Source organism: Mastigoproctus giganteus, chromosome 2 (genome assembly GCF_048544385.1).
Source record: "Mastigoproctus giganteus isolate SK-2022 chromosome 2, ASM4854438v1, whole genome shotgun sequence".
In the NCBI taxonomy this organism is placed as follows: domain Eukaryota; kingdom Metazoa; phylum Arthropoda; class Arachnida; order Uropygi; family Thelyphonidae; genus Mastigoproctus; species Mastigoproctus giganteus.
This window is the reverse complement of record NC_143576.1, coordinates 43,273,715-43,345,803: the sequence shown is the minus strand read 5'-3', so window position 1 is coordinate 43,345,803 and position 72,089 is coordinate 43,273,715.

The window sequence follows — 72,089 nt, the reverse complement described above, 5'->3', positions numbered from 1 at the left end:
ATTTTGATTTTATCATCACCTTGGCCATATCAGTAACTTCAAATTAACATATACACTGGAGCTTTTGTCTTAATACCGAGATATCTAAAATTATAAACTTCCAAAAATTCGCATTTATTTTCCTAAATTTTAAAATCCTTCAACTCTAGACTGTTTGACACAGAAGCTACATTTAAAGACCTATTTAAAACATGGAGCTGTAATTTTGCACATTTGTATACGCTCTTGACCATTTTACTGGTTTATATGACAATAATTATCTATATGGCTTCATTCAGCTCTGTGTTCCATGGCATGCATTATGATATACTCGTACTGCATTTCATTAATTATGATTGTTGGGAATTGGTTCATTAGCATTCACATCAAGACTGCTTAGTGTTGTTGTATTAGTATATAACAAGACTAAGATATGAACCTACACTACACTGTACTATAAGCTTTGTTCGGTTGCTTTTAAACAGAAATGAAGAAAAATTTTAAATTAAATTCTTAGTATATTGGCTCAGTGAAGATGAATCTTTGTATTTGGTATTCAAGATGTGTTCAGAAAGTTGTAATTTTAAGCTTTTGGAATTAAAAGAAAAATCCAAGTACAGTACTGGTATGTTCACTCACTATGATAGTTATTGCAGAGAAGCCAACAACAGATAAAGCAAATTACAGAAACGATATAACACAATGCAAAGCTGTTTTACAACCATCTCGAATTTTTATTTCAAAGGCGGCAACAAAATAATAGCACATAAGGTTTTTAATAAAAAAAATGAGCTTTTATATATATAGTATCCGTTTGTTGAGCGACTAAGTGCTATTCGTTTAAGATGTTTAGCGCAACTTTCCTTCCATCATAACATCTTTTGATCTTACCAAAGAGAAGCTGATTAAGTTTTATTGTATTTGCCCTAGGGATAGCTGACTATCCACACGGCAGTGTACGCAGTTCAACTTGTGCCCCACGTCTTTTGATATCAGCGAAAATGATGAGACCAGCCATGACAGCTGTGCATTGTTTTACCACGTAATCCTTGTGTTCATAGTTTTAAAGTAGCCGAAAGATGTCCTACTGTTATAATGAGCTTTTATTTTACACATCACAAATGGCTGCCGAGAAAGAATGTAATCTTATTCAACTTTACACATAATAACAAAAACAAAATGGCTTTAATAGTAGCCCTTGCAGCTGTTAGATCGGCATTGTTGTACCGTCTTAACTTAGTTGTTTCTTACTTCTCTAGTCTCTTTTACCTTAAAATAGCTCAAGCGTTTCTTCCGCATTTTGATCTAAGCCTGTTATTTAAAATTCATCTATGTATAAAGTTCATCCGCGATTCAAAGAGTCACCAAAATTGCATTATAATAAATGCCTGAAAGAACTAGGTTACATTTCCTGAATACAGTAGTAGTAGTAAAAATGTTTGCATTTCGAGTTAGAGATGGATACTCGCAAATACTTTTCATAAAGTGAATTATGTTAGTCGGTTTCTTTGAAAATTAGGAACTGCCAACGAGTGTGATGAATACTGAACTCAACTTTCATTACAGACTTAATATTATTACTCTATTTTTTATTGAAAATATCAAAATTGAAATTGTTATAATCGGAATAGTATTTTATTTACTCAACTAGTATACATTGAAAATTTAGAACATTAAGTTTTATGCCTAATTCCGGTAAGTGCATACTTACTAAAGCTTCATTTGGAGGTTTGCTTTTCTTAAACAAGAAGAGAACGTTTGGTTTGATTAAGCCGATGGTTTACCTGAAACTCTTATATTATTAAAGTAAAACATTGACTTGTCTCATTGACTAAAAAAAGAAAACCTCCCCAATACGAATTTGTAATGTCGCGCCACTTCTCCCCACACAGCCGTTTTAGTGATCATTGGAGATGTCAATATACCTGGTCACTGTTCGACAGGTGTGTGTGTGGCTAGGTTTGTGTTAAGTGCCAAAGAAATTGAGGTTAATAAGCAACAGAGTGTTGTTTCTGTAACTGCGTGTGTCTTTCGGTGGGCTTCCTATTTGTTTCAGGCAAAATCGAGTGGCGGAGGAAGAAATCATGCCCAAGACTGATTAACTGCCTCGCTGAGGGGCATAAAAAAAAAAAAAAAAAAAAAACATACAAAAATTACAACGATCCTGGCGAGACCAGTCAGAGAATTATGGCCAGCCTGGCTACCTCCTAGTGGTGTGCGCGGGTAACGTTGGGTCTCACCAGGGGCTCTGCGGCCAAATACCAGGACCTACAACAGAACCCAACACATCCAACACACACAGCACTTTCCTGGCATTTACGGTAGTTCTGTATTTCTTCACAGCGTACATACGGCGCAGATGTGGGAAACCACAGGTGGCTCCTGACCTTAACACTATGCACCCTATATGCTACACCTCAAATAAGCTGCATTTTTTTCCCAACGAATAGTATAACTTTTCCCAAGGAGTAGTATAACCTTACTTTTTTTTTTTCAATATGACAGGTCTCAATAATTATCAATAACATCGCAACTGGGTTGTTCAGCTATATGCCCTCGCGGATAGCACAGTGTTCGCTGTCACAGTCCTCCCATTATTTCAATTAACACCGGCTGGAAAGGGCCTAAGTTCGAATCCAGTTAAAGCACGTTTAAGATACAAAAATGCAAAACATCTGGCAGACCAACTTAGTTTTGCGAAAAATTAATAGAGAAATGCAAACCGATGTTAGCCTTCTGGGATCACATGTCTGTGATCCGTTCCTAAAATCTTATAGTGTCGTAGACAATGGCGAGACATGGGCTTTTGACAAACCTCTAGAACGAAAAACCCATGGGTGTGAATTTGGTGCACTAAGCAGCCATTAGATAAGGCCTCAACCTCCAGTCCATTGATTAGAATTAATTCATCTATTACGACCTCATTTAGTTATAGAAATCTGGTGGGATCTCTTCTTGTTTGTTCCAAATTCGATTTGGAATATATTTTTGAAGCTGTGGCGTCAAAAAATCCTGTCAAGATAGGTCCTTTTGACCCATTCTGCAAAGAGGAAGCGGCTCATAAGCATTTCCTTTCGATATTGCTACAAAGATATTAACCGTGGGACTGTCCTGTTCATGTTCAATTAACTCAGGATTTTCATTCCCACTCAAGAGCGTGTCGTTATTTTTCATGTCCTGCAGAACGTGAATAATAACGAAATTTTCCCATGTGTTTCAATTGAAGTGCAATCTTTAAGGATATGAGCAGATATAAAGGCACCACTTACCAAACAGATTTTTTTTTTTTTAAGTAGATGTATACTATCAAGGGGTACATATTTCTGCAGACTACGCCCGAATGATCGTGTATTGTTATCAATATTTTTGTTCATTGATCTTCAATACATTTTAGGCGCCTTAGAATACATGCAAAAAGCGTTCAAACTCACTTCATTTTTTCGTCTTGCCCATTCTCGCGCTGAATTGCATATCTGCAGCATTCCAAATACCTTCCCGCCTGCTTATATATAACAGTATTACATGTTATGCTGTTCCTGAAGGAGCGCGTCATTTTATGGGATGGGTAGGTGTATCTGCTAAAGTGGATACCCTGTGCAGATGTTTGGGAGCACCTTATCATACAGGTAAAGCTAGTTTACGTTTGTCATTCAGACATTTTAGTCCCTGTATAAGGAAACTCAAAGGTTCACAAACAAAAAATTCTCCTCAGTGACGTAATCGCCACCAGTCTGCACTATCTGACCATGTTGTTTTTAATCGCCACCAGGCTGCCCAAGTTGTTTTTGAAAAATACGCATATTTTCCTTTTGACCGTGAGAAGGTGGTCAAAAGGAAACGTGATTCGTCAGACCAGTAGAATATTTTCCGGTCGTCGAGTATCTGGTTGTGACATTCCTGACAAGGGGGGGAATTAGGTATAAGAAAATGCAGTTATTTATTAGAATTTAAGAGAGTAATGATTGTTGATAAATTGAGGTCTTTATTTGTCTCTTTCTGAAAAAGCACCTCTACTATATAATTCCAGTGACCACGGACTGTAAAACTTTGCACAAGACAAGCAACTATCACAAACAATGTTCGGTTATGTGAGAAATTAGCCGGAAGCCCTCTGTTATGCTCAATTCTGTGAAAAACGCATTGCAGGAAGGGGTTTGAAGCTATTAGCCCTTGTTCCAAGTGTTGCCACTCTCACTGGTTTTTAACACACAGCAGACGTTCCATCTCACTCTCAAGTGGTTCATTCAGTTTCCTTGTTCTGTCCCACTGGTTGTGATAGTTGCCTTAGTTGCTAATGCTCCTAAAAACCAAATAACAAACAAACAAACTTTATTCAGATCATAAAATATCTGATACTACAATCAAAAGAAAAAACCCTAAGGGCTCATGAACGTTTGACCCATTTCAGTGGGTTGCTCTCCATTAAGTCTTGGAGAAAACCAACTTACCAGAACTCATTAACCAATGCGCATAACACTGACTTACGCATCATAACAGTGATTCCGAAAATATCTAAATATACTAATACTCAATATCCTATATAGAATACAGAGAACGCTCAACAGCAGATCTCAGGTGGATATCATCTTTTCTGATATACCTTCTGCTCATGTATGTTTAGGTTAAGTTCTCAATCCTTATTGTCAGGTACTTTTTTGAAAAAAATACTAAAAGGATGCAGGAAACATGTTCAACTTCTGTCACTTAATTCTGATGCCCAGAAAGCTGATCATCAGCCATAAATCATTCCGACAAGTGTGCGTTATAACAACTGTGTTACCCCAGGAGTTCTGTCCAGTCCAGTCCACTCCACTCCACTGTTTTGCTGCCCTTGAACCCGTTCTCTGCAAGGAGCAGTGATTTTTATCAACTTACGCGGAGAGCCAGATCGTATATAACATCAAGAGATCCTGCAAGCTTCAACTCATAAAGCGACAAGACTCTACTCTAATTAGCCTATCTACACCGATTAGGCCTGGAGTTCAACATATCCAAATCACTATTTCTAGAAATTGGAAATAGTCTTGAGACCGATCCAACAGTGCTTACAACTGATCCCACTTAATGTTTATCCAATCGGATCATCTGTTCTGTCGCTATGTAATTTATTTAGATCACCAGTTCTCATGTACATAATATGAAAGAAACAACGAATTAATGAAACGCAGTCGAAATAAAACAAAGAGGATTTTAAATCCCAGTAGAAAACAAAAAAGCAAAATACTAAAAAAACGCATTTTTCATTTTTAGAGTGGGATCTAGATGTATTATGGATGCATATTTTCAACAACAAAATATACATTTTTAATGAAGAATTCGTTTTTTTGTTTCGTGTTTTTTTTTTTATTCTCTTTATCCTGCATTTAAAATCCATATACATAAACACAAGAAACTGATCTTTCAGAGTGGAATAGTTTACCTGTCTCCCTGATTGACCAGTGTGGAAAGGTAGGGCAGTCGCTCTCATATGACGTCTCTCCCTCCTCTTATTTTCCTTGACATCCTGAAAACCAAGAAGAGTTGTGTATGTGACGAAAGAATCGGTATAGATACCAGTACGTGATGCTGCTCTTTATAAAGGTATTTATTGTGGAGTGATTGAAAGTAGTTAACTCTTAATGGAACATTACCGTCGTAACTTTCTGTAAAATCCCTGGCCTTGAAGGGTTAAATTGTTGCATATGTATTGATACACAAGCAAATTAATGAGTCTCTCTAAGTTTGAAGAATGCCTACACCTCAGGCATTCTGGTCTTCAGACTTATAGCGATACTCCTCCTCCAAATATTTGACAAATTCCATCAAGTTGATATTTTACATACATAATGTTACACTTCATTTTTAAAGTTCTGTGCTGTGAATTTTTTAATGTACTGTAACTTTTCGGCGCGAGTATATATGTTAAAGAGGAATTTTGAAGATGTGTTAGATGGAGTATACTTGTTTACATGATGCGGAACTTTAAAAGTGGTCGTTTTTGTTTTTCATTTCTTTAAAGTTATAAGATAAAGAATATTTCTTCCAAAGATTTTCTTGTTTCAGTAATTAAAAAAAAATTAATTACTTTCTTTGTGTTTATGATTTTAAATATCAAATAATTACATCCCGATTATTTTTTCACGTTCCACGTTAATCTTTTTCAATGTTTAAATTTTTCCATCTGGGTGTTTTTGCAGCATAATTTATTCTCTAACGATCGTTTTGAAATTCTGAAAATTGTAATAAACATCTAAAAACAGAAACCTTTGAAGTGATTATTTTATGAAAGCGCATACTTAGATGCAGAAGCAACACAACGGGCAATCTTAAAGAAAAGAAAAGAAAAATCTATTTTAATCGCGATAAAATTGCGAGTAAAATGGATTATTAAAATTAGTTGATTTAAAAAAAATGAATAAAAATAAAATTAACTAAAAATACAGACTTGAACTTTACAGTAATATATATATGGAACTTTTTTGCTTTTCGTTAAAGCAACTAGTGATAGTTTTTTTTCGATATTCCATTCGTTTGAACTGTTCACCTCAGTGTAGGCATTCTGGTCTGTATTGCATTGTATTCTCATCAAGTAAAATAGTTACCTTTCAGAACTGAAGGGTGTTTGCGCCAATATTTCATTTTTCTGCTTTCCTCATTGACATTTGCGATGGAACATGTACTGAAAGTCATTTGTCCATTATAGGATGTTTCATGAATGTCTCTCAAAGTGGCCATTCTATCGAGATTTATTGCTCTATTGATCTATGTAAGGAATTGACCTGATCTCCTTCACGGCAAGAGAAGGATGAACAGCTGTACGTCTTTTTCTAGGCCTACATACAATCAAAAAATTGATAAGGCGAACTCACTCTGCTAGAGAGTGCGTTTATTAAGATGACAGAGGACCAAAAATTCACAACAGGAACATCATAAGAAATCGCCGTGTTTCGAGCCACAAGATCTAATTAAGTAAAATATAAATGATCAATACCTTTCTTAATGTGCAGCTACTCTACAAAGTAATAAATTTATTATACGCAAAGTTTGCTGCAAATCAAAATGGAAATAAATGCAGATGGAAATAAATCATTATATTAAAAGACTTTCAAAAACACCTTATTCAGCAGAACAGCGAACTTCCTTCGCAAGCGTCACCTACCCTCACAGCAGAAAACTAGGCCACCTTGCGCTGGATCACAAACGCTACTAATTATACTGGAAGAGCAAATTTTAAGCTTTCGATTTTTTTTCGAAATATGGTACATCTGATGGATTTTGATAAGCTGAATGCAAATGGGAAGTCAGATTTTATCCACGGACTTTGAGAGGAGTGCATCCTACTCTCAGTGAAATTTTTATCAAATATTACAATAAACTAAGTGAAAATATAGCCATCTTTCCCTTTTGTAATGATGAGGAGCCTCTTTATTTAGTGACCAGCAGTACTTTGCCAAAATACGGTTTCTACCTTTCTTAAGTACATGACACATGAAATCTTGAGAACTGCGGTGCTAGAAAAACACGAGTTGCACATTTGGAATCAGTATTAAAATGCACCACGTTCATTATATTTCTACTGGAAATTTATTTTAAAAAGTACTGTATAGAAACATCTATAGTCGATCATTGTTCTGTAATTTTTTTTCATCTTTTAACCCTTCTTTCAAGAAAGGTAGGTATAGAAGATAAAACACGATATCAGATTATTTTCAGCAATGTTGTATAAATCTTACTAATACCTAAATAATAACTCTCGTTATCATTAAGAAGAGGATTAGCCACAAACGCCAAAATATTAAGCAATGCACGAGCAGTGGCTTTTGATAAATTTTCTTTCAGCCAAATTAGAAAGCAAAGATACGGAGGAGAAAGGAAAAAAAAACGCTTGCTCATGATCGATTTTGAATTTTTAGGAACATTCGCGCTTTGTCTTCAACCTTAAACCTTTTGGTATCAACAGAACAGAAAAAAAGCAGTAGAAACTATCGGAATGAATAATAGTGATGCTCCATAAAATCGATCGGTATATAGTTTAAGTATCGACTTAGAAGCAAAAACCTACAGTTTACTCAGAATTTTCCATTCGCTAAATTGATTAGTAAGAAATGGTTAGTCAGTAATAGTGTCCATATAAATCTCCTTCAGCAGTGAAGTATCAAGAAAAGTACGGTAAGCAAATTCAAGTTGTCACATGGTAGGGTTTCTTAGTCGATCCAGTCATGGGGAAGAGACATGATCTTAAAAACACTTTAAAAAGAAAGAAGACATGAAACCTTAAAAACAAAAGGGGATCCGAAAATTGATCTTAAACCAGTATTCTAATAAATGCTATTAACCAATATTGGTGTGTGTGTGGGGGGGGGGCCTTTGCCTCTGTTAGCTAGATATGTTTATTATGCATTCAGTAGTATTCTAGTATCCACAGGGAAACATTTAAGCAGTTCATCCATTTTGGTAACTACTGCATCAGTTTGCACTGCTGTATAAATCTATCAAACTCTTAGCAAACGCTTCGTCTCCTACCTTTACATCTTGAAAACGCGTTCCGGAACTATTGATTTCCGCTGCTATAATAACACGCTCGAAAGGTTATATTGAGGATTTCCTTGGACACCTGCGCAACGTTCGTAGATTATAATGAAGATTGCTCACAGATGTCTGCAATGTAAACTATCTCAGCAACTTCACACGAGCACTGATACATCATCTTTAAACAAAGAAAACATATGAAGGTGGTTTACGCTGCAATAAAAGTGCTACATTTTAAGGAACACTGATATTTGACACGTTTAATGGATATTGCACTCAGCTTTTGAACACATTAGTTTTTAGCTATACCTAGCTTCTTACTTAGTGGATAACTAGTTTAATCTACAACTTTCTGTCGGTATGCAATAATAAACTTTTATTGTCGAAGTTTACTAAAGTGTGGTCACAAATATATTTAATGAACGTTTAGAATCAATTAAAGTGGTTTTTAAGAGCACTGAAGCCAATGAAAACAAACAAAATAACTCCTCTTAGAGAATTTTTTATATTTGGATACAAGGAGCACGTGTTTCCGTTAAAACGTGTCTCTAAGATTGCTTCCATTCCGTACCATCGATGAAAGTAATAATGTGATTATTTTAATAATAAACTGAGAATGAAAATAGTGAATTAGCTTGCTAAATCGTATGGTGTTGCGCGGAGAAACATTATAACGCTGTATATGACACGATGAATCATTTCTATCACGTACTCTGAAAGTCGTTACTCAGAATAGCTAACTGGAATGTGCATGTCCATAAATCATTATATTGAACAGACGAAAAAAAAAACATTATCCGAAGTGAGATCATAATTCTGTTGAGTGAATAAACGAATAAAGTATTTGAAAACACGATTCTGAAAATAATTCCAATACACTGGTAATCTTTATAGTCAGATAACGAGATACTGAAGTAATGATTCTTGAATGTTGAATTCAAAATACGAAAAATTAAGTGAAATTAAATTAATAATATAAATCGCGCGTGGATTACAATTCGCCTTAATGTTGGAGTAATTGAAGGGGAGGGGGACAAAATAATGGAAACATCTGTGACAAGAGTTACATGTATGCACTAATATGATGTTGGGATACTCTTCGCTTTTAAAAACAGCTTGTATTTTACGTAATAGATGTAACTAAATCTTGAACTGCCTTAAGAGGAATATTGGACCATTCTTTACAGAGAATGGTCCACTTTTCCTCTTAAGGCATTATTCATAGAGCAACATTTCAAGCTCACTGAGTGATGAAGGTGGAGGAAATCTACATCTCACTCTCTTCTCCAAATATGTCCACACGTTGAAGTCTTGAAGCATTTCTTCTTCAAACATGGAATCGATTGTGAGAAACAATGTTTACACCATGGAATTAATCTGCTCACTCAGAATATCAAGGTAATCAGTGGCAGTAATTCGCCCTTTCAGAACGTTGATGGGACCTACATAATACGAAGATTTGGTGGTTGGCACAAGACAGTCAGGGCGGTGCACTTCCTTTGGCATTCTCCAAACGTAAATTCTTCCCGATATTGGAAAGAGTGTGAATGATGATTCATGCGAATATATGACGTATTTTTCAGCTATCTAGTGTCCAGTTTTTTGTGCGCTTTACATCATTGCATCCTCTTTCTAGCAATACCATCAGTATCGAGTCGCCTGGCAATAGCAGCTCTGCCCATAAATTTCAGCTTTATGAAGTTCTCGTGAACTGTTTTGCTAGAAACTGGACCGTTGAGATTCATATTAAGTTCTGCCAATTATTTTCGAGGCAGTAGTTTTGTGTTCGCGAGGCAGTGTCCCGCGGTCTCTTTCAGTCAGCTTCCATTTTATGCCAAAATTCGTCCTGTCAGATTTTGTTTTTCTGTACTTGGTGAATCCAGGCATCACTTTTGATACAGTTACTTTGGATACATTAAACAAATCAGCAGTTTTAGTCACCTAAACCTGCACAAAAATTTTGACCTCTTTGTAATTCAGACAGGTCGGACGTTTTCTTCATGTAACTCCTTATATAACCTCTAAATAAACATCACATTTTGTCGTCTTTCCTTCACTACTACCTGCAAGAAACAACAAAAAATCATTATTACATGTTCATAAATACGTCATACAGCCATTATAAACACTACTACTTTGACATCAGGTGTTCCATTATTTTGTCCACCACCTGTACCTCTGGAGCAATGACTCTTAGGCGGCCAAACTGTAAGGTTGGCAATGACATACTCGAGATTTTATTATTTATTTTGTATAATTAGATTTCTTTAATACTGTATACTGAATTTCACAGTATAATAAATAACTCCACTTAGAGTACTCAGAGATTGCTTCAGAAATCGCAGGCCAATGTTTCGAGATAAATAGATAATTATTAATTATATTTGCTGATTCTTGCTTCTTTGCTTTGCTTTGCTTCTTGCGATTATTAGCGTATGTAATTAATAGCTTCATTGATTAGTTGTCGCGTCCTCATCAATAGGAAATGTTTGGAGTACTGAAGCTTAGCTGATGTTAAAGCATACTTGTGGCCACACATTATATACTAATATTGGCGCATATATGTTCTTTTAAAATTAATGGTTTCATTGATGAGTTGTCCGTCCCGTCCTATCAATAGCAAATGTTTGGAGTACTGGCGTTTACCCGGTTACATTCGGTATCATTTTTCATAACGTAGTTAATATACACGATTAGCAGTATACGATTTTAATTCTTATCAGCAATGCGTTAAACAAATTAATTGTGTATTGATGCACGCATTGATGCAAATTGTTTATTCAATTTCTTTTATTGGTCTTGTGTATTATAATAATTATTTAGAGCAAAATTTCATTTAGAAAATCTTTCTCCCCTCTCTCTCTCTGTCTTTTTGTACAACGGAGGCATTTCAAATTTTATTCCCTATTATACAAAATAGCTTTATATTACCCACCACGATGTTAAATATTAAAATTCTTTACTGTAAAAAGCGCCTGAATAATATTATTTATTTATATGATATTTCATAGAACACATTTTCAGGAATAAAAAACGGAACGCTATATGAGTATTGGAATTTTTTTTATTGTTAAACTTTCGAAGAGAGAAAGTCATTTTCTCTGTGCTCATCTGAGAACCAGAATGTCTGAGTTGGCATATCTTGTGGTGTCCGTAAATGGAATTTATTATTTAGGCAACTATGTTTCTTCTCTCTCTCTCTCTCTCTCTCTCTATATATATATATATATATTTCTTTGCATGGAATGAAAATAGACTTTCCTTATTTGAGTATTTTTAGCCTGCAACACAATGTCAGTTTTCTTATTTGGAAGCCCACGTAGAAATGTGACTTCTTGAAGTTTGCAACTCGTACATCACAAAATTGAACTCAAAAGCTGCTTTCGACATAAGAATATTCACAGCTCTTATACGCGGGTTTATTATATAGCACTGTTCGGTGGGCCTCGAGCATGAATACATAATGGTAATGTTAAGATTTTAAAGAAAAAAAAAATCCTTTATGTTAGCTATAAAGGACGAACATAATAATGAATGCATTATAAAGGCACACATTCTTACATATTAAAGATCAGTTCATCAGGTGCCCAGCGAGGAAATGTAAAAAGTATTGTTCTTAAAATTTACAGTACCAGTAAAATTTTCTTTTTTAAATCTAAACTCATGTTTAGGTTAAAAAAAAAGTGATAATTCGTTTAATTTTAAATAAAACAAGCGATTCAACTATAAAAACATTTCAAATGTTCTGATGGGTTGTGAATTTAATTTTAAATTAGGTTTATCTTTTAAAAGTAAAATTTAATCGATAATTTATTTTAAAATGAATAATTTTTCCCTAATCATGGATTCACTATACAGTACTCTAAAACTGAGATCAATTATCGACTGTTAACGTCTTCGCAACACTGAACAGCCCTCGCTGATACCTCAGTGGATAGCATCGTTGCCACTTCACACACACTGTGGGAAACATCGGGAAGGCTTAAGTTTGTATTCCATGGCTGACCAAAATGTAAAATGTTTTGCTGTTTAAACGGGAAGAACTTTCATGATTTTTATCACATGGTTAGGTTGTCGGTCTCGGGAATAGGCTACATAGTTTGTGTTCCTGGAACTTGAAGGCTTTCACCTTTGCTTATGGGGAAAATTGGCCCTATAATTATAAAAAAAAAAAAAATATTACCCACTTAGATTTCTCTAAACAAAGTCTAAATTTTGATTTCAAATATGCACTTTCCAACTGTATGGGAGTTATTGCACCATCACCACCGGAGGGGTGGAGAGAGAGAGAGAGAATCTCTGCTGAGACTGAATCTACTGTCATCAATAGAGTACTTTACCCCATTGCGCTGCTGTCCAGTTCTTGTGCTCGATGCATCACTGTAAACGGTGTCTCCGATGGGCAGGTGTTTAAAGGGACACTGCGTACAGGCCGTCGGGCAAACAGTCCACCTTTGTGGAGTCGCCTCGCCACAGTAAACCGCGATATCCTGCGTCTTGTGCAGCTGGTTTGCAATGGATCCCGCTGTCTGGTGTCGATCCCTTTTGGCCTGTAGGAGTATATAGCGGTCATCATTGGGCGTTGTTTTTCGTGGACGACCACCACTGGTCATTTGAACAGCTGAATGTGTCGTTCTGAAGGCCGACCACACACGTGAGACAATGCTATGGGCGATACCGAACTCTGCGGTCACACTCCTCGCACTTCGAGCTTCCCGACCCCGGGTAAAGTCATTCAGATGTTGTCTACTGGCCACTTCGTTGTCTGTAGCACTGTATGAAACCAATCGAACGTCTGTAACAATCGTGCTCACCATTCCGTAATTTGCACGTAACTGCTGCTTTTATCTGTTTATGTGAGCCCTCTCACGACAATTCAAATTTTTGCATGTGCACCAGCTTTCTACTGAACAGCCACAGTTATGCAAATCGCCACAGGCTGTTTCGTTTGATTTTGTGGTTGTAACCTTTAGAAGTAGTGTTGGTCCTTAAGTTTTGCACACCAGTGTAGTAAACATGTATAATTTTTAATTGAATGCAGGTTTTATAAGTCGATCAAGATGAATTTGTTTTCGATCTTTTCATATTTGACCTCTAAATTACTGATTATAAGTTAAGATTCTCTGTTTTATTTTAGAGAAGTTTACTATTTGGTTTTTTAAAAGGGATTGTTTAAAATTGTGTCTATATTTTTGTGTTATGCAACAGAGACGTCGGCGATATAACATATTTTAATTGGATTTTCTCTCTGTAATGTGCTTATTCGAAGAAATAAATAAATAAATAAGCTCCACCACTGTTCAACCTGGGCTGCAGGCCGCTTCCGTTCAGCAGCGCGTCTAGTGTGCGCACTGCGATGATTTCTCTTCTAATGCTTGGATGGAACGGTCGGTCCGTACAACACTAATCAACCAGAAAGAGGGGTTACTGATTGCTTCTATAGGTGTATGTTGCTTCTAAGAAACTTGAATGAAGCTTACCTAGTTATCGCTCTTATTAGATAGGTGCCGATTATATCGAGTTGGTGCACTAATGAAAAAGGCGTGTGTCAAAGGTATCAAGCTCCTGCAAGTTCAGAGCCATGATGGCGCTTCGTAACACATCAAGGAATATTTTAGTTCCCACATTGCATCCCCAGACAAGTTCTGACCAAGTTGCCAGCGCTCTTCTTGAAGACCTGAATGCCAGTGTCGAAGTCACTGCTTTAGAAGCCAGACATTGTGGGTCAGGAATGGCACCGTCCATGCAAACGCACCTGCCCATAAGGTGGATTCTTAGTACCTTGGGCTACATGATACTGTAGGTATCATAACTTTTTGATATTCGTGGAGTTGAATGACTGGGGGTTAATGGTCGTTGATTGGTTTTATTCCTTTTTATAGGTAGGGATCAAGCTGATTGAAAGAGATGCGAGGTTCTCAAACGCTCTGTTCTTTATTTGTTTATCTGGTTGAGGATTGAATCTTATGTTACCCCTATTCGTATGGGAATGTAATATGTTTGCCACTGTGGCTGATTCCTGATGCATTTCCACAAGTATCTGATTCAGGTATGGAGGATGTGTCTACTTTTACTAATGTGCTGATTTCGTGATTTGGTTGATTATGAGAGATGCTTTGTTTCAAAGCCTTGCAAAGTTCTCAGAAGTAATCACAATGCATATGTATGGATTTTGATAGACTCTCTGCGGCCTTGGCAATCCTTAAAGGCAACTTATTCCAAAGTTTCACAAAAAAGCATCCGAAGGTAAAATTCATAAATTCTGTTACTTCCTCAGATCTTAGAGTTGTGCCTCCAGGTCTTTCTTCTCTCACTCTCATTAATTTTACTAATTCCCCCTCAGGACCTCCTACACTTCAATCAAATCCACGTGCCGATATGTTTACTTGCCCAGCTCTAAGGCAAGTAATGAAAGCAACTGATAAAGAATGTTGATAAAACTTAACATTCTTCATCAGTCTAGTCGCCCTTCTGTGTGGCTATCCAGAAGTTCTCTACATTTCTTTAGATGCGACCTCTAGATCTGGATACAGTATTCAAAGTGTAGTTGCACCGCCTTCTCACAGAGATGGATAATGACCTCCTTCTTTCTGCTTGCAAAATGTCGATGAAATCATAGATGTATCACCACAAGTCCTTCTTGCCGCAATCTTTTAACAATCACCTGATGTGCTGAATGATTCAATTACACGAGTGCAGAAGTATAAGCGCCAACTTGTATGTGTGGTCGTTCCGCAGTATAAACGGATAATTTATTATGTTGTACTGAATGGGCAAGCGTGAGAGTACAGAAGTACGTGCCCTTTGAGTAGTCGTCTACTATTATACGACTACTCAAATTTCTTGTATTCTGTCTTGTGAATTCCTCTGATGTCTGTTTCTGTTTATATTCCCGGTTTTCCGGCAATATAAACAGAAATGTAATTTAATTTTAAAATTTTTATTTCTTTTTCTTTCTGTAGCATAATCCCCAGGTCGCTATGTTTCTGTTCCCCTAGTGCCACACACTACCGAATTAGTAAAACAAGATCTCCCTTCATGAAATCATGCTGAGACAGCAGATTGGATTTCCATTTGGACCACTTAAGTAACCAATATTATTCAGAAGCCATGAGAAGCTTTTTAGCCATTGGGGCGGCAGATACCCATACTTCTATGTTTGTTATTTGTTATTTGGTTTTTTTTTAGGAGCATTAGCAACTAAGGCCATATTGCTACTTCCATGTTATCAACATGGCAGGATGAGGTTGAAATTAGGGCCAGTATGAGTGAAAATTTTAGGATCATCCGGGTAGGAGAGGATTTGTTGGTTATTACGAACTAATGCTACTATAATAGCAATGAATAACAATCCCAATAGGACATCGCCTTGGGCAACTCCAGCTGCGACTACTCTCTCGTATGTGTTTTTTGCTTCCAGAAGCAACATTTTTTTTTTCAGAACAGAGAGAAAGCATAGGATGTCTCCTTAATTATGATAGTACGGTTAAAATAGCCACAATAGTGATGGTGTTTATTGAATTCACTGATTCATGGAAAGATATTTGCTGTTTCAAGGCTCTCCGCTTTGAAAGCCACTTATTATTTTATTTTAGCGCTTTTATTCACTGACTTATCGGGTTTATCTTTATTCTGTTTGTAGGTACTTTTATGCAGTTCAGTGTTATATTTTATCAAAATTTAGATTTTTAATTCACATATTTGTGGTCGTTAAAATAAATCTTTTACGAAACTAAATATATTTCACTATTAAGACACTTGTCTTTTTCTCTTGTATTCTACTTAATACTCTTGTCTTGTTCTCTTGTATTCTACTTAATACTCTTGTCTTGTTCTCTTGTATTCTACTTAATACTCTTGTCTTATTATTGTTACCCTCCTCTTCACTGTCTCCTAGAAGGGAAAGCCGATTCTGCGGTGAAAATTAACCTATCTAAATACCGATGTACACATTCAGTAGTGCCGGCGTAGAATTTCGATTATTAGCCAGGTGTGCATATGCTGCTACTCCAAATTGGCATCATATCCTTATGAGATTTTACCTATCATTGCTTATGCAGCTGGAGCGTGGGGACAGAGAGACAACAAGTCTGCAGGCTCAGCGTGCTGCCCTCCTGATGATGTCACGGGAGTGTAGAACTATGACTTTTCAGGTGTTATTGGGCCTACTCTGGCTTTGTAGGTGTTATTGGGCAAATTACCCCTACACTATGAAATATAACACAGGTATATGATGTATCACCTGAAGAAATCAATGCCTGTTACTTTGGACGATGTGCAACTTGACCTAGATGCTTCTTTAACATCTGAGAAAAGAAGGCTTCGTTCCATTTATGTAGATAAATGGCAATCTCTGGTCACGGCCACCTTCGGAACTTGGCGCCGTGACCAGAGAGTTTTTACCATCGGTGAAGGAGTTTAGGAAGAGAAAATCTTTGTGGTTTGCATCTGGATTGCATGGTACATTTTTACTCACCTGCCACGGGAGTATTAACAGCAAATTATTCAAATTATGATTGTCTCCTACTGACCACATTATTTTCGATTGTCAATATTATTAAGACTACAGGCGTGAACTGCAGCTTGTTTCAGATACCTTCTTCAAATAGGCCTCTGGGGTTGGGTATATTCATACTATGATTTTTTAGTGTTTCTCACCAACCATTGAAGTAAAAACTGAAAGACGAATCTCCCCAGACGAAGCTGTCATCACTGATCGGGCTCATAGATTTTGGGACCGCAAGTGGCTCGAGAGCTTACGAATTAGTTCTATTTAGAATAATATAAATAGAGATAGGGGCACACGCATTCATCCTTTCTTTGAGGCGGTAATCCTTGGAGGGGATGAACGGTTTTGCCTGAAACGCTCCCGAGCCACTTCCGGTTCCGACTGGGACAGTATACGTTTACGTGAGATGCACCGCGAACCTGCTGGTATTTAATGATGCACCGAAGAATAGAAGCACACTGTTGAGAAAGAAGGCAGAAGCCTTTGAAAGCTTCAGTTAGTATTTTAGCGCTTTTAACCTAGTATATTTTATTGTATTTTAAATTCGGTATTTGTATTATCACCTTGTATATTTACGGTATATCACAGTTGTCTTATTTTAAAATTACTATCATCAGTAATATGGTATTTTGTTTTGTTTGTAAATAAATTTATTGTAAATATTAAAATTTTAAGAATTTGGTTTTTCGTCTTTCAGTTTTTACTTCAATGGTTGGTGAGAAACACTAAAAAATCATAGTATGTTTCAGATACCTTCACAATGGGAAATAAACCTGCGCTTATCCGATCTCAAGCAGCATTTATAGCACTGAACAACTTTGCCTCACGTGCTGTTAAAAGAAGAGAGGAGCTTAGACTTGCTAATTTGGGATAATTTTATCAGGAGTTGATGATTGGATACTCATTGTAACCAAATATACCCTGCTGGACATTGAGCGTGTTCCTGTATATAGCGTAAATTCTTGGTGTGCTTCTGAAGACGTGGAACCTGTTTATAGCGTGATTTGGGTAGAAAAAAATAAAGTAAATAAATAAAAACCTTGTTTCTCCGAGGAAATGCCTGGAGCAATGTCTACAAGAGATTATACATAATTATATCTCAAGAAATTTTGCTGATCCTAGCTTCTAGGATGGGATCCTCCATGGGATTATTTCCAACAGCATGAGAAGTCAGTCCACTTCTCCACCTCTATTACCTTTAGTCTTGCTTAGCGCTTTCTACTACCTTCTAATATTGGAGGGTTCCTCTGTTTGATCCTCCTCCTCTCTTCTATTCTTTCTTACCTCTCCAGCTCCCAAACTTCTCCTATAGTAGATAGCCCCACTGAAAACTGGGGCTATCTACTCTATTGGCTCTATTTCTGTCTTTTCCCCCCAATCTCCAGTCTTCCTCCCCTCTCTACCTTCATCATAGCGAAAGCCAAACACACATCAAAAACTTAACATGATAAAATTACCTTACGCCCAAAATTCGGCCTAGCAAACCAAAGCAATATTACCCCTACGATAGCGCAGATTTTTCACTTATTCATATTTTTTCTTTATTTATTTATTTTATTTTTATATATTTTTTATTTTTTATTTTATTTATTTGTTTATTATTATTATTTATTGTTTTTTAAATTATTATTTTATTTTTTATTTTTTTATTTATTTTATTTATTTATTATTATTTTTTAAGGTCCTAGCAGCCGAAATCCCAGGAAATTATGCGGCAGGATCTGCCAGAGTGAATCTACAGCTACTGAGTTCCTAGTCTGCCTCCACGGGGCGTAAGTGGGACAACTTTGGGCCTCAATAGGGGTCCAACGGCTAAATTACCAGATAAACAACGGTACAGAACACAACACATGAACAATTCCCACACACTTTTAAATCTCTGGCATTTCCCAGTGAACTGGTTCACCACAATGAAAGCAACGCGTAGATGGGGGAACCCCTGGTGCCGTAAGACAACAACACCACACACTTACACTTACTTCTCCTATAGCCTTTTCATTTCATCCTAATTTGGGCTCTCTCGAGTCTTTTGCCCTGGGTTAGTCCAGCAGGTGATAGTAGATCCTGGCCGTCTCCACGTGGCGGGGGTGGGACGTAGTGACCAGGTGTTCTACTTCCCATCTGCTAAGAGCCATGTACCTGCCGAAAACATAACAACACACCATATCACTACGCTTACACATCCAACACCCTACCTAAAAATGGCCGGTTTTGGCGTAAACTTCTATTATCGGTGAAAAGATATACAACAGCGGCTGATGGGGGGAACCATGGGATCCGCCTCAACAACACATGAATATCCACCTGAATGAGATATTAGCATTCGGAAAATTTTTCGTAATGTATGACTCTAAACTGACGATGCTAAACAGATGCCTTTATGACATCTGTGATAGTAATATACACCATTAAATCGAAAGCTATTTTCGCAAATAACGAAGCCTTATTGGTAAGACTTCCTCTTAAATTCAACATAAACTGTCGAACTTCATAATGTGTTATTTTCTGTGCTATCCATTAGGTTAAAACAATCATTAAATGCTCTCAGTTTTGCGTTTAAAAGCGAATAACGCTGCCGATTTTTTGCTATTCCGAAAAAAGGCCTGCAGACAATTGTCGTACGTCATGCTACAGTGTAATCGTGGAATTGTTATCCTCCGGACGGAATGTTAATAAACCATTTTAATGAATGTTTCCGCCATTTCTGCTTTCAAATATGACAGGCGGCTTACAATTTCAGTCTTTTTACTTCTAATGATTTAAGTAAACATTTAGACGCTCTTAACGAGGACACTCCTCTTTCGAGTAGTCATTTGCCAAATGGGATATTAAATTTATTTGGGCTTCAGAATCGCATTAAAAGGTAGCGTTATTCGAGTATGCGCCGCAACAAAAAGAAGAAATTGTTTTCGCGAGATTTCTTTTCATTAATGAATATTGCTAATTTTAAGATCCTCATTTTTTTTTATCTTTCTTAACGCGAAAAGTCGCCTTTGGCTAAATAGTAGCTTGGTCTTTGCGATTGGGCACTTTCCTATTAACTGGAAATATCCGATAAACACACAAAAAGAATGTCTTGTTGTTTCATAGTTTGGATGGTATCCAACTGTACTTTAGTTACTGCAAACACATCTTTTTTTATTCAGAGCCTTCATTAGTTATAAAAGTGAACTGATTTATTTAAACATACTACATTTACATTTCAGCCTCGGGCTAGCAATGTATTATCCCATGTTAATTGGCAACAACTTGCGTTTGTGACTGGTAAGGGTGAAAGAATAATTTAGGTGGCTTCTCTGAAAGTCCTCCCTTCAAATCATATTCCCTCTTGTGTTGCCGTATTGAATTGACCTCAAGAAGATGCATAATGGACGCTAATGAAACGATCAGTAATTGTTTTAATATCATTTTAACGTGTATTTTTTTCTTGATACTAAAAATATGTTCACAATTTTATTAATTGTTTCAAAATTATTAGTCTTTAAGGTCTACTTAAGTATCCTATGAAATACTGTTTTCAACTTGTCATTTTCACTTTCTGTAGTAATAATAATAATAATAAAAGAAACTAGAGGCCAGCAGATGAAGAAGAAACCACCAGGTTGGGAAAGAAGAATTCAGCAGAAGATAGAAGAATTAAGAGTCAAGATAGGTTAGCTGACCCAGTACCAACAGGGTAATACAAGTAAGAAATTGATTGGAAAGGTGAAGAGCATCCTCAAGAAAGAGCGTCCACAGCAAACATGAAATCAGAGAATACTTGGACACACTGAAGCAGAACCTTCTCGCACTCAGCAAGAGCCTACGCCGATACAAAGAAAGCTCCCGTAGGAAAATAAACAACCGAATCTTCGATGAGGACCAAAGAGCCATCTACAGGAAACTGGGAGAAGATGAGAAAGCAGGAAACGGACTACCCGAGAAGATGATGATCGAGGAGTTCTGGGGAAATATCTGGAGAAGTGAAGTAAGACATAACAGCCGAGAACCCTGCAGAGAAGTAGAACGGAAGAAAATCAAGGATGTACAAGAAATGAGATAGTGGGAGATTCGAGAAAAAGTAGTAAAACAGTCGATCAGGAACACCTACAACTGGAGAACCCCAGAAATTGATAACATCTACAACTACTGGTACAAGAAGCTCACCTGCACACACACAAGCACCTAGCAGAACAGTTCATTCGAATGATAAGGCATCCGGAGACAAGTTTCTCACTGAAGGGGTCACATATCTGAAGCCTAATGACGAATATACAAGAAACCCGGCGAAATACAGGCCAATTACCTGCCTCTCAACGATGTACAAGGACAAGCTGCATAACCAAGAAGATATCAGATACCACTTAGGGAATCAGAACATAAGGGCCGAACAGCAGAAAGTATGCAAGCGGAGAAGCAAAGGATGCAAGGAGCAATTAACCATAGATGCCGCAGTTATGGAGCAAGCCTACAAGCAGCACCGCAACCTATACACGGCCTACATCGATTACCGGAAGGCCTTCGACTCCGTACCTCATAGCTGGCTAATACAGACCCTGAAGATCTACAAGGTCAATGCCAGAGCAACAAACTTCCTAGGAGCAACAATGGCTAAATGGAGTACCACCATTAAGGTCGAGAACATCACAACCAGACCAATCCCCATCAGAAGAGGAATCTTTCAGGGAGATGCTCTGGGCCCACTGTGGTTCTGTATAGCACTCAACCCGCTATCCACCACACTTAATGGCAGCAGGTATGGATATAACCTCAAAGCAGGAAGAAAGAACTTGTACACCCTCATCCACCTGATATACATAGATGACATCAAGCTCTATGCGGCAACCGAGAAGCAACTCCAGCAACTACTCCGGATCACCGAAGAATTCAGCAAGGATATCAGGATGGAATTTCGTCTAGACAAATGCAAGACCCACGCACTGCATCAGGAAAAATTAGTCGGCCAAAACTACCAGCTGCTGACTAGTTTGTTTGTTTGATTGTTATTTGGTTTTTAGGAGCATTAGCAACTAAAGCCATATTGCTCCGGGATATGCGGTGGTCATTCCCTGACCTTTCCGCATCCTCCGTATTTGGTGGTGACGGGCTCGAACCCCGGTCTAATCAAGAAGCGTGTGCTACGCACTGCTGCTCTTTCCTACCTGGCTACGGAGGCGCCCTGCTGACTAGTAAAGAGATCGAAGCTATGACAGACGGAGAGACCTACAAATACCTAGGGATGATGCAGGCAAGGAAATCAAGAAGTGCCTGACCGAAAAATATCATCAGAGACTCAGAAGCCTGCTGAAAGCAAAATTGAACGGAGGGAACACAGTTAAAGCCATAAACGCCTATGCAGCTCCAGTACTAAATACTCCTTTGGGGTCATTGATTGGAGTAACACCAAGCTAGAGGATATCATGCGAAAGTTAGGTTTTTTATTGGCGCATTAGCAACTAAGGCTATAATGCGCCATGCGAAAGACAAGGACAATGATGACCAAGAGCCGCCAGCACCACCCGAAGTCAGCAGTGGAGAGAATAACAATAGCTCGGAAAGAGGGAGGAAGGGCCTGACAGAGCAATAGAAAACAGCGATAGTTAACTTGAAGGATTACTTCGAGAATGCTCGCCATCCACGACCAGGTAATCGACACCAGAAACTATAGAAAATGCATCGCAAAGGAGCCCGAAATGTCAGATGACACATGTCATCTGACATTTTTTGAGGCCACCTGGCCTCAAAAACGATCCAACACATTAATGCGGGGTGCAAGGTGATCACCCAGACTGAGTACACTCATAGACACGACCAAGTAGCCAGGATAATACATCAGAAGCTAGCGAGGAAATACCAGTTGACCAAAGAAAGTGTACCATACTACAAGTACGAACCCCAGGCAGTTCTAGAAACCCCAACCCACAAGCTGTACTGGGACTGCGCCATAATAAAGGATAAGACCATCCCGCACAACAGACCGGACATTACCCTTGTGGACAAGATGGAAAAGGCTACCTACCTGATTGACATAGCGGTGCCCAACATTAGCAATGTCCAGAAAACCCACCAGGAAAAAATTAGGAAGTACACGAACCTGATACATGAGGTCAAGGAGATGTGGCATATGCAAGAAGAAACAACCATCCCGATCATCGTGTCGACCACTGGTATGGTGCCAATGACCCTACATAGCAGCCTAGTAGCAATAGGTCTCCCAGAGAACACCTACAAGGAACTCCAAAAAGCCGCAATCCTGAACACCTGTAGGATAGTCAGAGAATTCCTCGACCAACAGTAACACCAGACATTACAACCACCGTGTGTACCTGGTAGCAGTACCGGTCACAGAGTGGAATCCCCCAATCAGGAAGAAATAATATAAGAGTAATAATAATAATTACACCAGACATAACGACAACCACCTTGTGTACTTGGAAGCAATACCCGTCACGAGGTGGAACCCCCAATCATGGAGAAAAAAATACGAGAGCAATAATAATAATAAAGGAAGTATACACCGACCAGATCAAAAAGATGAGGCATATGGAACAAATAACGACCATTCCGTGTCAACCACCGACTTGGTGCCAAATACCTTACACAATTGCTAGCAGAGAGAGGCTTCCCAGATAAAACCTACAAGGAACTCCAGAAAGTCTCAATCCTGAACACCAGTAGGACAGTCAGCGATTTCCTCGAACAACATAATATTTGGACAAAAAACCACCCTGTGCACTTGGTGCACAGAGTGGTTTTATGATGTGGTTTTTCCCTGATGGGTAGGAGGTTCCACCCTCCCCATAAGGAAGAAACAATAGAATAATAATAACTCAAACTCCAACACCAACTTCTGATCATTCAATAGGTTAGCACTGATATCAAGATGCAATTTGGCCTAGACAAATGCAAAACCCATGGATTGCATCACCGAAATCCAGTCGACCGAAACTACCAGCTGAAGACCTGCTCAAAGATTGAATCCATTACAGAGGGAAAGTCCTATATCTAGAGATGATGCAGACTCAACAGTTAGATTAAAAGATCAAGGCTCGCCTGACTGAGAAATATCACCAGAGGCTAGAGAGCCTGCTAAAAACAAAACTAAATGGCAGGAACATGGACAGTTGAGAAATACATCGCATTCCTTCCGAAAAGGTTTTTAAGAGGTCAAAAAGCATGAAAATCAAGTGGGACAAGATTGGAACTGTATGGTGGTAGGAAAATCCCCTCAACTGTTGTTTTATTTTCTTTTTACACCAAAGTAATTAAAGTCATCAGGCGTAAGTGTATCGTTTCGTAAATTTCATGATAAACCCGAGTTTTCGGGGAGGAGGAACAGTAAGTTTCAAAGAGAAACTGACTGACTCATACAGAAACTACGCACAGTGCCAAAAAACGCCTAAAAAAATTTCTTTCCTTTTGGAAGCACAGCGATCGTAACCACTGTGGCACTCGTGAGGTGTTCAAATTCCTAACGTTATAACCACTGAAAGATTTATTCTACCATTTTTGAATTGGCTAAACCCAAACAGACGTTTCTTAGACATTCTTTTTTTCTGGATTATATGCCAATCGAAGTTGCTGAAGATTTTCTGTGGTGGTAAGTACAGTGGGCAACAGAAACCCCCTAACTGTGCGCACTTCTTCATTTGTCCACATGTCAAGCACTGCAGCCATTTTAGTTTAATGACCTAACGTAAGTGTGTGGTTACGATAAGACAACAAATGTTTCTTTTCCTTTCGATACAAAAAAAAAAAAAAAAAAAAACGTTATTTTTGGGACATTTCACTATTTTTGAATGCTTCTCTCTCCACAAATATCTGATACTTCACTTTTCATTTTTGTAAAACTTTTTCTTTCCAAATCCAGAAGCCGACTGGGCTAGCCAGGTGGGTAAAGTGCCTGCCTGGCAACCTAAAGGTCGCGGGTTCGAATCCCGCCTCGGGCTTGGATCAAAGTACTGCAAAAACCTTGGGAGGTGCATTATGACCACAGAAGCTGATTCGCCAACAACTACCAAACAAAAAAAAAAAAAAAACAAGTCCAGAAATGTGGATCATACATGATTTCTTTCCTGGTCGGTGATTTTTTTGCTTTAGGCAACTTGTCAGGTTCACCAAAGTGACTAAGGGTTTACTATATTATTACGAGTATCCTTCGGGCAGTTTGCTGTTTTGCACTGCCAAAAACTCCAGTTTCTGGGATAATAAAAAAAAAAAAAAAAAAAAGGAGAAAACCTTACAAACCTCGCCTTGGCCACGTTCTGGAAAAAAGCCCATAAAAATTCCTCCCATCATTGACAGACTTCGAACCTAGGCCTTTTCGACTAGGTATAGGAAAGAATGGTACTTGTACACACTAGGCTACACGCGAATGCATAAGTGTGTATTACTGAGTAGTCAAGGATACTGTGGTAAATGAGTATAACTCTTCTTTGTTAACTGAACTTATAGACTAATGACTAAATACACTTGTTCAAAAGGAATTGTTTTTGAACTGTGTGATTACAGAAAACATTTAGTTGAACAGAGGGCGCTGACTCTCTTTAGAAAATACAGCTGCAAGTTACAGGCTCCGAAAAAAACGATCAGTTTTTGCTTTTTATTTACATAATTGTTATTTTATATTGTACTTAATACGTAGTCTTATAGTTCTAATTACGCTGGTTATTTTTATTTTAATTTGTATAAACAGTTTTTGTAGATATACGTAATACTTTATAAAACCGTTATTTCATTCGAATATTGCAGGCATTGTTTTTGTATATAGTGATAGGGAATTCAAATTTTTAATTGAGGTGGTTAGGTAGCTCTAACGTATAATTATAGAAACAGTAATACGCTTCACTGTTTATATTAGATAGCGTAGTATTAATATTTAATTTAATTTAATTTATTGATCTTATTAATTTAAAATATCATGCACCAAACTAGAGCAGCAAAGCAACGGGCACAAAGTGGCAGGAGTGCTGTGACTCGGGGAAGAACTGCGGGGGGCGATTCTCCAACGCATCACAGCCTAAAAAAATGTACAACTTGTGAAATGTTTGCCGAACTATCTGGAACGGAACATGATATTGCCATGGGGGATGTCTTTGTGTGTGCGCGATGTAAGGAGTGTAAGGAAATCAGGCGACAACTCAGCGTTGTTATGGGCCTATATGAGAGTTTGAAGGACAGGGTGGATGCCCTCGAAAGATCTAAATTGAGGGGCCCATCAGGCTCTCAGCTGCCCACATCAACGCCAGAGCTTGCACTTGGTCATCACGCAACACAGCGGCAACCCCCAAGGCAGATTATGCTGGTCCCAAAGGAACTAGTAGTTGTTGGTGACTCTGTTGTCAGGGAAACGGGAAATATATTGTGTAAAAAGGATAGGTGGAACAGGACCAGGATATGTCTGCCAGGGGCAAAGGTTGATGACGTTGTAGAGCAGATATCATCTTTTAAGGGCACAAAAGGTGATATAGTTGTACACGTTGGCACTAATGATATTAAAAGTAGGAGACCGGCAGAATTACTTAACAAGTACAGGTCACTGTTGAAAAAAAGCCGTGAAGTAGGGTTGAATTTGAAAGTGTCTGCAATTCTGCCCAGACACGATAGGAGGGAGTATATGATGAGAGCCTTGTCGATCAATTCGGCCCTGGAAAGATTGTGCAAGGCTCAAGGGGTAGAATTTTTTTCAGCCTGGACTGTACTTGTTAACAGGAGAGATTGCTTCTACAGGGACGGGATACCCTTAAATAGAAAGGGTGCAAGAATATTTGCTGATGCTATCGAGGCAGTGTTAGGTGGGTCGGAAAACTGATAGCTTGGGGGGATACAAGGACTAATAGTTTAACAGTAGCCGTAGGCAGAGGTGAAGGTGATTCTTTCACAACTTCTATTAGAATAAGTAGCGACCTGGGGCGAGGGGTGTTGGGAGTTTTAGGGACGGATGTCAGTCATCGTGAAACAGGTGGGTATATGGGATGTGTTAGAGTGGCTGGGAATAGGAATAGATGCATGTATACCAATGCTAGAAGTATAGTAAATAAATTTGATGAATTTGAAGTGTTGGTCAAGACATCAAAGGCGGATATTGTTGGGATATCAGAGACGTGGTGTCACCCAGATATAAGGAATGCCGAACTGGAATTTGGGGAGTACAATGTGTACAGAAAGGATAGACAGGATAGGAAGGGAGGAGGTGTTATGCTGTTAATAAAGAAAGATATAAAATCAAAAGAAGTGCATCCAGTTGATATAGATGAACAGTGCACTGTTGAGTCAGTTTGGTGTGACATAAGCACTGCGAAAGCAAAAATTAGAGTAGGAGTGTGTTATAGGCCTAATGAGTACAATGAACAATTGTACAGAGAAATAGAGTGGGCTAGTAAATCGGAATGTCTTATAATGGGGGATTTTAACTTCCCAGATATTGACTGAAACTTGTGGGTTGGGCACTCACACACTAGTCAAACTTTTGTGGATTTATTGGATGATTGTTTTCTGCAGCAGCATGTTCGAGAGGCAACCAGAGAAAGTAATACTCTTGATCTGGTTATCAACAGTGATCATTCATGTATTAGGAATTTGCAGATAAAAGAACCACTAGGTGGCAGTGATCACAGTGTACTGACGTGGGATTTACTTAAAGATTTAATTACCATCAGGGGTAAAGGAAAGGGTTTTTGCTTCCGTAAAGGCGAGTACAGTGGTCTCCGACAGTTTTTAAATTCTGTACAGTGGGATCAACTGACGATGTTACCAACAGTAAATTCTAACTGGGAAGCATTCAAGGAATTAATCGTGGAAGCTACTAAAAGTTTCATACCTATTAAGAAATATTGTTCAAGGTTTAGGCCTAAATGGTTGTCAAATGAACTAATGAGACTCGTAACAGAGAAGAAAAATGCATGGGATGCATATAAATTATCAAGCGACTCAGAAGCCTATGGCAGATATAAGTTAATCTGTAATCAGGTCACAAAGGAGGTTCGGCAGGCGAAGGCAGATTACGAGAAATCCTTGGCAAAAGATGCTAAGAAAAACAGCAAGGATTTCTTTACTTATATAAACTCTAAAAGGAAGGGGATGAATCTGATTGGTCCAATTGACATCGATGGTTCGACTGTTGATGATCCTGCTCAGATAGCAAACAAACTGAATGAGTATTTTGCATCTACATTCACACGTGAGGAATTATTAAGGTTTGAAAATGGCAGAAGGTTATCAAATTGTAGCAGGGTGCTTAATGATCTTGTAATAACTGAGAGCAAAGTGGAAGAGACATTGTTGAAGTTAAACGTAAGAAAAGCACCTGGGGTGGATGGGATCTATCCAGTTATATTAAAGGAGGCGGCAAGGCAACTAAGCAAACCCTTAGCCATAATTATGAGAGCATCCTTAGACTCAGGGGAGGTTCCCACGGACTGGAGATGTGCAAATGTATCCCCAATTCACAAAGGGGGATCGAAGGGTGACACGAGTAATTACAGACCAGTTAGTTTAACTTCTGTTCCGTGTAAAATAATGGAGTCGCTGGTTAAAGATGCATTGCAGGATCATCTAGACAAGACTGCAGCAATAATTCAGACACAGCATGGGTTTGTTAAGGGAAAGTCTTGTCTGACAAATTTGATAGGATATTATGATGTGGTTACAAAGGAACTGGATGCAAAAAACAATTTTGATATCGTATATTTGGATTTCAGGAAAGCTTTTGACACTGTTGCGCATGGAAGACTATTGTACAAATTGGAGCAGAATGGTATTAAGGGTAAGTTGCTACAATGGATAAAAGGATGGTTAAGTGCGAGAAGACAGAGGGTGGTAATCAATGGGTGCTGCTCTTCTTGGACTAATGTTATTACTGGAGTCCCACAGGGTTTGGTGTTAGGTCCACTGTTGTTTTGTATGTTTATCAATGATATTGATGAAGGTATATCAGGCTTAATGTCGAAGTTTGCAGATGATACAAAGGTTGGCAGGGTTGTTAATGACAGTAATGGCAGTCTACTACTGCAACAGGATCTAGATAATTTGGGCAGATGGGCTAAGAAGTGGCAACTGAAGTTTAACCTTGACAAATGCAAAGTACTGCATATGGGTAGAAATAACCCCAGAGAAACGTACCAACTGTGTGGTACTACACTTAAGGTTGTAGAAAATGATAAAGACCTGGGAGTAATTGTGCAGTCAGATATGAAGTTCTCTGAGCAATGCAGACAGGCTGCCAGGGCAGGTCATGGGGTTTTGTCAATGATATATAGGAATTTTGCTAGCAGGGAAAAGGAGGTGATTATCCCTCTGTATAAGGCAATGGTCAGGCCACGCCTTGAGTACTGCGTACAGGTCTGGAGACCTCATTTTAGGAAGGATGTAGATTTACTTGAGCGGGTACAGAGAAGGGCAACAAGATTGGTGAGGGGAATGAAGGGATCCTCTTACCAAGAGAGGCTTAAGTTCTGCAAATTGCAGTGGCTGGAGACTAGGCACCTGCGCGGTGATCTGATTGAAGTATATAAGGCCTTGAATGGATTGAGCACGCTGAATTTTGATGGGATCCTTCCACTTGTTCAGATTACGAACCTAAGGGGGCATAAATTCAAATTAAGAAAAGACAGATGTAGAATAGATGTGCGGAAATTTGCCTTAGCCAGCGGGTGGTTAATTGCTGGAACAAACTTCCATCTGTCGTTGTGGAAGTTGATAGCTTGAATAAATTTAAGGAGGAACTGGACAGGCATTTGGAGGGAATGGTGTGATTTTTTTTTTTTTTTTTTTTTTTTTTGGCTGATGCTGCATAAGCTCATACATTTGCTTTCTTGCATCATATGCCACTACTACTACTATTTCGAAGGCAGTCTAAATTGCCTTCGAAATCAACTTTTGGAAATGTCCTATCCAGTTGCCTTTTTATTTGTACACCCTTTGAAAACAGTTTGAATCTGACGAGGAGGTTATGTGTGTAGTGAAAAATTAGCTTCAAAGGAAGTAATCTTCATTTTACTAGGAGGCGTTAATAAGTTGAAACGAGTCCGAAAGAAATTGGTAGTAACAGTGGTGGATATAGAGAGTACCTTGACTACTAATCGGCCTTAAGTTTTACTGCACTTCGGAAGAGCAATACTAATAAGGCTTTCAATAGTAAATTTCTAGAATTTCATCCTTCGATCTATTATGCAACGTTTTTATAATTCAAGAGTATGACCACCGTTTGACCGAACCATACATTCTATTTCCAGATAACAATAAAAATGCCAACAAAGAGAATATATTAATTTAAAATTGTACACGAAATGATAAAATATACTGTCAACAGTTATTAAGCCCATTAAAACAGTTGAAGTAATAGACAATATATTAGACAGCACGATTTAAATTTGAGAAATGAATAATTCAAATATGCATTCCTTCGAAAAAACTGCAGTTTGCTTCTTACTTATGTCGGCAACCAATCTGCCTTTATTTATGCCAAACGAGTCACAATTGTACCTCCGAAATGTCAGCAACGTTTAATACGTTTCATTAAAAAAATTAATTAACCGAGCTATTTATACAGATTTGCTGACTAGCACTGCATATTAATTAAACAGATTATATAAGACTGCTATGCACTGAATAAAACGAACATTCGTTTGAGATAAAATAGGCTGCAGTACCGTTTATTGTGATAGCTGTTGTGATACTGAACAGTAGCATAAATGCAAAGAATTCCATCCATTATATTTGAATTAAATATAATAAATATGCGTTATAAAACAGATACCTTAAGTCTATATATTAGAATTTGTTTCGTTTGTATTTCTTCAAGGTAGTTTAATCCTTTGGAGAGGCAAAAATACTCTTAAGATAATTGAAACGTTAGTCCCTCTTAGTTTAATACAATAGGTCAGAGGGAGGGCGAATTACTTGTCTTATTCGAATTCATATCATTCCCATTCTTCCAGAATCCCGTGTTTGCAAAAGAAACATTAATCTTTATTTTTATTTTCCTCTATCAAGGTTTAATTTTCTTGTTCCTCATCGCATTACCGTTAGATTACAACAGACTAAAGTGTGTTCCCTATATCGAGAGATGCCTTAAAATCCATCCAGTTACGAGGTAATGAACGTTTTGTGAAACCTGATATTAATGTTCCAGTCTGACACTGTTGTGTTTACAATCATTTACATAGTCGGTTTTCTAAACATAATTGCATTATCGTGCCCTGGTTTATTTTACCAGTATAGCTAGTTGCCTCCTCTCCATATCATTGTAGCTAAACACGGCCTGAATTAATTATAGGATTTTCGTAGCCCTCTTTAATAAACTGCCAAAATTTTATATATACTACTTATAATCCTTGTTAAACTATCTTAGACCATTACCAAAGTGTTCAGAAAACTTCTGGATAACAAGAATATCGAGCTAATTAACATTTCAAAATGAATATATAACCAAGAAGTTTATTAAATTCGTCAGGATGAGGTGTCTTCTATATTTAATCGGGTGAATTAGCTTTTAAACTAATCTGAGGGAAACGTGCAATGAAGAATTAGTTAAAAAAAAAAAGAAGGAAACTACACTATGCTAGGTTATCAGACCATCGAGCCATTAATAACGTGAAGTTAATTAGAGAAAAAAAAAAGAAAAAACAGTAGTCGTTAAGTTGAATACTGGCTACATATAACAGGCTTATTCATCAAATGAATAAATGTCTGAAGCTAACAAAATGCATTACAGTGTTAATAAAAATCAATCTTTGTGAATTCTGTAAGAAATTCCATGAAAGGTACTTTCACTTTTGAAAGGAATTTTTTATTAAAAAAACACCCTCACATTCTTATACATTTTCAATATGTACATTTTATATATATATATATATATATATATATATATATATATATATATATATATATAGTGCTCTTAATGAAGACTATAAAAATATTTGGTCCTATGCACCTAATTCCCTACAGATAGATACCACTAAATAAAACTGACTAATATATATGGTACTGTATTTTAGAGTAAGAAGGTAAGGGAGGATGGGTATAGTTTCCACTCCGAATTCAATTTGACTAAGGCAAGTTGTTGTTGTAATAGGTTTTTAGGAGCATCAACGATTAAAACCATATTACTCCGTATATATATACTCTTCGTAAATTGCATATGTTCTGTGGTCAATTTTCTGTTTACTGGACGAAAAACAGTTTCCAGAGAAAAACGATGCTCCCCTTGCTTGAGGCAATCTAATTTACCCACGTTATGAAAAAGGCCCATAAAAATTCCCCACGTCATCGAAGGGACTCGAACTCGGGTCTTTTTCAACCGGTGTAGGGAGGACGGCGATTCTGTCAAGTCCTCGTGGGTAGCAAGGTTGGTTGAAACGCCTACAACAACTCGATTCTACCAACTATGCTACCCACGAGAGCACTAAGGCAAATAGTACTGGAAAACAAGTGGTTAAAATCGCCTTCCTTCCACATGGAGTAGAAAAGGCCTAGGTTGTAGTCACGTCATCAAGGCTTGGAATTTTATGATCCCCCCCCCCCCAACGTGGCACAGTTAGTCGATCCCAAGCGAGGATGCATGGTTTTTCACCTGGAAACTTTTTTTTTTTTTTTTGTTTAGCACACCGACCAAAGAAACTCCCAGTTATAGACAAAATACACTGACGCCTCATACCATTAGATTTCTTCGTGCTAAACGCACTCCTAATATAACTCTCTGCATAAAAAAAAATAAAAACAGTTTATTAATTTTAATTCGTACGAGTTTACGCGATTATCACTAATCCCTTTGTATTTTATGTTGTTTTTGTACAGTGTCGTATTGGCCATTATGATTTATTTTAATTCCAAACACGAATACGATTTCTTTGGAGAAACATTCGGTCTTTAATGGAAATTACATTATACCCTTTCCAGATACTCAGATTTTTTATATTTCTAGCAGGAAATTTAATAGAACCGCTTTTATTTAAGTACTAGACAAAATTTTGTCGGTTATTTCCATAAACGTTCTTCCTTAAAATGATTAAACACCCACTCACATAGTTAACAAAATTATACTATATATCACATGTTGGGAAATAATTTTAGAAATCTTAGTCTGCGTAAACCAGAAAGAGTTTGAAGAGGTCGTCAAGGTTTTCGTGACTCTCGCTAAATGTTCCTCTTAATACCAATGTTCCTTCAAATTTTATAAGTAGGAGGAACTTTGGTATGTTTTGTAGTCGCGAAGGACATAAGATAAATTTGTTACTATTTGTAAATAAATACAGTATAACGAATTTCATCAAATATTTTCAACTAAGTTCTGTATTGGTCAGTGAATCGCTCTGTTATGGCGCCATCTCCTTCACTAACTTGCCAGGGCATCCTCACCACCGAGACGAGTAGTGCATGTGATCAAGGGAATGGTATAGGTTCGAGAAAGTGATGCTGTTCATAACGATGATTATTGTGGTTTAACAGTTGTTTTAACTGTAGTTATCTCTTATTGGAAATAAGCCGCGATGGTAATGACTCGTTTAAAGTCATGATTAGGAAAACAAATTCATCTTTAAATTGAAAAATTGCCTTAGAAATAAGACATTCCATATCGGATGGCCAATAATGTGAATGGACTAAAAAATTGCTTTATTTTTTCAAAACAGCATGGCACATTCGAATGTAATATTCCGAAGTGAACGTGGTATTTGAATTGTCTAACTGCCCTCAAATAAACAAATCGTTAAGCCAATTTTTCTCTTAATTATAATAAATTACATTTTGATTTGAAATCACCACCATAATGATTCAATTTTTAATCTTTTTGGAAGCAGTAAAGCTTTATGGACAAGAAAGTTTTATTTAAATATATCTACGTACGTACCTGTTTGCTTAATCTGTTTATATCGAAATAGATGAAAAAAAAATCTCTCTAAAAACAACCTTCCCTATTAAACGTGCCACCACATGTATGGAGCGTGTCATAGACAGATTCATGATCTGTCCCTATGACCGAAAGAAAATATAAAGTTCTTTTGCAAACACTGCTCAATTCAGAAGCCTCTTCGACTCATGAATCAACTCAGAACATTAAACCGTCAACAGAATTCACTGTAATCGTCAGTCATTCCATGATGGAATTTTTCTTTACATTCCATAGTCGACTACGGAAAGCTCGGCATAAAGTATGAAGAATAATCTCGTTTGAAATTTTCTTGTTGCATGTTCAGTTATTTACTATACGAATCTTACGAAATTTCCAGAAATGAATCTTTCTTCTTGATCGCTTACAGACATTAACATATGTTGATGAGTCTAAGAGGAAATAAGTAATCTGTTATGAAGTGTGTTGCAGAAAAGAAATCTTTCTTAAAAAATAAATTCAGAGTATTATCTGTAGAGAGGGTCATCAGTTCGTTAGTTATCAGATTAGTTTTTTTTTCATAGTGAGCATCAGTGTAGGCATCAAACATTGTTTTTTTTTTTTTTTTTTTTATTATTCCAACTTAAATGGTCCCTATGCAGATGGATAATCACCGATAGTAATATTCATTTACTTTTTCTTAATCGGTTTAATCATTATTTTTAATCATTTTTAAGTTATTTTATTGATTCATCATGGAGAATGTGAATGGAAAGCAGAGTTTTCGGTTGAGCCATCTAAGGCCCAACGTACCGAGTGGTCAAGTGTAGCCACCCAGGCTTGACCGTGGTTCAAGCTCACGTGACTTAAATAGGGTTGAAAATTGTATGAATTGTCAGAATGATCAATTGTAAACTCCTCTGACCTGGTCATGTGGGAGTATAACCAGAACATTTATGAAGATCCAGTATTCTGTGCAAGCAAGCGAACGTGAGTTTGTCGCACTAGATTCTATTTTGGAACCATATATTTAGAATGGGGTTGATGCAGTGCTGGACACAATTGTTGATTATTTTAATGTTTGTTTTGATGCTCCTCGCTATTTACTGGTCCATAATGGGTTTTGGTTTTTTTTTCGATTTTCTGTGCTACTTGAGTGTAGTGCTTGCTGAAACCAAGTTTGAGTCAAGGATGATGACTTCTGAGTATCGGCTTCTCGTAAATTAAAAAAAGAATTATATATAGTTACAATTATATATAGTCAACGTTGACACGAAGGTTTCTCGTGTAACAATAACGATGGACTCGGGTTTAAAGGAAATGAATATTTTTTTACGTTGGGTAGTGCATTCAACTGTTATGTTATACAAGCAAGACGGAATATCAGATCCATCATGATGGAATTAATGAAAACAATCCGTCCTATACGGTGCAGCACGGTTGAGCACAAGAAATATTTTTACAACCCTCACTAAAAAAGTCGAAACATGTTTGGACATAAAAAAGCTGGAAATGGAAATAAAATATCATTTATTTATAAGTCTACAAATATTGTGCATTGTTGGGGTTATTTTGACCCCAGCGTCAAGAAAAAAAACACAGTAAACCTGAGTTATTGTTTCCTTATTTTTTAATCCCAATAAGAAACGACAACAGTGGTTTCTTTTTTGAAACCACACTTAGTGGGTTAGTTTAGCAAACATCGTTGCAAGTGATACCTTAAGCAGTTACTGCATTGCGTGTCTTTAAATTGAGTGTTAAAGTGAGTGTTAAATTGAACTAAAATGGTCTTGGGCAGGACACATAGCTCGAAGACATGATGACAGATGGACTAAGAAAATAACAGAATGGTACCCAAGAGGAGCTAGAAGAAAACCTGGAAGACAAAGGCGGAGATGGATAGATGAAATTCATGAGTTTTTCAGTAGTAAATGGATGGCCAGTGCTCAAAACAGAAGGAACTGGAAAGTTCCTGGAGAGGCCTTCATCCTGCAGTGGATTGAAAATGGCTGATGATGATGATATTGAGTGTATTGTACGGATATTTACCTGTTCTGAGGAACGAAAATCCCAATAATCCCGAGGTTGGGCGGGGGAGGGGTAACCGTCTCACGAAACACAATATAAACGAAGGGTATGAAAATTCTCCCCGTCTGGACAGAGTTTAAAATCCACATACGCAGTAAGCATAGAGACCACTACCGATGTTTTTTTCTGTACAATGTGGTAGCAGCTGAAGTTTATACACTGTGAAATATATTTGATATGTTTATAAATTATTTGCATTCAGAACTATCAAATTGTCTTTAAGAACTTCAGTAATTCTATTCCCAGACATGATTGAACGGAGCCATTTCGTCCTAATACTGAAAATCAAGCATGCTCATATAATTCAAAGAAAATAGCAGCTGAAGCCTTGGCTATATAGAGAAATGTGATCAAGGTTGTTCCTCATTTCACATTAGTCTATTTGTAAACATTAATCTGTCATCATAATGAATGTAATAGTAAGTTATTCCGACTTTAAGTACAATGGCTGTACATTTACTTGATTCTTCTGAGTTTTTTTCCCTTTCTCTCTTGTTTAAACTATCGGTTATAACTCCTTATTCCTAACACTCACGGTGCAAAGATTGTCGGCGAAGGGCGGGGGAACACTGATCCACTTAGTAAACACCTTCAATTTAAAAGCTGTAGCAAATTACATCCTAAAAGCAAATTCTATCCTAAATTACACCCCATAATCCGCCTGCCTCCTTGATCCAATTTCACTTCTTTTCTCATGTGAATGATTTGCTCTAATTCGTCAGGTTTCTAAGTCAAAGATTTATTTTTTGTCTGAAATCTTGAATATTTTTTTTCGATTTGGATTGTTTCCGAATGCCTTCGTCTTCGATTTTGCTAAACATCATCATTCTTAAATAGCTGCCAGCCAAGGCTGTTAACTAATTTAAAGTTATATTGTCGGTTTTTGTTGTGCCTTTTTACTAAACATCGACTTTTCTTATACTACTCTGCTAATGATACTACAGTGGAAAACTGTTAGGGGAGAATTTTTAAAAAAATTGATTATATTTAATTTCTGATATGCATCCAGCTAAACATTATATTTCTTCTGAGATATTTTAATTATTGGTCTAATAAATGAATTGCTCATTCTCTTTGCTGTAATGTACCTGTTGAAATTGCATGAAACGTATTTCTTGCATTTTTTGATTGCGTAGACATTATATGAGCTCTGATATCAAAAGCAGTGGAAATTTTTTTTAAGGTATAATTCATGTTAGATTGATTAAATTCCTTTGTGCACCACATTAAAGATTAACTATCGAAGGGTGCATGATTTGGTCTTGTTCCTTTGTGTTAGAGTTTGTTTGGGTAGGAGATTTTTATATGCATTGGCGACTTTTAACATTGAAAAAAGATTGCCTGAAAAAAAGATTATTGGTGCGAAGTAATAGGAGACTTGCACTTTCCTGTGTCGGTTATCGTATTATATGTCTAATTAGGATTCTCTTGTTCGCCATACGAGATTAATTGATTATATTGATTTAATTGCTTTGTCAACGTACCACTAACTTGAACTTCGAGTGTTGATGTCACTTCAATAAGCAGTGCAGCAGGATAATTGATTATATCGTTATGCTACTAGATAAGCTATACGTACGATCTAGCTACTAGATAAGGTATTTTGTATAGTACAATGGTGTGCGAAATTAAAGCACCAATCAGGTTTTCACCTGTAGCTTCTCATAAGTGTGGCCTGGATATGGGAAAAGCATACCAAAGGAACCTCATGAGGTACAGAAACTATGAAGGAAACAACACCGACACAACAACGGAAACAAAACGGTACAGAGGGACTTTAATAAAAAATGGCAACATAGCACTGGCTGCTATGATACAGATGCATCACTGCCAAAGATGGAACAAAGGGAAGAGGTAGTCTTCAGTACAGATATGGCAACCCCTAATGTCGATGTAGGCTTTGCACCGCCTGTCCATACTTAGAACAACGTTGTTGATAAGTTCTTGCGATAACATCGTCCATTCCTCTGTCAGCGCCATCTTTATCTGGTGAACATTTTCTGGTTGGTGTGGACGTGCCGCTAGGCCTCTCCTCAGAGTCCAAATGTGTTCGATGGGATTTAGATCGGCGGAGGGAGGATGGGGAGGCCAATCCATACAAACAATGTTCTCACTTTCCAAAAGCATATCGCAGCTGGAATGCGATGGCGTGTGGCGTTATCATCCATAAACATGAACCCGGGGCCAATGCCATCTCGGAACAGACGCACATGGGGAAGGATTAACTCAGTACAGAAGGCGGTTACAGTACTGCCTTCCAGTATCTGGAGTTGTGTACATCCATCTAAGATAACGCCTCCTCAGACGAGAACACCTCGACTGCCATATAGATCCTTTTCATTGTAGTTTGCGGGGTGATACCATGTGCAACCTCCCGCCAGATTAGCTGACGTCCAGAATCTCTGCTGAGACTGAATCTACTCTTATCAGAAAGAGTACCTTAAGTAAAGATTTTGTGGTTGTAACCTTTAAAAATAGTGTTGGTCCTTAAGTTTTGCACACCAGTATATTATGCGAAATTACGACATGCCTGAAATGTATGTGGTTTTAAAAATTGATGTAAGATGTCAGTGCCATTTGTGTGTGTGTGTATATATATATACATACATTTTTTTGTTTTGTTTTTTTGTAATGCAAGTTAAATTTTATTTCTATATCTACTACTCTTATATATACACTTATGTCCAGATTTTAAATAAATAAATAAACTCTTTATTGTACAACGATCAAAACTGAAAACGAATTTTTTACAAGCCCTGGACGTTCAGAAGATCAGGATTATAATAAGCAAAACATACAGATATAAAGTAATAATTAAATATTAAAATGAAGGTAAATGTGTGAACTACAAGTTTAAGAGAGCCGCATCTGGTGCTAGATTTCCTGGATTGGAATCGATGAAAACTGAAGAATCGGTTCATGATATTATTTTTATTTATTTTTTTTTTTTTTGTTTTGTTATTTATCAGTGACGATAATTTCTTGAGATCGCAGTCTATCTCCAGAATGATGGGAAGAAGTTTTTTTAGTATTACTTGTTCGTTATGCAGTCTTTTTTGTGACAGATAATTGCACGCCCCCTCTCCATTATACTCTCTGTTCTTGTTAAGTTAATCTGAATGTTTTTACTCTTTAGAGTAGTCTTATGTTTAATTGTTAAAATTTGTAATTCATTTTTTTAAATGTTTAGTTAGTAATGTTATATTAAGAAAAAAAACTGACAAATACATACAAAATTACTGTTTTCTTTTCTCTATAAAATACAGAAAGAAGAAATCGAATAAACTTCTCTCTTCTAGAATAGTTCTTTTTCCATATGCAGTTACATTTATAGTGTTTATGATATCAATGGCATTTAAAAAAATGTTTCATCATGCTTAAATTACAATTTAGGAGTTATTTTCAGAATTAATGTAAAAGTCGACTAAAAAGCATTAAAGGAGGGAAAAAAACTGAAATCGGCTCTAATAAGGAAAAGTATACGCTATTCCCACCTTAACATGTGTGTGCCTGATAGCCAAGCAACTGAAAATGCCAGTTTCTCTTATAACGGTGTAATGTCTCAGCGTGAAGTGCTACTTTCGACTGCCAGTGATGCATCATCGAATACCGAGGAAACGGCAAGATATGAAAGCCGTTGTAAAGAAGCATCTCTTTCGGTTCAACCAGTCAAGGGCAGCGATTATGCCAATAAATGGCACGCTTCTGTGGAAAATCCTAAAGTTGTCCCAGAAATTAAACTCTGATATCTTCCATGCGAATGAGTGGAATGATCTCTCACAAAAGGAAACAACATCGGAGGTACAGAGCAGTAAGTCAGAACAACATGTGGAGAAACTATTCGTGGAAAATAATAGTCCTGTCAAGTTTAATAGCGGCGTTTGAAGCGAAAGCCACGTTTATTGTGGATAACCGTGAATATGTTTCTTCTTCCACCCAAAGAACATTTCGAGATGAATGTTGCTGTGGAGCAAAAAGGTGTCTTGCGAAAATACAATTAAATGTCTGTACAGACGAATCGTCGTTTATTTATTTATTTTTCCCGGATGATCCGGACTGTCCAATCGGTTTTGAGTGAGAGAGAGGGAGGAGAATATTTTGCTCAGTATTTAAAACTAAAATTTACTGTTGTAATCGATATATGCTCACGTATAATGGAGATACGCTCATTAGCAGAGTCAAAATTAGTGTGTGTGTATATATATATATACAGGGTGTTTCAGTTAAACGTTTCAGAACTTCTAAGAGGGGTAGGGTACATCCTGACAACTCGAAATCATATAGCAATGTGGGGTCGGAAATGCTTTCCTGAAGCGGTGTTGTACACAGAAGCACCATAAAAAGAAAAGAGACCGTAAATGAGAAATCGTTTTAATAATACATGAAAAGAAGCAAAAGGTACATGGATTAAAGTAAGTGTTCGAAGTTTCTTCCACGGGCTACAATGCACGCCTCACATCTCCGACGCATGGACATCCGAACATTCTGGAATACTCCAGGCGAATTTCGAATTTCTTCGGCAGCTACTGCGATTCTTGCAACCAGCTCCTCAGCATTGTCAACAGGGGTGTCATAAACTAGCGATTTCATATGACCGTGAAAATTCCTTCACAAGGGAATTAATTTTCAACACGCATAACGACCATATCTGGGCGGTCGAGAACCCGCATGCAATACGACGTCGTGCAGCACAGATTCGATTTTCGGTCAATGTATGGGCCGGTATTATGGGAGATCACCTCATCGGACCTTACCTGTTACCGTGTCGTCTAACCGGACCTATCTACTTGATCTTTCTGCAGCAAGTATTGCCACAACTTTTGAGAGATGAACAGATTTCTGCATCGACGCAACAGACAATGTGGTTCCAACACGATGGAGCCCCTGCCCATTATAGCGGAGATGTTCGTAACTACCTGGATGTCACATTTGGTCAACAGTGGATCGGACGTGGTGGTCCCGTGCGTTGGCCTGCTCGGTCACCCGACCTATCATGTCTTGATTTTTATTTCTGGGGTCATATGAAATCGCTAGTTTATGACACCCCTGTTGACAATGCTGAGGAGCTGGTTGCAAGAATCGCAGTAGCTGCCGAAGAAATTCGAAATTCGCCTGGAGTATTCCAGAATGTTCGGATGTCCATGCGTCGGAGATGTGAGGCGTGCATTGTAGCCCGCGGAAGAAACTTCAAACACTTACTTTAATCCATGTACCTTTTTGCTTCTTTTCATGTATTATTAAAACGATTTCTCACTTACGGTCTCTTTTCTTTTTATGGTGCTTCTGTGTACAACACCGCTTCAGGAAAGCATTTCCGACCCCACATTGCTATATGATTTCGAGTTGTCAGGATGTACCCTACCCCTCTTAGAAGTTCTGAAACGTTTAACTGAAACACCCTGTGTATATATATATATATATATATATATATATATAGAGAGAGAGAGAGAGAGAGAGTGAGTGGTAAATTTCCCTCTCGTTTTATATAAAATATTTTTATTAGTTAGAAAGTGTTCAGTAATTGAAGAAGAATCTTTATTGCAACGCTTACAATGATGATTTACATAATATTAGTTGCAACAGCCCGTTTGACTTGGCGCATTATGGCCTTAGCTGCCAATGCGCCATCTTCTTCTTCATCGATATATGCTCACGTATAATGGAGATACGCTCATTAGCAGAGTCAAAATTAGTGTGTGTGTTTGTGTATATATATATATATATATATAGAGAGAGAGAGAGTGGTAAATTTCCCTCTCGTTTTATATAAAATATTTTTATTATTTAGAAAGTGTTCAGTGATTCAGAAAGTGTTCAAATCAAATCAAAAATCAAATCAAAAGCAACAGCCCGTCACGGCACAGTGGCCAGGGGTTAACAACGTACTACAGAGAAATTATTGCCTCAATATGCCAAAATTACATAAATAAATAATAGAAATGATAAGTGCAAAAAAAGTACAGGAAAATGGCGAAATGATTTAGTATACTACGTACAGAGTGTCTCAAAAATATTGGTACAAACGTTTCAGGTAGGTAGGTAACATCTAAAGGAATGTGAATCGCATAGGATCCAATAACCGGAAACGTCACCGTAAGTCTGTTCACGGCCGTGTTCACCAGTTCGCGAAATTGAAAATTAAGGTTTACTCATTCAAGCAGTAGTCGCCGCACGAAGAGCATGCATCGATATACGAACTGTGAGCTGGCAGACATGCACCTAGTGTATGGATTAGCAGAGGGCAATGGACGAGCCGCTCAACGAATTTATGGAGAACGCTTCCCAGACAGACATGTACAGAACCACCGTTTGTTTGCGCGCGTGTGCATCAAAATTTGTGCGATTATGAGTCATTTAGAGGTAACAGGAGTAGTGCGGGCAGACCACGTTCGAAGCGAACTCCCGCCATGTAAGAAAGTGTGTTGAATGCCGTCCACAATAATCCTACTACCAGCACACGTGCCGTTGCGTCTGCCTTAGGAGTGTCTCGTTGCAGTGTACAACGTGTCTGCCATGACGATTCCTTACACCCCTTTAATCTCCAAAGGGTTCAGTTACTGCTCTCCCAAGTCATCCTGCACGTGTGGCTTTTGCGCAGTGGTTTCTCCAAGAAAGTGTTCAAGACTTGAATTTTCCAGCCTATGTTTTGTTAACGGATGAGACTTATTTCACTCGGGAAGGCTTATTCAATTAGCACTATGCTCATGTGTGGGCTCACGACAACCCACACGGTGTGCGCCCCCATGCGGCACAACATCGCTTCGCAATAAATGTGTGTGCAGGTATGGTCGGCGACTGCTTAGTCGGCCCATACCTGTTACCATCCCGCATGAACTCTGATAAATATCGGATCTTTCTTGAACAAGTTCTACCAGGGTTACTTGGCGATGTTCCAGCAAATGTGAGACGCAACATTTAGTTTCAACATGACGGGGCGCCTGCCCATTATGGAAGGTGTGATCGTGACCATTAGACCAGGCGTTTTGGGCGTTGATGGATTGGCCGTGGTGGACCCGTTGCCTGATCCCCACGTTCACCTGATTTATCGGGCCTTGATTTCTTTCTGTGGGGGGGGGCTGAAATCTATCGTGTATGAATCGCCTGTGGAGACTAAAATGGATTTCGTGGCGATACTCGTCTGCGCTGCAGCTACTGTCAAAGAAACTCCAGGTGTGTTCGACCGTGTCCGTCAAACCATGCTGCGTCGGTGTCATGCATGCATCGCGTCTCATGGTGGAACCTTCGAGCATCTGTTGTAACATCATGAAATGCATCCATCTCGTACTCCATTGTTAATATTATGTCAAATACATGTTTGCCACTAATTTCTGTCTTGTGTCATTTCTGCTTCTTGTGCCTCTGCTATGACTTTCCCGTGATGTTTCCGGTTATGGGTTCCTATGCGATTTACATTCCTTTAGATGTTACCTACCTCCCCTAAACGTTTGTACCAATATTTTTGAGACACCTTTATATAGAACATTAAGTGAGTGTACAGTCATTTACTTCAAAATACCTACTATAAGGATATACATTGAAGTGCATAAATATGTACATATTTATTTGGTTTAAGAATATACATTGCTCAAGACTCAACTTATAATAGTAGTAGTCTTGGCCACCCCACTTAGTATTCCTTTCCTATATTGTCTATCACGACAGAACTTATTGAAGTCAACACCTAGGTCCTGGACTCGAGATAGCATCTTCTGAGGAAGAAACCGGTCCGAAAGATGAAGGCGTCTTTGCAGAGGATATAACTGGGGGATTGCTCGTAGACATGCCGGTGTGAGCCTCCATCCATAGTTTTCCCAGAAGGAAGTGGAGGAGATGAGATCGGTTATGAGTTTGACTGTTGTGACGAGCCTTCTTTCATTAATGAGCGACTTGAGCCTTGGGACCTTAAGTGCATTGGCCATATCTGTGGTCCGGAGGTGTGGAGGCAGGCTAAGTTTATGGCACGCCCACTTGTAAAGCCAGTACTCCGATGAGAAAACTGGTTTGATGGTAGAAGGAGATGCAGATGCCCAAATCTCTGCAGCATAGAGAAGTGGCGGATACACTATTGTTGAGATTTATCTCATCACGGTGGATTTCTCTGTTACATGGTGCAGATGTTGCTTACATAACCATTTCAGTCTGGCGGCTTTTGTGAGGAGTATGTTTATATGCTGGCCGAAAAGAAGCTTTGGATCGAAACTTATTCCTACGTCAATGTGATGTTGGACAAGAGGGATGGAGGCTCCATTGAGGGTTGAGATTTTTGTTGGCTGTTTCTTTAACGAGAAGACCATGATTTCTGTCTTCTCGGGATTGATACGCAGACCAAATTGGTTGAGGTAGATGCATATTGAGGAGAGAGTGGAGGTTAGCTCTTCTGAGACTTGGTGAGGGTTTTGGCTTGCCCTTATTGGCATGAGTACCTTTAGATCGTCAGCATATACCAGGATATTTAACTTTTGGATTACCAGTGGAGCAATAAGGGCGGTGAAGAGAAGGCCAGATAGCACTGCCCCTTGCGGGATTCCAACTGAGATTACTTTGCGGTATCGTGAGTTATCTACAGATAATTTGACTATTCGGTTATTCAGCAGAGTAATTGATTGAGTAATGGAAAGTTTAATTATGGAAACTAGAATTTTACCCCACAATAGTAAAATGATATGAAGAAACACTGATTATTTTATTCCTATAAAACATTAAAAAATGAGAGTGGCTTAAATTTCTTCATATTCCGTCAAGTTTAAAAGTACAGTTATAAAAAGTCATTACTGCTGTGATTTACAGTCGGACACAAATTTCATAATATAATGCATAATTGCGTATTATTAACTATAAAGAAACCTGAACATACGCATAGGAAATATTCTATGCACTCGATCAGACCAGGATGAGCAGAAATCACTGAAGGAAGTCAAAAGATTGGCGCTAAAAAATCGAAAGTCAAATAAAATTGACTGGAAGGGAAGTTTAGGCAATTTTTAAATGAAAATAACTTGCATTTTAATAAATTCTCAATGCGTTTTAGACTACATCAATGCAATTCATTGATTTACTAGAATAGTATTTTAATCGGGTTAATATGAATTTTTCAATATGAATAATGAAGTAGGAACTCTTTTTGAGGTATCCTATTGTGCAAATGAATTGTACAGTTCTCACAATCTGCGTTTCCCAAATGCAAAAACTTATACCGAAAATTCATCTGGCTACTCACAGTTGTCTGTAGGCCTCCAGAAGGCTGCTGTTCCACAAAGTATTCTGAAGAAATAAGAGTTTCATATGTGACCCACTAGTTCAGCGTCGAGAAAATATTGTCTACCACTCTACCGCCCAAGGTATAGCAAGATTTTGCAGCAATGTCTGAATAATTAATATGTGCTCTTTTTCTGAATTCTGTTTCACACTGGAATGGAAAGGCATTCATTTCGCCAACCGGAAACTGACAAATATTATCACTGAACTACTTTTTGAACGGTGATTTCTTATTTCTTCTTTGCTGGGAACTGAATCATTAATGCATTTTCCTATATACAAAATTAAAGTATAGAGTTGGAGAATTTTTATGGTGTTTATTTCATTCATTTTTCATCAGAAATAACAGCAATTCAGGTTCACAGTCCTTAGAGCATACGTGCTCATCCTGGATATTGTGGAAAGTCTTCGAGAGGTCTCCAAAAGTTTAATTCATTGGAATATTTAGTAGGGTAATTTTGTTAGTATTTCTGTTTTATTTTGTTTAATTAAATATTTAATGAGATGTGAAAAATATCACTTTCAAGCCCTTTTCCAGATTAAATATTTGTATTCTTGTATATCGGTAAATCAAATTATACATACTTTGTTTCACTATGAAATATATTTACATAAATAATAAATTGCAGTTTTGTTCTCAATACTAGCAAAACTTACCTACGAAAAATAAGTTTCATAAAAGATGGAGAGAAAAAAATACACATCACAAAGTAAAAAAAAAACACCACTGTTTTAGAAAAGAAAGATTAGCGTTTATAGATTTTTATTAGATGGTTCATTTTTTAATTTCTATTTTTTCGAGTGTTCGCATATGCGTTGAGTGTTTATTTACTTCATCATTCCCATCCGTTTGTCCGTCTGCATGCAACAATTCGACTCCCATTGGAAAAATGTTATGTAGTTTTATATTTATCTCTTTCAGAAACACTTTTCTAGCCATCACAAATTTCAAAAAGATCATAAAAATGGAAATCCGGCAATTATAATTTCTGTTTTTCATCCTTACATTCCTATACTGTATAATGTAGCTGAAGAAATACCATGAGCTCATTGGAGGAGGGACTTGGCAACATAGCGAAAGCATAGAATAGAAATGTTCTCGGTTAGTGGACTCTACTTTTTTGGGAGGGGGAGGTGCTCGTTCTTTTTTGTTATCAGTTTAATAAACATATAAATTATTGAATTATTACAATTTTCTTATTACACAGAAAAGTGCAATTGGCGATGTTTTTGAATTTTTATTAATATCCAGTAAGAAATAGGTAAAGTGTGCTACAATTGTGTTGATGAATACCACTTTCTGAGGTAGAAAGTGCATGAACACCATATAGTTTGTGGTATCACTGTGGTATATGTTGTTCATTGTTTAATTTATTAAATTACAGAGAGTGAAATATGTTTTGCACTTCATATCTCGTTCAAGTCCAGAGGGGAATGAGTATTACGAGTGAATTTACCAGTGCAGTGATGTGAAAACAATTACTTTTATGTAATATTAGTTAATTAATTAGTAATTAACTGACAACAAGTTAATTAGTTATTTACTTTACACTTCTGTTAGTCACAAAAAATAAATTCAATTAATTTAAGTAAAAAAATCGAATCCTAAAATCCTTAAAGGTAATATTGCGATCATAATAATTTGTTACTTAAAAATCACTTGCATGGAACACAGTGTGGTTATGCTGTTTTGCCCTCTTTAAACTCTAATTACAGCCTATCAGTGTAACCTTCTGTATATTTAATAAGACTCATTTCAAGAGATAAAAATTCTGTTGCAGAAATATGATATTTCTCTTTTATACGGGGCAGAATATTGAACTCGAGTCAACAATTTTTATGCATCTAAATTAATGTGTGTGCCGCAGAAATAAGATAATGACTTTACTCGATGTTGTCGGCTTCCATTGTATTTCCTTAAGGTGACATTATAATGTTTTCAGTTTGAAATTTTGACCTATCAGAGTGAGAATTGGTCCTTTGAGATTTCTGCTGAGTTTTACTTCTGTATGTTGTGTACACTATTGAGAAGTTTTCATTTTGCCAGGACCAGTCGTTCCGTGCCAATAAATAATGGCGGGCTACTGGTTTTTTCCCACGCTGCCTCTTAATGGTTACAGCAAAGCTTACAAATTATTCACAGGTGTGACGTTAAAGGAAGTTTTGACTATGATAAATAGACAAGGCAGATGGATTTAACAGTTGCCATTGTTAGGATGATCGTTCTCTCCTCCCTTATCCACTCCCAAACATAGTATTCTTGAAAATTTCAGATATATTGAACAAGAAATAGGTGCTTTCCAGTTAACCATATTGATTCTTATTTATGTAAGGAGTGCAGAGAACATAATTTGGTTATTTATTATTTTTTGTTTCCTTGTAATCTGACTACTTTTCATTACGCACTAAAATTTTCCATTAAGTTGGGAAAATGAAATAAGAGCGTGTCCCAGAAGTTCTGTTGAAAGTTTGATGTTTACTTATTTTGTTTCTATATCTTCATTGATTTAAAAAAGTAGTACGCCATGTTAAACCGTGATCTGAATTTCGATTATGGAGTACGAGCATAGATGTAATGTATTCTATAGTATGCTTCATCGAGAAGAGATTGGAAGAGATGGCAGGCTCTCCCTAAACCAGTCAAACTGCTTCATTCTGGAGATATCCTCGTAGAGACGAAAAGGACAAACACGTCGATCCACCACTGTTGGAGGAGAAGGCATCTTGGTGCGTAACACTCACTGAGCCATTGAACTCATACCGAAGTGTGAGCAAGATGGGGCGGCAGACGCCCAAATTCCAAATGCATCTGCGTACGAGCATATAGACTAATAATGTCGCATATCCCTCGCACACAGATGTTGATTGGCCAGCCATTATAGGCCCACACCTTAATGTTTAACGGTTCCAGATATGCATAGAAGTGAAGTATTGGATCAAAGGCAACTCCTAAGTCCGGCAAAGAGTGGATCTGTGTGTTTTATTGGAAAAAGGCAGGTTGATTGGAATTGGAAATAAGGACAGATAGCTTAGGATTTAGTTCTTATTAGAAGAAATTAGTTGTTTAGATATACGAAGTCTCGCTCAGTCAAGAGTTCTTTTCGCCCTAGGAACAAACGTTTAAACATGAAATCTTAAAACCGTAAATGACAAAATTTCTTCTTGTAGTATGTTAAGTTGTGACAATGACAATACACCAAAAGTTTGATTAAAAGAAAGGATTTTAATTGCATTAAAAAGTTTAGGATCGACTGGTACTTCAAAAATATTTGTATGCTGTTATGAGGGAACACAAACCTTGTATATTCGTGTTTGTACACGAGCACCCATGCTAAACAAGGATCCTTATTCATCGTCAAACTGGAAGTGCCTGTATAGATACTTTGGTTTTTCTTGGTCTTCATGCTCTACATATGCTTCCAGTTTTTTTTTTTAAAAGCATAGCTGCCAGCTCTCCAGATTTACGATAGAAAATCCGTATTTTTTTAAATCGATTTGACCCTTCTTTATCTTCGGTCCTGATATTAATTGGTGACAAAGTGTTTCTCTAAACACTTTGTCAACACACCTGACGGCCGAAACACTTTCGGCCGTCAGGTGTGTTGTGGTAACCTATGTTGCAAAATAGAAACGGGCAGTGAGAAAGTAATTAACAGTCATTCAGTAAAATTCCAAAGAAATTCGGAATAAAATTTCAGAAGACATACGCAAGGTTTTCCATAAATTGCGAAATGCGAAAAGAGTTAGCATTTTGCCTGGTCTACGTATGCAGATGGGATTTTTCTATTTCAAGTGGCGGGAAACGCGATGTAATCAGACATGTGCAAACAAATAAGCATAAGGACAACGTGCAGTACATATAAATAAAGTCAAAAATATATGTATTCCTTTCATGGTGACAATGAAGTGATTCGGGAATGTATCACAACAGCACTCATCCTTTGAGTTTTGCTAATCACGCAGGTACTGTATATTGTTTGGAAATATGCTTCTCGGTAGAGAAATGACAAAAAATTAAATAAATAAAAGGTCTTATGAAAGAAAAAGAGCAGGCATTGATGGCAAAATTGCACGGGCAAGGGAAGAAGGAGTGATGGTTCTGAAAAATGGGCCATTTTTTATTGCTACAAATGGCAGTAATCAAAGTTGTTCCAAGCTGTATTCCATTGTGTTGACCTTTCTAAGAAAAACAAATCGTCACGATGAAACCGACTTCATTTCAGTGCAACGTTAGAATCAGTCTTCTTCTGAACAGTCTGAAAGCATGTGGGATTCTTTCAAAACTGTTTAAACTCAGTCAATTAGTGTGGATATGCTTGTTATGGTAGGCCTTAAAACTGGAGAAGCAAGGTTTTGAAAAAGAGAACGAGAACCTGGTGATAATAGGCTCTTCGTCTGCACCTTATTAATTTCTGTGCTTAAAAAGTGAGCTGCATGCCTTCCTGTGAAAGTGGATTATACTAAGTGAGATAAAGTTTCTAAAAGAAATTTATATTTAAACAACTGATGCATGTCACTGAAGTAAAAAAAAAAATTAAACGCCTGTGTACATGTTGACTGTGTTTGCTTAAATACGGCTATAATTCATCAAAGACATAACCACTGGCAGAACAGTGATAATCTTTGACAAATGTGTTTAAAGAAGTGGTTAGAATTGGTGAGAAAAGCAATATAAGCACTTTGCCGAGTAACCAAATTTAAGTACAACAAGCGATCACTAGTGAATGGCACTGACTCATGTCCAAAACCAGTTAATGATTTGAAAATTTTTAAAAAGACAAATTAAATCAAGGAACAGAACTGAATTGCGAACTTCTGGTAAACGCAAATCTGAACAGGCCAAGCAAATTAATAATTCTAGGAATGTTATCCTCACCCGTTCAGAAAGTCCGTTCACGTTTCTCTCTTCTAGCTTGAATAATTTGCTTGTTCCTTTTAAACGTTATGCCCACATATGAAACTCCGAACATAGTTCTTCAAATCCAAGGTACCTCACATCCATATACCGAGGTCATTACCCAGATATGTTGAAGAAGTTATGCTCAAATTTATTTTCCCAACAGTTTTCAAATCTTTCTTTTCCATTTTAGAAATTGATTACCACAGCAGACTAAAGCAGAAAGATGATTCTAACTTAGTCACATGCATTTATACTGCCAGCGTTATGAAGAGTCTAAAACAAGAAGAGAGGGTTCCGTTCTTTTTTTTAGAAAATAATTAATTTAAGGTTGCATGTGACTTCATGATGCGCAAGTTTCCATTGAAAAATGATGTTCCTATAAATGCTGAGTTAGAACAAATTTGATCAATTGGCAGTGCATCATTTTCAAATTCGAAATTTTTTATAGACAAGTTTCCAGTAGTGCTTGATGTCGTTAAAGATAGAGAAATAGATAAAAAAATGCGTTTTGCAGCATCAGTTCTGTCAGTTTCAATGTGAGAACCTACCATATGCTATTACTAAGAAGAAAGAATTGATGTACGGTGGTCTTTGTTTGGGAACTAGCAAGCGATGGTCCTTATTTGGGGACGCTAATGCGCCATAAAATCCTAAAACAACCAACCAACCTTATTTGGGGAACCACCACCACGTGCACAGGGAGCATGAAATATAACAAATTATCCCAAGTTAAGGTTGACAGCTTAAAAAAATTCCTCAGCAAGGCTCAGTGCTAGAGAATATTCAGCCAGTTTAGGAAAACAAAAATTGAGTTCTGATTTTCTCTTTCTGGGGAAGCTTTGGAAATGCTGCTGACAGTCAAGTCTAGATCGCCTAAACGTTGTTATGAACAAAACTATGAGTCAGCATTTCTGAAGTGAACAAAGGCTGAAACAGTACTTTCTTGAAGCCATCAGAATCAATTAATGTTTAATAGGACATGTCCAAGCAGAAAAAAAATTAGGTAATTAATGTTTTAAAAAGCATACTGTACTGGTAAACAAGTCTGTATTTTAATATGAAATGCGTATTTTGACAGTGGAATTTAATTTCTAGTGCAGTATGGACTTTAAATATCACGCTTTTTCCGAAACTCTTCTTCTCCTATTGGAAAGAACTCCTGCTTTTTGACGGCGGAAGGGACCTCCTGTTTTCCGCCTATTTTCACCAAAACCCACCTAATCCCTCTTGCTTCCAAATCTCCCAGTTTCTTTAAAAGTCAAAATTCGGTAGCTATGTAAGCGCCGAAGCAACTAAATTTTTAGGCATTATGATTTTGTGTCTATAATAGCTTTAATCCTTTGGTACATTTGCCTGCTTGCTGAACGATAACCAAAACTTCCGGTAAGTGAAAATAAGCCATCATCGCCTAATAACAATTAACTTTGTCACGATGTAAAAAAGACCCAGAAATTTTTCTAGGCTGAAGTCGAACTCATACCTCTTCCACTGTCCAAGGAAAGCGATTATAACCACCGTGCTGGTTGCGAGAGCCTCATTTATCTAGTTCTCCTCTATGGAAAATTGCGTTATGTTCTATGGAAATTTACATCTATGGCGGAAATTTATCATTAAACAGTTTTTTCAGTCGTTCACTACATGATTAACAGTTTAAGCTTAATTCAAGATGAGAATTATCTATAATTCAAGATATCTATAGATCAAGTTTAGCCGAAATCCTAAATTTGCGGCAGTAAAAAAATAACAAGGAAGGAAAGTTTCGAAAAAGTAAATTGTCAGATCGTCAGACAGTAATCAGACCATAAATTTCACAGCTGGCATCTTTACTTTCCTTCAGAAAGGAAGCTCTCATCCTACAGATGTCTCCGTTCCAACAATTTTGGCTGTTTTTAAACTTCAGCTGATAATGTTTTAACTTTGCAGTTAAAACATTATCATAAAACATTATCACAAAACAAACTTTGCATTATTAATAAAATGTGAGAACTTCATTAATCATTTAAAAAGAAACTACCATTCAGGCTTTAAGAAAAAAAAAATATAAAATATGACACTAAGGCATATCGCCCATGTCCTTACTGCGTCTTTATCATTTGGAGGTGTATAATTACTGATCGATTCGCATGTTATTCTGGCTGGAAAATCTGGAATTACTCACACTACCGCTTCGATTGAAGATGACTTTCGAAATCCCTCCAGTCGTCGATGCACTGGAAGCCAGGCTTCTCTAAACGAGTAGCAGACGCATGGTGTTGCTTCCTGTGGACCACACGGGCTTTTACAGTCGTCGAACTGATTTCTTTCAAACCAGATATATCAACTCAATGTTCGTGTTTCAAAAACATGGAGACAAAACTACTTGATTTTGTTGTTTTTGTACCCTAATGCAACTAAGGTGTTAATGAATTTTTGTATCTAAAACTGCAGTCTGTGATCAGTTTTACCCGAGTGTTCGGTGGAAATTCATCAACGCTTCCTGCACGAGGCCGATTATTTCGGCCACTGTTTGAAAAAAGCCAATAAAGATTTACTGAGCTTTGATTCAAAACTACATGTATTAAAATCGCTTAATCCCTGTCACCAACTGTTGGAAAATGACGATGATACTGATATTATCATTATTAAAAATAAGGACTTTAGTTTTAAAAAATATGGAAATCTTTCTGAATAGATTAAAGTTTGATATATTGTTGAATTTAATCCTTCGGGTAAAAGTCAATTACAATACTGCGGTCGGGGTAGTTCCTAAATTAAAAAATCGTGTAAAAGCGAATTCTCATTGTGGAAACTTCCGTCGTATTTATAAATTGCTTAATAAGGCTTTCGCATTTATACGAAATACGTCGTATTTATAAATCGCTTAATAAGGTTTGTAATATAAGATTTACACAGAAATGCGCGTACAATGCACAACACATCTAGCCTTTAGAATCAATGTGTTTTTATGTGACTCTGAAGTTGCACTTGTCTGTGAATATAACACGAGAATCGGTGGTGTAGATAAATTTTCCTGATTTTGCCAATTATGTAACTATATAGTAGTTAGAGTTAAAACCTATGATCAGCGAATGTGATAGATTTGCATGTGACTATATCGAACTTCAATTTTTGAAGAGACTATAAGGAAGAAGCATTAGGAACAGCCTGAAGAGAAATTTATCAGTAAACTGTTTAGGAAAAATTAACGTCATCTACGAAAACAAGGCGCTCTTACTCCTGAATGAATGATAAAGGTGATCAGATTTTTGTTGATTTGGAGGTTCAGGCTTTTTTCTCATTACATTTTTAGCGCTTGTGTGCTCTGTAAGCTCTCAAAAGTTTCCCCTAAGGCGCAGTGGCCAATTAATAGCTGCAGATACAAAAAGGAAGCGATCTCGTATTTTACGAAGTCTGATATTCATATTTTTTGATTGAGTCGAATGCCCCTAAGATCACGTGAAGATCTCATCATCCGGAACTATATGATGAGCTAAGTATTTTTCGTTTTATACTTTATGTATGCCTAAAATTAATTAATTTTGAACACATAAATTAATTTAATTTTAAAGTACACATGAATTATCAATACCAATAAAATTATCTTATCATTATTATTAACTTCCTTTATTTCTACATCCATGGGTTGCCTTCAGTACAGCCTGCTGTTCAGGAAGTGGAGTGCATATGGTAAATAATCAGTGATTATAAAAATTGTACAGTATTTACAAAAAAAAAAAGAAGTAAATAAATTAATAAATAGTTGTACAGCTGAATTTAAAAAATTAGGAATTAAAATGTAAACGAGCAAGATCCCAGGACTGAATGTAGAAAGACACGCTGGGCACCATTCAACCACTAGTTTGAGACACAGTCTAGGAAATATTCAATTATACGGAGCTGACCTCGATATACTAGTAACAGTATTTCATCCCATGATTGTTTATAGAGAGGTCCCTGTAGGTTCTGTTATGATTACTTCTCGTTTTATACGGAATTTGCTTTGTGTAGTCCGTAGAAATCTCCAGTGGAAATCTGTAGAGTGTTATAGGATGTGATGGTGTTTGCAGGAAATATTGTTCTGAGGTACTGTACGTTTTAAAATGTTGTTCTTAAAGTGGGTAATATACTCCACGGGTTCGTTCAGTGACTCCAGAAATAGCGATAACTTTCAGGATGTCAGGTGAGTCCATTTAGTCATTGATGATGAACTCCATGATGGTTTTCCATGCTTTAATTCCAAAATTTGCACAGAGCATGCTCCAGAGGATTGTAAATGTTACTTGTCACTCTGTTTAGCTATCTCAGGAACTAGTATTCCATCCCAAGAAACATGTGGAGTTCAGCAGTTGGGGGGAGGGGGGGTAGACCCGTACCAGAGCACAGATGCACAGTGTTGTAGGGATCATGCTTCTTTGCACGTATTGTAAAAGGAAATCCCGAAGCCTTTCCTGTATCAACTCCTGTCGGATTGTCCAGAGAGCTGCGAGCGTTTTTTGTTTGGTCATATCGGTTAAATACTTCATAAATGTATTTTAACTAAATGCTTACTTGCTAAACGTTTACTAATTAAATATTGTAAACAAGGACTTAATATAAGTAATGAAATCTTTAATGTGTTACATATTTTATTTAATATCTAAAAAAGCTCTTCAGGCGCCCCTGGATTAAGGTGCATAATTTATTTTCTCTTAATTTAGAACTTAAATTTCCTTGTTTAACACTTTTTACAGATAGTAATTCTGCCCACTTATATTCAATTTAAATCATCACGAATTAATTAAATGATGGTGTCAAAAATAATGCTATCATAGAGGCCAAAACGTGAGGTTGCGTTTAATTATGCATTCATAGCTCCAGAAAATGAACTGAATCCATGAAGAAATAAAATCTGAAAGAAATATACGGAAATGATACCAAACTGATGTGCCGCGGAATATAATTGATCAAGGGTAGAAAAATAGTTCAAAATAACACCTAAACAAAACAAATATAAAACGCAGCTAGTAATAATAAACGTTAGCCGTGCTTGAGCGAGAAATATAAATACGAAACTAAGAATGTTAGTCCAAGAATAAGCAATATTCAGTGTTATGTTCTCAATTCGGGGAATAAGCAATATTTTTTCAAGATAAACTCAGCCACTAGTGGAGACGTCTCTCTGAGCATTATTAACGTGCAGAGAGATGGTGCCAGTTTTTCATATATTTTATGTGAATGCGTTAAAAAAAAAGGTAAAAGTTTATTCTCAATTACTGTAATTTTCTCTCCAGAAGACCAGGGTTCTGCGAAACGCAGTTTGAGAAACATTGACTTTCTTCAAATTGCTGGGAGAAGACTGACTTCGCTGCAACTTAACCAATCATTTTTGTTTTTATTTTCTCGCCATAAAAGCTTTTTAATCCAACCTGTTTATACGGTGATACACGGGGAACATGACATCGCGTGCTTCCGGAATATCATCATCAGTTTTTTGATAAATTAACAAAAATGCGACTTAATCATACTAATCACGTTTTTGACGGAATGTAGTTAATCATTTGCGTTGTAACTCACGTATACACCTAAGTCTTTCATCGTCCCGTGAAGACAAGGGCCATCTTTTGCGAAATAGCTTCCCCTCCCTTAATCTTAACAGGAATTAAGATTTCATTTTCATTTATTTTTCTTTGAACGCTTTCTGAGTTGTTGAAGCTGATTCAAGCTGATATGACTTTTAATTCAAATTTCTGCCGCACAGCGGACAATAGTTGCTGTCTGCATTCGTGTTCGTTGAGTGCAGATTCGCCAATCCATTTATCATTTATTAATGCTTCCTCTCTGTTTTTGTCACTCTCGATAACTTCTATCAGATTAGTAATTAGCTCTCCCCCACACACAGGAAAGGGGAAAGTGAACGAGATTTTTTTTTGTGCGTTGGAAACTTTAATTGCACAAAGTAGGATTAAATAAAAATATAATTGCTTTCATAACGACCAGAGAAATTCCATTACAATCATCTTGCCGTCTCACCAGCAATAGTTATCATTATAGTAATTCACTTAGGAGGTTAAAATCTTTAGCATTTTGTCGCCACCATTTATTAAATTGCACTTAGATTTCAAGCTGTGTAAGGATATGGAACTATTCAGTTTTTACACCTGATTTATCCTGCCTGACATTTCTAAAGTGAACCCTTGTGTTTAGTAAAATCGGTGTTTCGCAATTGAGGTTGAGTATCATGTTTCCGTCTAGAGGACACTTTCATTTTGAGACGCTTGCATTTTTTACCCGTTCCTTTCCTCATTCAACCAGTAATAGCAAACACTGTATTTTTAAGAAACATTGCACAATAAAATATATAAATATAGCTACAGAGTGAATGTTAACTTGATATAATTTTATTCTGACTAAGCCTATACAAAGTGTATACTTTTAGTCAGAATAAGGCCCCTTCAGTCTTTGACGTTAAAGCCAAAACCTGTCATTCTCTGCTGATGTTCTTTCGCCCAGTTGAGGCGTAAAGTTTCCTGTCGTGGTGTTAGCAATGGGACTCTGGTGGGTCGGAGGCTCCCATAACCTGTTGCGGCTAATGGTCGACTGATGGTCTTGGTGGAGACGTTTCTGGCACCTCCCTCGTTGAAGTCTGCGCTGATTTGTGCCACTGTCGCTCTTCGGTTGGCTGAAACAATGGGAGCCAGACGTCGACGACCACGTTCATCCACCACCTTTCTCCGCCCACAGCACTGTCCACGATGAGATGTACAGAGCTGCACATTATGCAAAAAAAAAAAAACACGGTTTGGGACCACTTCACTTCATTCTCGATTTTGGCTTGCTCAGTGGTATACCCACATCTCCGGCACTCAGGATGGCAAGTCATCGTCATTTAGATGATTCTTTGAGATAGCTAGCGGTTGGACGACTTGAAGCCGATCAGGTGGAAGTAGCACGTTGGCTTAATGTATCACGCAGTGTCGTCACGGCACTTCATAGTTTCATAAGCAGTTTCAGGAGACAAGGACCATTAGAAAAAGAGCTCGGAAAAGTCGCCCTAGGGCTACGTCAACAAGAACAGACCGTTATTTGGCTCTAACACAAGACGGAACCCTACGATGTCCTGTCATCAACTATCCATTGAGGTGCTGCTGGTGAACATATTTCCAACTGAACTGTATTAAGACTCTCATGAGTAGCACAGTTGGTAGGATCGCCGTCATCCCGACATCAGGTGAAAAAGATTTGGGTTTGAGTATGGTCGATGATGGGGGAAATTTTTATCGGCATTTTTTGCAATGTAGCTAACTTAGTCGATTTCAGGCGAAGATAGTATGTTTTTTTTTTTTCTCCCGGAAACTAAGGTTTTTCGTCCGGCAAACAAAATTCGACCACATAACACAAACAACTGTGTTAAGAAGGCTCAATTCAAGTTACCCTAAGGAAACCATTCGGTTGTATCCCATTAACCCCCAAATCACCGCAGAGCTCGTTGAAACTGGTGCTATGACCATGTCGCTTGGAGCTCTGACAAATAGGATACTGTTCTATTCTCTGATGAGTCCCGCTTAAGCCTTTAACAGATTCTAGACGTTATTTCATCTGGAGACAACGAGAAATGCGATACCATCCCTACGACATCAGAGAAAGTGACACTTATGGTAGAGGCGCAATATATAAGTCACAGTACCCAACACAACTCACACTTATCTAGCTGCTTTGCAGAGTTTTGCACCTTCAAAGTGTCACTAAGTATGGGTTTGTCGGAAACCTGGCATCGACAGACAAATACGCTATGTTCTCTATGTACAGTTGTTAGTAGTTACTGTAAATAATTAATAAATGAATAATTATGATCATTCTTTTTTTTTCAACAGCTTTCATTTGTAAAGTTAATTAATTTATGATACCACGTCACGATATTTTTTCGGAAGGAAGTACATAAATAAGGTTCGAAATTAATGATAACCACAGTCACTAATTTCGAGTTATATTGCAGATAGTAAATATAACTATAATTTTACATCGACCCTTATACTTCAAAATATGAAGTGTTTCATTAGTTTATACTTTTAATAATTCATAAAATAACGAAAACAACGTATAAACGGCCTTAGTTCAGAGCTGGAAAAGCCTTTACATGGTTATGCTAATCTTGTGTAACATTGCACTGGATTTTGTAAGAATGCCGTGAGCAGTAAAGCACCAACGAACATGTTCGTGTAATAGGTGAAGAGTGCAAACTTTTCTCATCCAATAGAAACACAATTTGCTTTTCGATAAAGTTAATAAGTGCCTACTTTGATTCACCGGAAGTTTCTCATTTTCTCGACCGGAACTTTCCTTCATAAGCAGCGACACCGTGGCCTTTTTTCTGCGTTCAATCGCTGTTATGTTTATTACAATATTTTCTCGCATTTGCATTAGATTCATTTGCTACAGTGCCATTCGCTGTTTTCAAGTTAACATGTCCGTGCTACTAGACTGCACGCTTGCTACAGAGAAAGATTGATATTCCTTTCATTCAGGCACGCAAACCGAGAACAAGTGTTACAGTCTGTAAAATAATCGATGTTAAAGTGTGATGAGAAACTGCTAGTGAAATTACTGTGGGCGGAATTTTTCTCAGTGACTGTGAGAATAAGTTCCTTTTTCTTTCCGTACGTCTTCAGTGGTGTCAGGAAAACTCCGAATTCTCTTTCATGCGCCCAGTTTGAAGCGTGGACTAATGATAGCTGCCTTCATATTCAGCGAAAAACTAAATTAAGTTGATCACATCCTTTTGATTCCAAACACGAAAGTAAAGGAGAATTTTTTGGACGCTACATTTGTATTCATCATGTTATTTTTCTTTGCGTAATTTATATAATGCTGCCTTGTGCTTATGTTCTAGTATAGACCAACTGTAATGTCAAAATTTTATTTTCTCATTCACAAGTTGTCTTACCTCAGTAATGAGTGTCGATATCCTCATTATTTTTCTTTCTGTCTTACTGTTTTTATTTCTAAATTCTCCCCCTTACTGAATGCATCTTTTCTTTCATCTCATTTTCTACCTTCTGCATACCCTCGAATAATTATTTGAGGGCATGCATTTTATAATCTTTGACTTTTTATAATCACTTACTAGTAAATTAATAAGAGGAGTTTACCTCAATATAGTACGTGGAACACTTCCGTATGATACCCTCCAGAAATTAAAACGGAAAAAACGAAAAAATCGACAACTTACCGGTACATTAAAGTAAAATATAAATAATTAAAGTAAATTATAAATAATTAAATAATCAATTTAACACAATTCAAAATCAATTCAAAACAATTAAAATTCAAAGGAAGGAAAATCGTTTTGAATATTTTCGTTAGCTTCTTTTAATTGCGTTATTTTGAATTTTAATTGTTTTGAATTGATTTTGAATTGTGTTAAATTGATTATTTAATTATTTATAATTTACTTTAATTATTTATATTTTACTTTAATGTACCGGTAAGTTGTCGATTTTTTCGTTTTTTCCGTTTTAATTTCTGGAGGGTATCATACGGAAGTGTTCCACGTACTATATTGAGGCAAACTCCTCTTATTAATTTACTAATATCATTATCAACGTAGAACATATTGAGTATTACAGCTCTGATTCATACTATATAATCACTTACTGTATTATTTTTATTGTCATCTTTTATTCCTTTAGTTGCAGTAGTTCCGTTGTAGTTTGTCTTTTATCTCAAGCCGCAAATTCGAGTTACTCCTCGCCTCTTTTCCAAAAAGTAGTTAGGAGAATCAGCACGATCAACGGGAAGATTTCTGCCATTGCCTGTATGCTAATATTTTACAAAATAGCACATGAAATATAGGAAATTAATCCTAGAGTTTACGCCCTCGTGGGTAGCACGGTTAGTATAATCACCGTCCTCCCCATACCAGGTGGAAAAGACTGAGTTCGAATCCGTCAATGACGCTAACAATTTTTAATGGGTCTATTTTACAACGTGATTGAGTTAATCGGTCGCAGGCGAGTGTATCATAGTTTTGTGTCCAGCCAGAGAAAATCGACCAAAGAATACACGCAATTTACAGACATATTATATACAGGGCAGTATGCCCTAATTTGTTGATGCGCCTGAAACCCTACAGCAACCAACCAACTAGAGTTTACATCAACACATTATGAATATTTACTGAACTTCTCTTGACAAAACTCCCACCGGAGATTCTTGCAGACGTCGATACTCCTCTCTGCGGGGATAAACGACATGTACACCAAAGGGTTCTTGGGTGGGATTCCTGCCTTAACCTCTTCTCCTTGAAGTTCCTTTCTTGACGCCAGCTCTCCACCGGCGTAGGATTATATGTTTTCTGGCTCTTCTGTTGGCCAGGAACACTCATTAGGCAGAATTTTAACCACCCTCGATGAGTCCTCATCGACGGGGTTCTGTGACGCTGGTCAACTCTCAGGCGTGGCATCAGCTGGCCGTTCAGCCTTCTGCAGGCTCGTGATTTCTTCCGGGCTTTTTGCTTCTACACTTCCTTCTGGAATACCTGCAGCTTCATCAGGTGGACACCGAAAGTTACTTCCTGCTCCATAAAATGTTCAACTCTGCCCTTCATCTCTCATCTCTCAAAAACTTATTCACTTAGTGGAGTTCAACTAAACCCAGTACTGGAGGAAAGGGACTTGGGTGTTACGATACGGTCAGACATGAAATTCTCTGAGCATTGTAAACAGGTTGCAAGGAAGGCCCATGGTGTCCTATCGATGATCTATCGAACTTTTGCAAGTAGAGATAGGGACGTGATAATCCCATTATATAAGGCTTATGTTAGACCACACTTGGAATACTGTGTTCAAGTATGGAGACCGCACCTAAAGAAAGATATCGAGCTTCTTGAAAGGGTGCAAAGAAGGGTAACTCGCCTGGTGAGATCGGCAAAAGGGCGTCCTTATGAAGAAAGACTTCGAATATGTGGGTTGCAGAGTTTGGAAACTAGACACCTCAGAGGAGATTTGATTGAGGTGTTTAAGGCTCTGAGAGGCATCAGTAAAATGAATGAGGACAAAATTTTCAAGATTATAAATGATGCTAGAACTAGGGGACATAAATTCAAGTTACGGGGGGGAAATGTTTAGATTGGACTGCAGGAAGTTGTATTTTAGTCAGCGAGTATAAATTACTGGAATAAGTTGCCTTCATGGGTGGTAGAGGCCGATAGTTTGGGGAAATTCAAAGGTCATCTGGATAGTACTTTCGGGTAAGGAAGCGCATAGGATTATAGGTTTAATTTCCTTTTTATTTATTTTTTTTATTTATTAATTATTATTATTTAGTTATTTATTTTATTTATTTATTTATTTTTTTGTTTTTATCATTGTTTTGTTCGGATTTTTTTTTTTTTTTTTGGCTGGTGCAGCATAAGCCATAGGCTTTCTTGCACCATGCGGCCGTTACTAATACTAATAGTATGCCATCTTAGTGGTCTTTTACTGCCTCTACTTATCTCTGACCATTGCTTGGTTATAAAATGTTATTCATCTGTTGTAGTGCAGCTCTACGTGCACTGCAACTCACAATGCAGTTGTCCTTCGAGGCGATCTTCTATGACATTTTAGCACTTTCTCTTCTTCCTTAACCCCTATCCCTTCTATAGGGATCATCCATCTATGTGTCTTGCACTTTCCTGCTCAATTCGCCTTGGGGTAGCCTTACGCTCTGCCTACCCCTGCTTTCTTCCCTTTTCTTACCTTTCCTGTTCAACTCGCTCCGTTCCGCTAACTTGGTCTCTCTCGCTTTGCAAGTGGGAAGAGAGCCCACTCAAGCATCTCTTCTACCTCTTTCCATGGTGATCAAACTTCCCAGTAACTAAGAGGTCAGTCAAACAACACACTACTCACGCATAACCCACGCTATCTAAACCGACTGGCTTTGCAATGTTGTGCCTACGTTACAGAGTAATGAACGCGGATTTGTGGGGAATCACAGGAGCAGTTTGACAAACACACTATGTCCACTATGTGCGAATAATATTAGAAAACTCTAGGCCAGCTATGAAAGTAAATTGCGTATATATTCGACATTCCATCTTCAGCAGCAGAGTGTAGAGTTACTGTTCTGTTTTGCACCGTATGTAAATTCCATTGTTTGGCTGAAGTAAGGATCAATTCCATAAACGGACAGGAAGAATTTTTGTGTGCTATTTTTGTCCATAGCAGAGGGAGTCAGTCTCGAAAATTAGTTTCAATAGAATTTCCGAAAAGCAGGCTAAGCGACCATAGAATACGGAGACAAAAAATACTTTATATGTAGGTGCTGTTGAACCTGAGTGAATAGTCTCTTATGGAATAACCCCCCCCCCCAACTTTAATCATCATAGTGATTTATTTTATGCTGTCACTTAAAATCCCTTAAGAAGCCCAGATATTTTTGAAGGCTTTACGTAGTCGAGTGATCGCTGCCAAGTTTAGTATTAAAAGCGTTTCAGTTGACCATGATTCTAATCTCTGCCACCACAAAATATGGTTAATTAAAAATATTCTTGTCAAACGTCTAGTGCAAACTCTTGTGATCTGTGTAGCTCTTCCTGAGTGAACACAGAAAAGTATTATTATTGTGTTATGGTCAAACAATTTTAGCATTCTGATTCCTTTCATATTTTTGACAGATTTCTCTCACCATTGTGAAGTGGAGTTTCTTCTTTGCATCTTTTTTTTTTTTTTTTTTTTTTTTTTCTCTGATCGATAGAACGCTTAAATAAAGCAGTTTTATATGAGGGTTGAGTTAATCAACCCTCATATAAAACACTTTATTTTGTCTGTTTGAAGGGTCAAACTAGGTATTTCACCCTTCAAACAGCCAAAATAAAGTGTAGCCATTTTACTGACACCTCATATGGTGTTAGTAGTCTCGCCAATTAACCAATAAACAGCCGATATCGATTTTGAACTGATATCAGCAACTTCATAATCACCTAACGTCAGAGTGTCATCGTCTCTTCAGATTTCTATTTTCTTTCCACCACCTGTGATAACCTTACATATTCGAACCTGCTGTAAGGAAAGTGTTTTCCCTGTTCTTTTATAATTATCATTTGTTCTGAATATATAAGATGGGTTTATTTTCATTCACTTTTTAAATTCACGATATTAAACAATGCACATCTCATTATCCATTCCACCTTAAGATCAAACTTAGATACGATAAACGAGTATTTATTAAAGTTTTCGATGCTCTCTCTTTCTAGTTTCAGGTGGCCCGCTTCAAAGCAGTTTAACCGGTATTATTCTAGAAGATTCCTTTTCTTCGTTTCCCAAGAAAAGGAAGTGTTTCATTTCAAAGAATATAAGATTTATTCTCAAGTCGTAGATCAAGTTCACGTGTCTTTTATTCTCCACTTCTGTTGCTGAAATTGGCTTTGCTAGGCGGAAACGTATTTTCCATTGTCTAAGGCACCGTTGTACTTACTAGAGTGATCCTTTACTTGCGAGAGAGGGAGAGAAGATTCAAAATAAATCAGATTTGTCATCTCTATAATCGACAGTAGTATTAAATGAGGTCGTGTTCCTTGTTGTTACGAAAGAGGGGGGAAAATGCCATCTTCACTGAAGTCTACCACTAAAGGCATACGTTGTCATTATGTTCCTTCAAATTCAATATATGGTTGAAATATGATCACCCAGAAAAGGATGGGTCTTTAATGGAAACACAGCAAGGTCTGCTGAGTAATAAGAATCAGACGGAGCTAAATTTTAATACCTAAAATAATTTAAAAACATATCTAATTACGCCAACGGTAAACCAATATAATAAAAAAGCCACGCTTCGTTTTCGTTAACGTTGGATTAAACGCATTGCTATCTCGAGAATTCGCATCTCCGGAAATGTCTCTGAATAAGTAAAAATTCATCTGAACAGCCTCCTTTGGCATGTATTAAATATAATGTCCTTCCAAAGATTTTCATCTTCTCGTAATTTTATTTTTGAAAAGGAATAACATTAGTGATCCAATAGGATTTCCCATTACAGTTAAATAAATTTATTTTAAAGAGTTTTATTGCGATGGCGAGAAAATTATTTAGAGATCTGTAACCACTGGAAATACACATTCTCAGCTACACGCTGGCACCTGCAAATCACAGTCTGAATTAGTTGAAAATATGGTTAGATGCTAAAAAACTTAGTTAAACCGTTTTAAAATTCTTTAAAATAGGGAATGTTTTGCGCACTGAAATGTCGATGGCTGCAGCTTTTTAAGAATTAATGTGGAGGTAAAACCATAACGCATCAGTATATTGTATATCTGAATTGTGCATTATTACTTATACTAATAAATAAATATTAATGTATTGCATATTACAGAAACCCTTCACAGCACATTGCCGCGGACAGATAATTTAGTACACAGTAAATAAATAATGGATAAACAATATATAGCAATATACAGTATATAAAAAAACAAACAATGAATATGAATTATATTCATGTATTAACGAAATAAGACAGTTTTAGTACAGTACATTATGCGTTAGGCTGCTAATTAATGCTTGGTTGGAGACAGACTGCTGCTTGCATTTCTTTTCGTCGGATTGGAAATCTGATTCCTGTTGTGAGTGTTGACAGGCATTTGTCAGTGTTGTGAAGAATTACGAATGGGGTGCATTCGAAAACATTCTGTTCATTTTCTTGAGTCTTGAGGCTAGTGTTGAACTGTTGCTGGTATTCGTAATTTTCTCTATTGGGAGCTGCTGTTGTTATGCTGGTTATATTTGGTGAATCGCTTGCAGTAGTTATCAACTTTGCAAGATTGCAAGAAATATGGCGCCTTTGAAGCCAGGTGGGCAGGAGCGGCAGTGCGTAGCACACGCTTTTTGATTAGACCGGGGTTCGAGCCCATGACCACCAAATACAGAGGATGCGGAAAGGTCAGCGAATGACCACCGCATATCCTCTGAGCAATATGGCCTCAGTTGCTAATGCTCCTAAAAACATCGCTCCACACTCTTTGATGATCTGTTGCAGAGGCTTCATGTATAAGTTGTCATAAAGCTGTTGCCGGGATATTGTATGGAGGTTTGCTATTGAGTCATTTTAGAATTCAATACTCTAGGGACTGGAAGTTCTTGAAAGGCTCGCTCCAGACCAGATATCAGAACCATATGACAGTATGGAAACGATGCATCTTTGAACATGATTTACATTACCTTGGATCGCTGATGTTTCTTGTTTGATTAACTATATCCAAACGTTCGGTTAGTGGGGAAAGGGAGCAAAGGGTGACATCCCATAAAGACCTAGGTCTCACCTGGGATGTTGGACTCACCTTCCAGCCTCACTTTGTCAGGATGACAAAGAAGACGTACGCGGCACTTTGGGCAGTGCGTCAGGAGCTAGTGGGTGTACATCAACCAGTGCTGCTTTGTTGGTATATCCTGAGATTCATAACACCTATTGTCCTCTTTGCTTCAGAGTTCATCTGTTCTTGCCTCCCACCTAAACAAGTACCTCAGTCTGGAATATTGGTTGCTCAAATGAATGAACAGGGTGGTGGGCCACCTTTTTACTATCTCCTGATCTATTCTCCAAGCTAACTTAGGCACCACTCCCTGGGGACTTCTCATCACGACAAGAAATGTCCTAACGCTAGTACGACTTATCACGGGCCGAACTGATGCTCCAGCTGTATCCACATTAATCTCCTGCCCAAAGAACGCAAGAGAAGAACACCCCGACTCCTGCCTCCCTCTGAGAGGGAGGCAGAAGTCGGGATGTTCGATTCTCTGAGGGACACGTTTCTGCTCAATTGCCTCCAGATCTTTAATAAATTTGGTATCCACTCAGATAAGTTCTGTGAGGACAATTGCTACCAAATTGACTCTCTGAGGATCACCTGCACCTGGACTTTTCTGTCTGCTGCATTTATGTTTCTTTTACTTTTTCCTTGCTTTTTATTCTTACAAACTTTGTTTTTAGTTCAAGCTAATATAAGTTGAATTCTGTACATCTCAGGTTGAGCACGCAAGCACTCTTATACATTGTACACGTGGTTCCTCGCACCTCGGTATGTAGATTCTGCACCCTCTTGGCACATTCCATTCCCGGGGTTACCCACGATTTCTTGTGGCTAATAATAAAAATAATAATAATAATTTTGCTTTTGAATTTTTTGGGAAAAATGAAAATATTGGAATTAGAAGAAATATTTTTGTCAAATATTACTCCAATGTCGTTTTTTGGCATAGAAATTTGACCTCAGTCTGGAATAATTTGGAATTGTGATATCTGCAGTTTTAATTTCTATGTGGTTTGGTTGTTTCTTTAAAGAATAGGTTATCTGAGGAGATTTGTTTGCATTGATAGTGAGATTGACTTCTATCAGATCCTTGATGATTCTTTGAGATTTTCATCACTGGCTTTTGAATGAATAAATAGCTTTAAATCATTGGCATATGCCAGCAGATTAGGATTCGCTTGCAGGAGTGTTGTAGAGATGCTGAAAGTAAAATTTTGGAAAGTACACCTCACTGAGGAATGCCTTTTTTGGTTGTGACGAAATTATCATCGCTGCTAGTGAGAAAGAGAAAGCAGCTACGGTTTAAGTTGTACTGTAGATTACCACTCTGTCAATGAGAAAATGATTTACTATCTCGACAGCTTTCTTGTGATCGGTGTTTTTGATGCCTTTGATGTCTAAATAGAAGACGTCGCATTGCGCGTTATCCTGAAAGGCAAATAAATAAATCACATAATTTAAAACCAGACTGATTTCAGCGGCGCCTCCGTAGCCAGGTGGGCAGGAGCAGCAGTGCATAGCACACGCGTCTTGATTAGACCAGCGTTCGTTAAAAACCAAATAACAAACAAAAGCTAATTTCTGAAAATTGAAACTACATTGGCTCGCGGTAACTCAATATCAAATCTAAGCAAAATATAACTGCGAGATCTTCACTAATAGACAGGGTTTACCCATAGTAAAATCATTATATTTTTGCTCTCTGGTCGTCATGGTTTTTGCTTTCAAAGTGTTAGATTTTTCAGGAACACAGAAAGAATTCCTACTATTTTCTTTCTTTATTTTATTTGCGCGTACTCCAATTTTAATATCCTTTCTCCATGCTTTTGTAAATTAATTAAAATAATTGACCTAAACTTATCTGGATGCAATATACTGTAGAACTTCAGTTTTTCATTTGTACATTTTTCAAGGACTTTTTTTTTCATAGGTAGAAGGTTGTCTTCCATCGATGAGGTTACAAATGTATTGATATTTAGGAATTCTATAATTCAATAACTTTAATTGGCTCAAAATTTCCGTATTTCATCAAATAAAGAGATGTTTTATTTATTATTAAGAACCGATATTTAAAAAAATAAATAAATAAAACCTCATTCGAGACTGACTACCTCTGAGAATCAAGAGGTAATCAATCTCTGACTGCCGAGATATATTGCTTTATATAATATGTATATTGCTTTTGGTGAAAGTGTTAGATTGTCATCTTTCATGGAAATATTTCTCATACGTCGGCGGGCCACAAGAATTGAATGGAGATCCCCCCCCCCTCCCACAGTGCATTATAGCGACTGTCCACCCTGCTACCAGCGTGGGACCCACTGACAAAATGAAAAATTTACATTGGTGATTGAAGAGTAATGTTGGGTACGCGATGCCAAATGGAGAGAAAGTGAGATTAGAAAACGATATAAAATCTATCTATTAATTTTATAACAACGGACCGCATGAGTGTGTAGCAAAGAAACAAATTGAATACATACAAGGACTTAATGCATCTACATATTCCTGAATTCAATCAACAAAAACTGACATCGGCTCAAAGCTTTAGCCTGGACCAAGCTTGCCGTATTCGACATTCGTCCACCTGTCTTAATAACCTGGAACCGTATCTTACCCAGTTCTCTTTATATAGTCCTGCACGAAGCAAGTTTTTGTTGTTTGTATTACAGTGCAAGAAGTAAAGTTATGTAAGTATACTTGTCGTGTTTCTATTTAATATTTAACTTGTGGTTTAACTTGACTATAGAATTCTAAATCTCCTAAATTCTCAAAATTCCTTAATTTAACGTTATTTGTAATTTTTAATTCATTTTATCGTAATTTTCATGTTGGGAAGATGTTCTTATATCCCCTCCATACCATTTATGGTCTGAAGATGGGGTTCGGCCAGAATGTGGAAGCGTCACCTCTTAACAAATTAGCGTAGTATTAAGCTTGCATTATATATCAGTTTAATAAAACCTATCTTTTAAGAATTTTTACCTGGTATATAGTGTAATTTTATTTATATATATGGTATACATTTTACCGTACAAACTGAAGGAATTCTACAATCTGAATTGTAGTTAGTAGATCACAGTTAAAAGGAGTAGGGTTCTCCTTGAGTTTTCCAGAGTTTATCAGCTCGAACAATAGGCAAATTGGACTGTGAACACACATTTTTACAGGCATGGTACAGGATAAACACAATATGAACTGGGTTATTATATGAAGTAGCACTATGACCAAAAGTAGTCGATGAGCCAAAAAATTTCCCAAATTTAAAGCATTCACTCTGTCCATTTCAAAAATATATACCAATTCCTCGGTGTCTTAAATAGACCAGTTTCTTGAAAGTGAAGAAATGATGACCATCGCATAATAGTAAATAGCGATTTCATCTGCAAAAAGACCAGTCGTGGATAGCACAGCTGGTATAATCACCGTCCGTCCTTGGTGAAATAGACCCGAGTTCTATTTCCGTCGATAATGGAAAGGATTTTTATGGATCTTTTTCGCAGTTTCTATTGGTCGGAATTTTTACGAGTCTTTTTTTTTGGCTGAGTTAGTTGGTCTCGGGCGAGGATAGCATGGTTTTCCGTCTAGCAAACAGCAAGTCGACCACCGAACACCTGTAATTTACAGACATATTATATACTGCTCAGTATGGGCTAGGTTGCTGATGCGCCTAAAACAGTACACCTCCAACAGAAACTGAAAAAATAAAGTAAAATCAACCTTAATTACACTGTTGGAAGATGGGAATGTTCATATCCACAAGGCGTTGATGCAACAGAATATTACAACAATGCAACTTGATTTATGCAATTAAATATGGGTAGGAATATGCTATAAAGTGCACAGTATCCATCAAGAATAAATCTGACAATGGCAATCAGTAACCTTAAAAACCCTTTAAAATTCGATTCATTCACTGCACTTCAGATGTTATAAAATATAATTATTGAGGCTAACCGCCTCCAAGGCGTGCGCTCTTAACCATAAGTATATTTTGTGCGGAGAAGTGTATCTGTTCAGAGACGGATTTGCATGCTGTGCTGATGAAACATTTGGAATAAGTCACGGGGGCAAACCCTACACCCTTCACCCGACATCTGCTAACTACAGCCTCGAATGAAATTTCTCCGGTTGTTAACGGGAATAGAACCTTGATGATACCACGTAGGTCAGTTTGAAGTGAAATAAGAAACAATGGCTGACAATACCGCAATTCAGGTTGTATCGCATGCAAGGGTGCATTGTTTTCTGGAGACATCAAATGGTGTGGTGTGGCGTGGAGTTCATGGTGTGAAGGGGCTGAACTACTGGCCACACCAAATAATCGCGGATAGCAAGGTAAATTTAAAGAAAAGAAGATACCTGCCTGTTCAGTTTTGTCTCAAAGAATATGCAAAAAGACTAGTCGAACGCATACGTAAGATTTCAGATCGATTTCAGTCAAAGGTTATCTATAAACATAAGTTTTAGGCAGAATTTGTATTGCGCTGTATTTACAATTGGATTACACTACCGGGTTTATTATTAACAAAGAAAGAAAATCTGCTTAATTTTAGATTTGAACAAAAGAGTGAGTTTTATATTAATACCAATGAAAGTAAAGTAACTTGAACCGCAGTTTAAAGCAAGCGTCATATTTTGGAGGTACTTCGTGAATAACCGATACCGCAGGGGTAACTTTAAAAAAAAAAGAAAAAAAAAAAGCACTTTCAAAGGTACATTAGAAACGACCAATAGTTAGATTCATGGATTTCACATTATCGTTTATGATATACTGATTTTAGTAAAAGCATTAGATTACTGTTTTCAAGTAATGGAAATACTTTGTCCCTTCTAACTTATAATTGCATTACTTTAAACTGTAAGATCTTACAAATTAAAATAGAAATATTTGTTTTGCTAAAATAAATCCAGGAAGGGCAACGGAAAGTGAGAATTAGCAATGCCCGTGTATTAAGTGAAAGATAGTATTAAGATTGAATATTTAGTGTTAATGTAAATAAGGTTGAACTTGGAAGAACACTGGATTTAGTAATGGACAGTTTTAGGCGTGTGAATTAAAATAGCGCAAAAGGTAAACAAGTAATTTAAATAATACAAGAGAACCAACAGAGGCAGCGCAATGAGAGGGAGGTGCCATTTGAGAACAGGCGTGAAAGGGTTGCCGAGGGGAAGAACAATAGGACCGTAAATGGGATTACGAAGCGTCTCTTTTGATCTAAGTCACCGTTAGGAAGTAAACAGGAAATTAGTGGACGCCCAGTGTTCGCTTCAAAAGAAAACGGCGTCAGGATGGTGGATATTTTGAAAAGTTGGCCATATTTAGAGAAAAAGTGTGAACACGAAAATGAGTGTTTTGGAGGTTACCGACAAACATTAAAGGGCCATACTGCCCTATGAAAAAAAAAAAAAAAGAAAGAAAGATTGGGTTGTGCTCTAGGGAGACAGCTGGGGTGGGTTATTTTAGCAAATAGGAAGGAATGAAAAATTAAACAGTATGGGGATTCGTTGGAGTCCTTGGGGACTTGAGGGAAAGAGTAAAGTTCTGGGGAGCAATTTGAGCAAGCGGGGATTCTGTATCTGACTTCCCTGTGGTCAAAAGCAGGAAGTCGCGAGTTGCAGGTTGAAGTAGAAGTAGATTTTTCGGTGGCCAGAGTTCACATCTTGTGGTAGCAAAATGAAGAAGAAAAAGAAGAAACGTGAGAGAAAGAAATCCTGGTCCAGCATCGGAGGGCAGTGAAGGCAGTGTTAAAGTTTAAGGTTAATGTAAATATGCAAGAAAGAAAGCTTTGTCCGGCATCGGAGGGCAGTGACAGGCCGTGAAGGTGGTGGTTAAGTTAAAAGATAAGTGAACCAAGAAGAGAAAGAAAGCCTGGTCCAGTATCGGAAGGCAGTGTGCCCAAGAAATGGAAGAAAGCCCGTCTGCCACGAAGGAAGCCTGAACGCAAGGAAATTGGAAGTAGCGGCCATTCCAGAACGTAAGTCTGTTCCTGTTTTTTTTTCTTGAATCCTGAACTCAAGGACTTATAATCTAGTTCTGTAAGGAATTGAGTGATAGTAGTAGTAGTAGTAGTAGTAGTGGCACTTGATGCAAGAAAGCAAGTGTAGGAGCTTATGCAGCATCAGCCAAAAAAAAAAAAAAAAAAATCACACCATACCCTCCAATTGCCTGTCCAGTTCCTCCTTAAATTTATTTAACCTATCAACTTCCACAACGACAGATGGAAGTTTGTTCCAGCAATTAACCACCCGCTGGCTAAAGGCAAATTTCCGCACATCTATTCTACATCTATCCTTTCTTAATTTGAACTTATGTCCCCGTAGGTTCGTATTCTGAACAAGTGGGAGGATCCCATCAGAATTCAGCGTGCTCAACCCATTCAAGGCCTTATAGACCTCAATCAGATCACCGCGCAGGTGCCTAGTCTCCAGCCACTGCAATTTGCAGAACTTAAGCCTCTCTTGGTAAGAGGATCCCTTCATTCCCCTCACCAATCGTGTTGCTCTTCTCTGTACACGCTCAAGCAAATCTACATCCTTCCTAAAATGAGGCCTCCAGACCTGTACGCAGTACTCAAGGCGTGGCCTGACCATTGCCTTATACAGAGGGACAATCACCTCCTTTTCCCTGCTAGCAAAATTCCTATATATCATTGACAAAACCCCATGACCTGCCCTAGCAGCCTGTCTACATTGCTCAGAAAACTTCATATCTGACTGCACAATTACTCCCAGGTCTTTTTCATTTTCTACCACCTTAAGTGTAGTACCACACAGTTGGTACGTTTCTCTGGGGTTACTTCTACCCATA